This window comes from Eretmochelys imbricata, chromosome 8, assembly GCF_965152235.1.
Source record: "Eretmochelys imbricata isolate rEreImb1 chromosome 8, rEreImb1.hap1, whole genome shotgun sequence".
Lineage (NCBI taxonomy): Eukaryota > Metazoa > Chordata > Testudines > Cheloniidae > Eretmochelys > Eretmochelys imbricata.
This window is the reverse complement of record NC_135579.1, coordinates 5,050,190-5,112,744: the sequence shown is the minus strand read 5'-3', so window position 1 is coordinate 5,112,744 and position 62,555 is coordinate 5,050,190. Positions and strand designations below refer to the sequence as shown.

Sequence of the window (62,555 nt, the reverse complement as noted above, 5' to 3'; positions counted from 1 at the left end):
CATGACATTTTTTCATATACATTCATGCGTCTTTGTGTGGGGCATGAAGGCGATATGGTATTCTGGCTAGCCCGGAGAACTATTAATCTAGTCTTCTGTCATTCCGCAGTACAATGACGTGGCAAAGGCCGTTTTATATAATGCATTCCTGGGGAAATGAGGGCACCCTATTAACTTTATTGTACTCTCTGCGGCTCGGCAAGTCGTACATTATATAAAGTATGTTTGCATATCCAACCTGCTTGGAGGAGGAGGTTTGTCTGTTCCTTGCGGGCTCCCTGAGTTAAAAAAAAAAAAAGACTAAGCAAATGAATAGAAAGCATGAGTAAAGGTGCGGAAGCCTCCACCTGTTCCCAAGGCAGAAAAAGGGGGGCTCTAGGCATTGGCTGAATTAGATGCAGCCATTGCGGACCAGACCAGAGCGGCTGGGTAATGGGTTGCAAGGGCATGGAACTTGCTCACCAGATCTCCTGTCTGGATGTGTGCGATGCACGTGTTTTATACCTGGGTGGACTGTGCCCTTCGGCATTTCAAGTTACACTTCGCGTGGAGCACAAAGGGGCGAGGAGACGTTGTTATAATTTCAACCCGAAGAGTGGGGACAGTATTCAGTCCCCCTGGCAACAGACAGCCGCACACGGGTCCTTTACGCTGGTCGGGGGCTAGAACAGCAAACAGCGCTAGAAAAGCAAAGCCTTTCGGTAAAGGTCAGATATTCGGTATCGGCGACCCATGCTGCTCCATCTATCGGCTAGTCCTAAGAGCAGGGGTAACTACTGAGAATATAAGAACCTTAAGCTCAAGGTATTTTTTCAACTGCATTTGTTCCCCCCACTAGGCATGTTTGGGGACCGCATGTGGGGTGGGAAATTCATGCAGAGCAAAGGAACTGTCTTCCCTAATATTGACCTGCCCCGGTCAATAGTCCCCACCTTTGAATGCATCAGGAAATATTTCCCTGATCACCAAGAATGGCAGGTCCTGCTCTCTGGATCCAGGGCTACTTAGCCCCATCTCTCATGACACTGCTGTTGCTGGCGATGTCAGCGGTAGTCCCACACCTAAGGCTGTGCCCAGGGTTTGAATGGAAGATCTGTTACTAAAGAACCTCCCCTTCTGCTCACTCCTTCATTTAGCAAGAGGGACCTTATTTCAGGAGTTGTCAGCACATGCTCGGAGTGGGGGTTGAATTGAGAGTGATCTATGGGGTATGGGAATACTGTGCCCATTGCTGAAATAACTAGTGATGGACTGGAGAAAGAGGGAAGGGGAGTTCCTTTGGTTAACTGTTTGTCATTCAACCCTGAGCGAAGCCGCAGGTGTGGGGCTAGTCATGGCTTTGAAGCAGGCCTGCGGGATGATTTGGGCTCATTTTTGCTGTTGATTACAACCTAATAAATAGGGTCATATGCATAAAAACCACCAAAACCATAGTTTAGCTGGACCCATCATGTTTGGCTTGTACCCTGTGCAGTCAGTAATACATCCTCTCTCAGGGAGATCTTCTCCATGTGGAAAGGGTCCCTTTAAAAATTTCTGCATCTGGCCCAGTTTCCTTCACAGCTGATTTCTTCCTGCTGGTCGAGGATTGGACAGCAGGCCAATTACCCAGAACTCACACCATTCATTGCTGCTGAGAAGTTTTGTTTCCATTTCCCCTAACCCCACACTGGATGGTTTTTTCTTCATACCATAGAAAGCCAAATGCAGCCACTTTCCTGACATCAAATTCCTGTTCCTTTCATTGACTTTTTTGGCCTGAAAGTTTAAAAGCCACCTTAAATACCCAGCAGTGATCATGTTGTCATTAACCAACTGAGTGAGAACTTCCTGTTTTGCACAGTGGGTTACACAATACAAATTACATTGATTTACTAGGTGATACTTGCAAAGCACGGTAGGAATTTTAATATGGTGCACAGCCCAGAGCCAGTTTAGGGTAGAGAACTCTGCGTGATCATTACCAACCATCTTAACTGACTCCTTTCCCCCCAGATGTTGTCCACCCAATCAGTATGTGCACAGGCTATTATCCTGGATAACATGCTCCACATTTTTCAGAGTAGCAGCCATGTTAGTCTGTATTCACAAAAAGAAAAGGAGGACATGTGGCCCCTTAGAGACTAACCAATTTATTTGAGCATAAGCTTTCATGTGCATCCGATGAAGTGAGCTGTAGCTCAGGAAAGCTTATGCTCAAAGAAATTGGTTAGTCTCTAAGGTGCCACAAGTCCTCATGTTCCACATTGTTCACTGGTGCGGCATTGGAGTCAACGGAGTGACACCAGGGAGGAATTTGGCCCCTATGTGTGTACGTGAAATCTGATATCACAACTGGCTGTAGATATTTAACAAGCTCATGATTAAGAGGAATGAGGGCAGAGGTGAATTTAGCAGCACAAAGCTAAAGGCACTGCCTGTGAAGGTAGATGTCATAGGACGTCTGCAGTGAGCACCTTGGACTGCTAAATAGGTGTATACTAAACTGGAATACGTAATATAGAAATAAATTTTCAGTCACTTTTTAGGAAAGCAGATCCCTATTTCTGTATCTCTATTCAGCAAATAAACTATAGGATCGATCTATCTATCCACACACCCACCCCTACCTATCTCGCTAAATATCTAGCTATCCCCCCACACCACCCCTATCTATTTACCTGTCATCTTGTGTGATCCTCATCACCATCATATCTGAGTACCTCATGGCATCTATTTTGTCTATTACATTTCCTTGGAGTAAGCTGGATTGAAGATATGGTGCAGCTATGGAAAGAACTGTCTTCCCCATATTGAAGGCAGTGGAAATCAGAAAACTGCAGTTTCTGTAGCCATTGTTTTTTAAGGGTTAATGTAACAGGTGGTGAAACCAATTATTTTAATCCCCATACATCCAAATAATTGGCAGTAAATAATTGGCATGATTCATTTAGCCCTTTCCTCCACTGCCAGGGTGCCTGCCAGGGGATCGTATGTCCATGGAATGTATCTGTTCTTTGTGTAACGATACATTTACTTGCAGTAGATAATTCAACCACTAGATTTCTCTGATTGCCATGCAGAGAGCTAGACAAGCCCTGGTAAACAAAGACCAGCTGGGTGGAAGCCTGTTTGCTTGTGTCTACAGCTGCAGCAGTTTTCTTTAATAAATGCCTCCTCTTTGCGACAGGCTGGCATTCTATGTGTCATGACCATTTGAAAGCACTTGAATTTTGACGGGACAGTTATTCTCTCTTGGGCTGATCGTCGACAGTTTGCTGCAAGGGGCTGGTATTTGATATTCCAAATTTGAGCTGTTGCTTAGTTATGAATAGTCACGTATGTTCAGTGGCATTGTTTCAAGTCCATGAATGTCTTATCATCTGGAGAAGAACTCAAAGAAGCCACCGCAGCGCTGATCTCCTCAGTAAGAGGGATCGGATAAACAGGATTAGGGAATTAAAGAAAATGTTAATCTTTTTCCTTGCTAAATCAAACCGACTTTGCCTGAAGTGACATCATTCCTAGAAAAACCATCAGATTTATTGGTTGCCGACCCAAGCTCAAATTTAATTTCTTCTCCTCCCAGCCACACAGAGGAACTATGCGTTCATCTAAGGTCCTGGCTATGAGGGACATGGCTCAGATGCCTCTGTGCCAGGGATCTGGTGAAGGGCTTGAAGGAATTCCGTCCCCCTGCTCTTTGAAGCAGCTTCCCATCTATTATTAAACATACCTCTCTGGGTGTGAATACTCCAGCTTGCAAGCTTAGCGCACGCTCTCCGCAGGCATTCATGTGAATAAAAATGTGACCTCTTGAGAGTTCCTGGAAAGTGAACACAGCCAGGCTACAGGCATGGCCAGAGCTGACTCATTAGTCAGTTCAGGAAGATTGTTATGAAATGTATTTGCAGTATTTGCCCTGCTCTGACACATACAGACACTTCAAATGCTTCTCGTGGTTCTTTATTCTTTGTAATTGGATACAGTGATTAGAGCAGTGTTTCTCAGATGCGGCCACCGTGGCCGTATGCAGCCACCAGGAGCTTTTCTGGCCGCCACAGCTTCCTGGGCAGTGATGGGGGCAGGGGTGGAAAAACAGCAGCCCCCTCCCCAGGAGCCACCAGCAGTGGTTGGGCCCCACCCTCCTCTGGAGAGACTCCACCTGCAGGAGCAGGCAGCCAGTGAGTTCCCCACCTTCCTGGGGGTGGTGGGATTGCATTTCAGCCCTGGGGTGGCAGATGGCAGGCTCCAGCCATGGGGCTTCAGACTCTGTCCCCGGGGTGTGGGACTTTAGGCTCCATTCCCTGGCTGCTCGGTGGCCGGCTCTGGCCCAAGCCCACCCCCACCATCCCCTCTGGTCCCCACTGTCTCCCCCAGTGCCCCATCGCCCATGCCCCCACTGGCTCCATACCTACCTCCCCATCCAGGGCTTAATTTGTCCCCGAGCTTGCCAGGTCTGCTGTAGGTCTGCTGTGAAAAGTGATATTAACAGACATACAAATATCACTTTTCGCAGCAGACTTACTTCTAGCTGCAGTCATGGGATCTGTGTAAGAACCCAGAGAGATTATGGAGCATCCCAGGGGAGGCCCTGGGGATGAGGACGAGGTAAATCTGGTTGAACGTATATGCCCCCAGGGCAAACAAAGGCAACGACACCCCCTACCTGCACAGATTGCCCTAGCAGCACTAATCTGCATGGGAAGTCCAGGGAAGGGTGTGTGCTGAACACTGATGCCCAGCAATGCCTCTTGAGTAGCACTCGTATGCTAGATGTGGGTTTGGCTGGATGACAATCTTACCACAGCTGACTGAATAAACAGAGGGCTGCCTTAGGCATCAAATCCAGTGATCCTTAATGTCTTTGGTCCGTGACTCAGCAAATGGTCAACAAACTCATCCCTCACCCTGTTAGAGAGCTTATTCCTTCACTCTCCCACTTCCCTGGTCCTTCTCGCATGAACAGAGAGCAACAGTACCCGAAGTCCAAAGGTTTCAGAGTAGCAGCTGTGTTAGTCTGTATTCGCAAAAAGAAAAGGAGTACTTGTGGCACCTTAGAGACTAACAAAATTATTTGAGCATAAGCTTTCATGAGGTACAGCTCACTTCATCGGATGCATTCTTGCAAACAATTCAATGCTTATTGGGGTGAACTTCCAGCAAGCTTAAATCCAAGTTCCTTTTTCCTTATTTTCGAATCCCAATTTACTTCCTGTTTGCCCCTAATTTATATAGTAATATTCTTAGCTATACCTTAACCAATCATTCTACTGAAATTTACCTAACCAATCCCAACATATTTTAACATAATTAGCTAACCAATTATATCCCACCACCTTAATTAGTTTACACCCAGCAAAATTAATTATACAGCAGACAGAAACAATCACAGAACCAGACAGAGACCATGCCAATAAACAATAGCAAAGTGGGAACTATAATGACAAAACAATACAGAAGTGAGGATTTCACAACTACATCTATAAAGACATGAGGGTTTCCCAGCTGTGTCTATTGATAAATGAGTTCTTACCAGACAGAAAACTATCAACCTAAATTTCCTTTTACATCTTCTAAGCTCTTCCCTTTCTCTGGAGGTGATAGATCGGATCCCCTTCCTAACAGCCCCAGATTGACTAGTTTGGAATGTGAGGAGGTGACCGGTCGCTTCCCAGCTTATGGCTGCCTCTGCTGCTTAGCCAAAGGCCTTGGCCTAAGAACAGGGCCTCAGACTGTCACAGTGAGAAAAGGCCCTTACACAGATTCTTTCTTGTATACCTCTACTACTAGCTAAATGATAAACATATACCTACATTCTTAAAATTTAGGCCTTTACAGGCAGGCCTGAATATCTATATCCTAACACACCCTACAGAACCCGCACCCCGCTAGCTGTTTCTGCTGGGCTCCCACTCAGCCATCAAAGGCCTCATGATTCCCAGCAGGGTACACGTCGGCAGCTAGCACATGGGCTCCCTCCCCACACGCCTTTGGCTTTGTGTAGTGAAATTGTGAACAGTGGGCGGGTGGAGCGTGTAGCTGGGAGACTGAACAGATGGCCAAGTCTTTGTCTGGAGTGATGTCTCCATTAAAACAACCTGCTTCGATTGCCAAGGAACAGCTCATTTACCAGGTGAGCCGTTAAATACAAAGGGCCAGTGACTTTTCTCCTGCTGAGCTATGCACAGGGCAGGATGGATGAGCCAGGAGCTGACAAGAGCAGCCTGGTCCCCAGCATAAGGTGGAGCATCCCATTCATCTCCATCACATGCCAAATGTATGTGTGTGGTCAGAGGTATGTATACATAATGGACCAAACGTGGCTCTTAGTTCACTCAGGTGTAAATTTGCAGTAGCCTATTGAAGTCAACGGCGTCACTGTGGCGAATTTGGCCCAGGAAGAGCTAGATTGCCCAAGCCTTACTCCCGTTGGTGGTCCCTTACTCACCCCAGAGGCCTCACTGACTTCATCCAAGCCCGCTGGGTGAGGAAATGCTCTCCAGTGTGAGTGTCGCACAGTCCTGCCCTGCAGTTTTGCTCACGCTGTCCCGCAGCCTCCCATCTCTGTGCAAAGGAAATATTCCAGTGATAGCTGCGGCCCCACTATTGCATCTGTGCAGAATTCCACGCGCAGGTGGCTTCTTGTGCTTTTGCACGATTCAGTGGGGATTGGGAGGCGAAGAACATATTAGTTGGACTGAAATTTCATGGAAAAGCAACATTTCCAGGTGGAGACTGGAGACATGATTTGCTTGAGATGGCATGAAAAAAAAACCCCAAGCCCTTGACTTTCTCCCAGCTCTAGTATTAACATACACACCAGAGTGATAGTGAACTACATCAGACCTCACTTGAGGCCCAAAATGTGGACAAGCCAGGCTGCCTCTTTGTCCCTGCTCAAAACATAAATACTCACTTGCAGAGTCTGTGGTTAGGAATGTTGGAGGTGGCCAGTGCAGAGTCCTCAGACTTCTGAAGCCTGGATGTACATTAGCAGCACACTGCAGCTTCTGCAGCCCTGGGTTCTGGTCCTTTTCCCTTTGTGGTTTTCCTTTTTTGTCTATTTTATTTGCATGTTCCTCTTCCTGTACTTTAGACTTCAGGTGAATCATGCTTGTATAAGTGACTCATGGCTCTCTTCCATCAGATTGCTAACCAGCGTGCCGCTTTCATAACACACCAAAGAGTCACCTTTTAAAGGGGACCTGGTTGTTTTTTTTCCACTGAGGTGACTCCATCAGGATCTTGTTGTAGTGAAACTTGTCCCAGCAAATCCCCTGGAACAAAACACGAATCTTCTTGGATGTTTCAGCAAAGGGGATAAACCTGCCGCCATTCCTTTGTGGATTTTAAAACTGTGGTATTCAGCTTTAGAAATCATGAGATGTCTCCATTCTTCCGAAAAGCCAAATTCAGGAAGCTAATAAAGAACTGTAGGGAAAAGACAATTTGTTCAACAGTATATCAGATTCTCCTAGAAAAGTTGACAAAAATGAGCACAGTTAAGTGGAGAAAAACTAGGGAGCATCTTATTGTTGGTATTTAACAAAAAAAAAAGAGTGTAAGTTAGGGATTCTTGTTATAACCATATGCAAAAACCTTAGAAAGATATATTATGGGCGGGACAGGAGAGCACCACAAGGTATGATTGGCATTCAGGGAGCTAAAAAGGCCTAGAAATTTCAGGGTCTTCAGCTACAAGAAATGAGTTCTGTTTTCTCTTATTGTTTAGCTCAGACAATGAAAAAGACGTTGGGTGTTTCATAGCAAGAGGGAACAAATGACCTATCTAATTAAACAGAGTTTATAATGGGTAATAACACAGAGGTTGGGACTCTCAGAGCAAAGAATTCTGATGATAACATGGATCATTTGCTGCTTCTGCTAAGAGTTACTTTAGAACAGTGATTTCTCAATCTGTGGTCCGCAGCCCCCTGGGGGTCCGCAGACTACGTCTAAGATTTCCAAAGGGGTCCGCACCTGCACTCAAATTCTTTACGGGTCTGCAAATGAAAAAAGGTTGAAAACCCCTGCTTTAGGGAGTGCAGAAAAAAATTGACATTTCTTTTTGCCAAACTGCAATGTACCTTTTCGTTGGCAGACCTCACTCATGGGCTGATCTTTGTCAAGGTGACTGTAACAGTTCTGATGGAACTGGAAGTATTTAGCCACATGGGGGCTTGCTTTGAGGCTTAGTAATACGCTTGCAGTAGAGGAGGATCAGCTGCCATCAGTGAAGCAAGAAAGGATGAACCGTGAGCTGGGAGACCCTCAATAGTACCAAATCTTCAAATACCCCACATTTGAATACCATGAGGCAGACCCTCCCTTGCACCCCACACAGCCATTCACCGGGGGGCCTAGTCCTGGGTTCTATCAAGCAGAGAGGGACGCCAGAAAAGGTGCTGGAAGGTTCACGCTCCTGTGATGTAGGGGCAGACTTAGGCCGACCTCAGTTCTCGATGTTTCCAGCGTATGGCCAAAGCATCCCTGAATGGAACCTTGCGCTGGCTGGTCACTGCAAGCGGAGAACAGCCAGCATGCTGGCGGTGAGTGAATGAGAGTTGAATCCGGCAGATGAGCAGCAGGTTTCAGTGGTGCCGTTGAGGTGTGTGAGTAATGGGAACACTAAAGCAAAATGACCTCGCTCTCTCCCAGCCAAGCAAAGACAGTCTGTGTACAGAAAGAGGGAGCCAAACTCAGCAGTTTTTCAGCTGCATAAAATCTGGAGCAGGGAGCCAGGCCAGGTGCTTTTGCTGTTGAGTTAATTTGACGTATTTCACACCTTCAAAGATCGGGACTCCCAGGCTGACCTCTCCTTTCCCCCTTGAAATAACCCTGCCCCTGCTTCTAGAATCACAAGGGCTGTAAAATGTATCCAATCCCCCGCGCTGGTATTGCAAGGCTATGGAGAGGAGGACACATCAAACAAGCGTCCTCTCCTTCTAAACACCAAGCAGTCAAATGACACAGCAAATTCTCCTGGAGCACTCTGCGCACTAGGAAGATGGTACCATGGGACACCCTTGCAGAGTTGAAATGTGGCTCAGATAAACATTCCAAAATTTAGGTTTCAGAGTAGCAGCCATGTTAGTCTCTAATTTAGATGCTCATCCTAAATTATCCATGTCCCGGGAGATCCCCCCACCTATAAACTCTGTTTAATTAGATAGGTCATTTGTTCCACCATCCACAGGTCCTGCTCCTTGATCCACCATCCACAGGTCCTGCAGCAGTCAGTCCTCTCCAACTTGGTTTTGTTCTGTAGTTGGGGAAGACTCCATCATCTACATCCTATCCAGAGATCCACAGCTGTCTTTTCTCACTGAGCTGGCAGATTCGGTGGCATCTCTCTCTGCTCCCTTGTAAAACTCAGAGCTTTTTATTACAGGGGAGAGGAAATAACGGACTGTGTGTATGGTGGCTGAGGTGAACTAACCATGTGCTTTATGTTCACGGATGCAAATACCTGCAGTGGCTGAGATTTTACTGTGTTTAGCAAAAAAAACAGAGGCTTCCCTCCCTGTAATGGGTTAGTCCACATAGAAAAGAACTCTTAGAATCGGCTGCCAGAGAAGGTAGAGGGGACACAGCCTCTCTCCCACTCCACTGCGGGGAGCTAGCTTCTGTGGTGAGTCCCTGGAGCTGGGGCTCCGGAAAGCTGCCAGGAGCTGGCGTGCCAGAGACCCTAGGGACTGGGAAGGGTGGCTGTGAAGCCTGGGGCCGAGGACAGAGTTCAGACTGTTTTCTATTTGTGTGAGAAACTTGGTTAAAGAGATAAACCTCCTTGGCTGAGCCTGGGTGCGACAGCACATGCATTGAGGCCTAGCCCGGTGAAAGGACCATATCCCACGTATCACTCCTCAAGAGCACCTAATGCGATAACACTAGTGTTATATAAATATGAGTAAACATATGTAAACAAGATGGGACTTAAGAAACTATGACTCTGCCGGTTTCTCTTGTTGTTCTCCTTCCTACACCCCACCCAGGAGCCTTTCATAATGTGGCATTTCGGTTGCTAGAGTCATTCTTTTTCGCAACATTCCTTCTCTATAAGGTCCGGATTCAGCAGAGCACTTTGAGGCATCCCAGGGGGACCACTTAGGCACTTCAACACCTGATTAAGTGCATTGATGAATGAGGCAGTATGGCCGAGCGGATGGAGCCCAGGACTGGGACTCAGGAGTCATGGGTTCAATTCCTTGGTCTGCTGTGGGAGCCACTTCCCTCTCTCTGCCTCAGTTTCCCCATCTGTAAAAAGGGAATAATGATACTGACCTTCTTTGCAAAGCACTATATAAGAGCTGGGTGTTAAATGAGGGTTTCAATAGGACTAACCTTTCTTGATCAGAGATCTACAGGGCATGAGCTGAGCTATCCACGCACTGCAGTCTGATAGTACAAAACTGCATGCACGACTTGGTACCATTCATAAAATCATTGAGGCAAGTGAGGTTTTGCAAGAGCAAAACGTTTTGCCTGGTTTTTGCATATTCAGGCCCCAGTTCAGTTAAGTCTCTTTATCCAGCAAAACTCTGATGTGCATTGTTAACTTAAGCAAGTGTTTAAATTCCATTGGCTTCAGCCAGAATCCAGCACGGGTTTATTCGCCTGGGTGAACTGGGACGTCAATTAATTTTAAATATTATCCCTCTTGTTTGCAAATCACTGAAGGAATCATTCTGATTTGAACCAATTGCATGAGTCATGCCCCAATAATCCAGGGCCATGGAAATAATGGCACTGGCTCCTTCCACAATAATCCTTGGACTATGTGGGGAGAGGGAATCTGTCATTACCCGTAGAGACTTTTTCTGAATGAGAGCAAAGCTAGTGAATGATTTTGCGCCTTCCTTGTGCAATGATAATCTGGGCTGCACATGCCGTGTCTGTACAGCACCCACCACAATGGGGGCCTGGTCTGTAACAGAGGGTCGGAGGTGCAAATAATGAATGGTAATACAATGTGGACGGTATTCTGTACGTGCCATGATCTACCCAAGGCCATCGGGATGCTGGGGATTTGGGACAGGTTCAGCTCCTGAGGAAGACCAACATGTACAGAAATGGTGCCTGGAGAAAGTCATCACTCACACGACAGTGCCTCGCGCCAGGAAACCTTACACTGCTTGCCACAGCAAAAGCCTTTAGTCATAGAAATTATACAGCGTGCCGAGCATGAGAGGCCTTTGAAATGTGCTGGGTTTGTCAGAGCAAAACAAATTAAGCGCCCGGTCCTGCTTTCCCCACAACAGTGATGTTCGTACACATGTAACCATGGATTTTGGCAGAATTTAGGCACAGCTGGAATAAAGGGGAGGGGAGGGCGGAGAAGCTGCACAGCCCCGTGGGGAAGGGGGACTCTGCCTCCTAAATCCTTACCCATGTTGCACAGTGTGGCAGGGGAGAATAATTTGCAGCTAGACCCGCTGCTGGCTGGGAGATGGGGGTGCAAAGCTGTGCTGCAACCTGCTGCCCACTCCCCACCCAGTTGGCCCCAGAGGGACTTATCAGAGGAACAGCCCCTGCACTCTCTGGAACAAAGGGTCTGTAATTCTGGAGAATCCATCACCAGCTACTCAGTGGTGAAGGGGAATCCTCGTGGTTGCGTGAAGCAAAGGCACACGGAAGCCCTTAATTTTGTAGGCTGCACAGAAAGTATTCCCGCAGAAGCCCATTGACCTTGAGTAAGGCCTCAGCTGAGCGTAAAATGCTCTGAGGTATCAAATATTTGGCTTTAGGCCAAATCTCTGCCACGTGTCCTGCACGTTAGGAAGTGAAAGCTGAAGTGGAAGCAGAGAATGCTGAGTAACGGTCTTTTCTATTAAGGGCTCCATGTTAATCAAACTGGGCTTGGGAGAAGGCGGTCGTTTTCGTAATAATATTGACAACTAACATCAGTTTATTTTTCAGCGTTTGTTTTTATTTGTAGTGATCTACATGTTCACAGTTGTGCAGAATTAGGGAAGGATCAGACAGTGGGGGTGGGGGCATACAATAATCATTCACTGACAGTAGCTGCTGCAGGTCAGAACGTTAAAAGCTTTTATAACCAGTAAACCACAAATTGTCAGCATCACACGTCAAAACTATACACAGTACGTATCTTTAAATCAAACACTACATTCTCAAGCAGCATTTCATTTACTTTGCCTCTCCGTATCTTTTGATTATCATCAGTGGAAATATTTTTCCATCCCTTTGTGTGTGTATGGTGAAATTGACATTTACCAATTAGAAATCGAATCCATCCAAGCCTAAATATAACTAAAGCACAAAGTTTCGATTTGGTGTTTGCTTAGTAAACCACAACTGCTTGCAGTGCATTGAGAAAGCAATTCAGCTCCTCCCCCTTTTCTTCCCCCTGCCCCCGTTCTATAATTTTTTTCACCAAAGTCTATAATTAGTGCAGTATTTCATAACTTATTTTCTGCTGTTTGTTGTGACTGTTTCAGAGCCTGCTGTATATGTTACGTGGAAACAATATTTGCAGTTGTGTTCTTTGGTTTAAATAAAACCTCAGTGATCCTGGCTTTTAAACACTTGTTTGTCTGAAATCCATTTTAGCAACAAATTCTTTTTTCCCCTTTTGCTGAGCAAAGTCAATGTAAAATATACTTTTCATTGTAAAACAAGCAAACCGATCGTCCAAATTTGGAGAGCACTCGCTTTATTTTGTACAAATGGTATTTCTTCAGTTCATGATTATTAGTACTATTTATTTGTATTGCAGTCGTGCCGATGGACACCGATAATGAATCAGCCCCCCCCCCCCATTGTGCTAGCAGCTATACAAATACATGACAAAAATATGATCTCTTCCCTTAAGACTTTACAGTCTAAAAACTGCAATCGGGATTAAAACCTAGGGCCCAGTTCTCTTACTCGAAGGCCTCTTTACAACACCAGAAAGGCTCTTCGTGGAAAATATCCCTGCCTGGCATGGCGATGGCCCAATGATGCTACACTGAAACCCCTCAGTATAGGCTGTACTGGGAATGGAGGTGGGGGAAGGAGGGGATCTGGAGCATTTGACACCCCAGCTGCTCCTGGATGCCGATCACCTATAAAGGGCTGTGGCCAGCCCTAAAGTAGGGGCTTATCGACACAAGGAAGTAAGGTAGGTTGTGAAGTTAAAGTGCAGTGGCTATTCGGGGTTAGCTTTCCGGTCAGTTTCCCCAGGTAGACAAGCCTGTAGTCAGTGCAGTGTCAGCTAAGCAGGTGCATAAGACTTTGTAGCATCGGGGCCTTAATATAGAGGGGTTGCCTGGGTGGGCAAGGAGCCTAGCTCAGGCTGCTTCTGCTGCTGGTGGTGTTTAAACATGCCAGCTGCCAAATTACAAAGCCAGGAGAGATCTGTGGCAGCGTTCCCCATTTGAAATGGTCTGTGGTGTGTTAGGTAAGATCTTTGCAGTGTTTCATACCACATATTAATTATACAGTATTTATGTAATGTACTAACGACTGTACATACATATATAATTTACGAACTGCGTGAAGATACACTCTCAAAATGTAAACAATTAGAGCACAGAAAAAACAAGTGCCAGCAGCCTGCTTGGAATCTTTAATGGTTTTTTATGGTCTCTCAGAGAGGGTGCGCCCACGTGGTTTGCCAGGGAAGCCTTATAAAACAGATGTGGGGTAATGGTTATGGAACATTTAGATTAGCTGCAAGAAACCCATTTCACCAGTAGATGGAGGTGATGCCTCATTGTTAAGGGCAGCTCCCTCACCTTGGATGGTGGTTATAAGAATATGGCTCGATTGCCATAAATAAATCAGGTTTCAGAGTAACAGCCGTGTTAGTCTGTATTTGCAAAAAGAAAAGGAGGACTTGTGGCACCTTAGAGACTAACCAATTTATTTGAGCATGAGCTTTCGTGAGCTACAGCTCACTTCATCGGATGCAATATAGTGTAGCTCACGAAAGCTTATGCTCAAATAAATTGGTTAATAAATAAATCAGTCACTGTCAGATGCAGGGCGGTGTAAGTCAGCTGTGTGTGTCACCGTGGGCTGAAGAGTGCCCTAGAACCCGGTTAATCACCTCAGTGCTGAGGCCATGTTTAAGTTTTCAAAGAGCAAAACATTCAAAACTTACCCGTTTTTCACTTTAACATAAAAGAGCGAATTTCAAAGCAGATTTGGTTTTAACAGCCTGGTAGCCCTGAATGTTCTGAGCCCTTTTGAAATATCTGGCTTGTGTTTGGGCATCTCTGACTGACAGATCCATCACAGACCAGGAGGTCTGGATTTCCAAAGGAGCTGCCCATGCTGATTGTTTCCTTAGGAGCTGTGTGAGTGCCAGAAGGGGGAGGAACCAGTAACTGAACAGAGGGAAAGGGAACACATGCAAAGCCAAAGGCTGCCTAATCCAGTGGACTAAGCACAGGACTGGGCAGCAGGATCGCTTGGGTGAATCCCTGGATCCATCCTTGGTCTCAGGAGAGCATCCAGCTATAAATTGGGGATAACAATATTCACCCATCCCATAACCTTTCAGGGACAGTGCACAGTCACGCCATCTGCATAGGAACCCAGGGAAAGTCTGCGCTGCAGAAGTCCATAGGCTAAATTCAGTTGTGGTGTAATTGGTGATACCTCCGCTTAGCTCTGATGGAGCTTACACCATTATTATTTGTATTATGGTAGAGGTCCTGGCTGAAATCAGGGCCCCATTGTGCAAGGTGCTATACATGCACATAGCAATAGCCAATCCCAGCCCTGAAGAGCTATCAAGCAGACAAAGAGTGGGAGGGGAACCAGAGGCTCAGGAAGGTGAGGTGACATGACCAAGGAGACACAGTAGGTAAGAGCCAGGGACAGAACACAGATCACCTGGCTCCCAGTCCAGTGCCCATTCCAATGGCCCGCATTAAATTTGCTCCAATATTGGTACATAGCTTTGAAAATGTTACCAGGTAATTATTAGTAAAAGGAGGGAAGTGACAGCTCAGTACTGATGGGGGGAAAGGGGGGAGTTTGACTGGTCAATAAACAGAGTCTGTCTTTTTAGTACTCAGACAACTTTATTTGGATGAAAAAACCTCAGCACCAGGTACATCTTTTCACGATTGATCCCCTTCTCCTTCACTCTACCCAGCACCTGGGCGAAGGCAGGAAATACAAATGTGGCCTCCATTGGTGCCTCAGAAGTCATTCGTTATCCTTCTCCTTTTCCTTCTTGTCACCATGGTGACCCTAGGGGATCAGTCAAAGAGAAACAAGAGGGTGTGTCAGAGCCTGGGCAGCTGATGTGTGTTTCCTCGTCCCTCTCTCTTGCTCACTCTCATGGCATCTGGATGGATAAACACGGAACTACAGTGATCCTCAGCTAGAACCAATGGGCTTGCATCACCCACTAGCCAAATTTTACCCTGATACAGACACACGGCTCCCATGGACACAGAACTTCGATGGGAGTAGCATGGATGAATCCAATGGCAGAACTGAGCCCACTGCAGTTATGACGGGAAGAGTGATTGTGGCACATCATCTTTTGATGGCTGTGTTACCCAGACCACAAGGTTTCCTGTGAGGTTGGATGGGCCTCTGAGACCAGTGGATAGCTGTTTACATGACATGGCTAGCTGTCATTCAGGCATCCTTTATAACCGGAGGCTTTGGGGGATGACATTCGCCAGGACTTCTAAGAGCAAAAACATTACACAATTCAGGAGACTGTCTGGTGCATTGTGGGGGAAGTGGATCTGGCAGCCAGTCAGAAAACCTCAGGGGTGGAGCCTCTTTTCCAGCGGCTCACAAGATTCCGAGATTGCGGATGTGTTGTGAGCATTCACACTGGGTACCAGAGGCAGAATGGGGCTTGCAAGCTCTAGGCTTATGCTCTGAGCTGATTCTCAGCAGCTCCCATAGCAGATCTGACTTACCCATGGGGGTATTTTCAAAGTCGCCCCACTCTGAACTCTTCTCATGCTCTTTGGTGGCCACCCCATGCACACCGCACCTCCAGGAAACGGAAGAAGAAGAGTCCCCAGAACCACCTGCAAACTCCAGCTGTAGCACTAACATGGTAGCCGCAGGGCTTCCTTACGGTGCACCCATGTGATTTCGTCCCTTCTTCCCTAGACTGGCAGGGGCCAGCAGATGCTTGTCTCTCAGAAGGAGCGAGGAGGAAAGGAAGGAATTTACACTGCCACAGCAGTGACCAGACCCAGGCCGGACAAGGACATTCTAATCTAAAGCAAGGGGAAAACCCGCCCAGTAGATCTGCCAGGCACTGATCAGTTCCTAGTTACCTTGTCAGAATCACTGTCGGAGCTGCTGCTGCTGCCGCTATCATCTTCATCTCCCTCTCCCTAAGGGGCACAGAAGAAAGGGTTCATGACTACCCTGCTGATAGCACCACTGCACAGGGAACAGAGCTTCCCAGCCGGGGTCCGTGTCTATCCAGAGGCATCCTGGCTCATCTCCTGCTTGCAGGTTGGGCGGAGGAAGAGTGATCACTTGCATTTTGTTTTGTTGCTTTTACAACAAAGGCCAATGTTAACTCTCACTTCCTCTGTTCCCGGTGAGCGCCTCGGCAGGGAGGAGATGGGGCAACGATCAGACAGCCTGTCTGACTCTCCCCTCCCTGCCCTGAGAAATGGTTTTCATGCTCATTACTAGCTGTAACACACACAGTGCCACCATCCTAGGAGGTGGGAAATCAAACATGCACAGAGATTCAGAGCATATAAGGCCCAAAGGGACTCTTAGGACCACGCAGTCTGCTCACAGAATTGCACCCGGGACTATCACAGCATCCAATTGCCCAAAGAGCACCAGGGATGTGCAACCCGCCTGAGCGCTGAGCTGCCGGAACCTCTGTCATGCACGAATCCAACACACAATGGCACTCGGCTGTGTTTGGAGGCGATGCTGGGGGAGGAAAACTTTCTGAAATTGAGTCAAAAAGAGGTTGGAATTTGTTATTCCTTAAGGTTTCTGAGGTACTGAAATGGCAGCTTTAGTCACGCTGCTCCAATGGGGAATCCAAAATGCCCAGACAACACACGGAATGTGGGAATTCTCCACCAGTTCCTCACCTTTTTATCCTTCTTCTTCTTTTTCTTGTCTTTCTTGTCTCCCTCTTTCTTGTCTTTCTCCTTCTCTTCCTTCTTGTCTTTCTCCTTCTCTTTTCCCTGATCCTTCTGGTCTTCTCTTCCGAACACTGAGGAGGAGAATGAGTGGACAGGTCAGTTGGCACTCCCCACCAGCTCCAGAGGGAGCTCATCCCACGCAGCCTGTGTGCCGAGTGTTACATATCAAAGCACAAGGCAGAAAGGAGTGAAAGGACAAGGAGCGCAAGGGACCCCCAATCCTGCACCACTGACAACACGGTGCATGGCCTCCAGGTGATTCCAGCTCAGCAAAGGTCAAGAGGGGACATGGGCCTCATTTCCATGAGGGAGGGACTGTGTTTAAGAATGCATCGAGTTGATCAGTATAGCACAGGCCACCAACATGACCCACCACCCTCACACTAAACCCAACAACCAGAATGAGGCCATAGTATTACAGCTAGCAGGAGACGAGGCTATGGCATGCTGCAGTCAGAGAACAGGAGGGACCGAGGTGCACCAGTGTTCAAGGCCTCTGCAATGGCAGGGAAATGATTAAGTGAGATAAACGCAGATAATCCTGGCAAGTGACCCACATCTACACGCTGCAGAGCAAGGTGAAAATCCTCCAAAGTTACTGACAATCTGACCTGGGGGAAAATTCCTTCCCGATCCCACACGTGGGGCGATCAGTTAGAACCCTGGGCATGTGAGCAAGAACCAGCCAGCCAAGCTCCTGAGAGACAGAATGCCTGGTACCATCTTAGAGCCTTGGTCCACCTTACCAATGTCCCATCTCCATCTTCCTGCTGCTTCAGAGGAAAAAGATTTAAAAAACCCAAAAGCAACCCTTCCAGAATACGCTAAGAGGTTTAAAAAAATCCCTTCCTGACCCCTGAGGTGGCTGTCTGAAACCCGGAAGCATGAGCTTTGAGGACCATAAGACATAAACTGGAAGTGAGCCCTGCACCCCACCATCCCAACAACCTCACACACGCCCGTTGTCTGTGCACACCCTCCCCTTTTCCACCTAGTGTATTCACAAAGGAGGGAGAGGACAAGCAGAGACCTGAGTCTTGTAGCCATTTACCACAGAGGTCAATGCCTAGCACTTGAGCTCCTTCTGCAACACCTCCATTTGCACCAGAACATGATCCCCTCTGCAGTGCATGAACTCTCAGAGGAGCAAGATGTTCCTCTCGCCGTCCCCACATAATTCTACGGTAAGAGGGTTGGGAAGAGCATAGGGAGTGGGAGGCCAACATGAGAGTAGAGATGTAGGTGAAATGTTCCAAGCTTGGGCAACAGGGAGCAGAGTGGAATATTTCCAGGAGCAGGACAAGGGGAGAGCTTGTGGGGGTGGAAAGAGGAACTGGCAGTGGGTCTTCCCAAATGAGATTTCAGATAGACGCCTAGCTGCTCCCTTTAGTGACTACCGCATAGGGTTACGTGCAGTTAGCAATGTGACAAGTGACTTGCGACGTGTGATTGTGAGGATTGATGGCCCTGTGGGCCTGAAGCAGGTAGGATGGAGGGAGAGTTCGCTTCCACAACACCCCTTTATCCCACATCATGCTCACGACTCAATTCTGCTGTGGTTTCCCTGCCCGGATGCAAAGCCACTCACTCTTTAAGATTGAAGACATTCTGCAGCAGCTACCTGGCTCTCGCACGTTGATTCAGAACACCTAGAAAAGAGACATCCCCAGACAAGGATAGGGATAGAGAGAGAAGTTACAATACTATGTGATTTTCAGGATTGATCTGAGCTTTGCAGCATTAAAACGACTGTTTCTGGGTCCCCAACACTCACCTTTCTGCTTTCCTTTAACCTGCAGGTTAAGGATGAGCGCTGAATGTTTTAACACCTTCCAGAATGGTTAGTTTCCTGGGTTAATGGAAACCCTCTTAATGAGACCATTCCTGTTTCAAAAATGAGCGTAAATTAACTAGTGGAACAACTCACCTAGGGCTGTGGCAGATTCTCCATCACTGACAGTCTTTAAATCACGTCTGGATGGCCTTTTAAAAGATCTACTCCAGCCCAGCCAGCAGTCATGGCCTTAACGCAGGAATTAGCACTCGGGGGAGGTTCTCTGGCCCGTGTTATGCAGGATGTCAGACTAGGTGATCACAACAGTCCCTTCTGGCCTTAAAATCAACGAGTCTCTGAGTGTTAAGGTGAGACTAGTTGTTTGGAGCTCCCCAAGGGCTACGGCATTACAGTGTCACTCGGAGTGAGTTACGGTCATATCCGTTGCCTGGGAAGTGGGTGCAGCGAGCAGACTGAGCCAGTCACAGAGTCCTCCCTTTCTCAAACCTCCCATACAGCTGCATATCTGTATCAGCAGAGAATGGAAACCGCTATTGGTGAGCAAATAGGAAAGGCCAAAAGCTGCCGTGCTGAGCATGTACAACTGGGAGTCACCCATATCGCATCTCATAAGTCTCCACTCGCTTGGGAAAAGTCAGTCCTGCTAGATCTCCGGGAGCAGGGCAGAACCCCCCTCGCCCTGGCGAACATGATCCAATCTCAGTGTCACGCATTTAGCCAGGCTTGTTTGCTTTAATGCTCGATTACAATGCATTTGACTGTGTGGGTGGAGGCTGAGATGAAAGCAATAGATATTCTAATTCATTTCCAAAGCCAGATCTGGTTTGGCCAGTTCTAGCCTGCGCTCATTCTCATGCTCACCCCACTTTCTGCAAAATAATTTTTAAAAAGGCTGCAGTCACATTGCCAGACTATTGGATTATACAGTGGGTGAGCTGACAGCGACAATAAACATGTAATTGGCAAATTGCAGTTTTGCCTTGAGGCTGAATGAACCAAAGTAAAAGGTCAAACCAGAATGCCCTATAGACCAAATAAAACAAAGCTGCATATTCATAAAGCCTATGCAAATATGTTAATTTGTATTTACTTATTTCCTGTGGGCACAAAGAATTTACAAATGATAACAGCCACCCCTGCTATAGCCTTGTCCAGGTGGACTGCTTTCTGAACAGCAATTTCCCCACTCCAGAAGTACTGCAGAACAGGATTCAAAGCAAAAATGTGTGTGTCTCAGTGCCTGAAATCAAACAAAATCACACCCCGCATTTCCCCACTGCTCAGAGTTCCCACGTAACAAAGCCAGGCTGTAAATCCCCAGAAAGACACCAAGGAGGAGAAGAAAGTGGCCTTACCTGGCGGGGGAAAAGGCAAGTGGCCTCCCAAGTTTTCAGTTGGTAGCCGTAGCTCTGCAGTTCCTGTCTTGTCATTTTGCACTGTCTCCTCCCCAGTTCCACTGCCAGAGCAGAAAAACTGGTTCCACCATCCTCCTCTGGCATCACAGTATCCCAGGAAACACAGGTGACCCAGCCCAGGTGCACAGTAACCTGTCTGCCTGCCTTACACTGACTCATTCAAGAACTTCTGACCCACACTAGGCAGGTCACGGCTGCTATGTTGGTTGGTTGGAAAACACCCACCACCTGGACATTGAGTGTTTGATCCTGCCATGCTGAGCACAATGGGAGCTGAGCCATTGACTTCAGAGGAAGCAGGAACAGGCTTCCAAGACTCAATCCAAACCCCCTGGCTTGGAATGCTATGGCAGCAGCTGGTCAACCAGGATGTCTGAAGAGCCATTAAGACACATCTCACAAGTAATCTCTCTCTCCTACTTATGTCATATTCGCTCTCACATATGCAATCAGGCTGACAGCTACTCCAGGAAGGCTGTGTACTTGACACGTGAAACACTATGACAGACAGATGAATATCTTAGAGTGGACAGTTCCCTTTCATGTACGGCACCCTCTAATGTCTGCCCCTGCAGCAATCTTTCATTCCACGTTCTAACTAGCTAAATACCTAACGACAGTAGTTAGCCAATAATCTTAAAGTATTAGTTCTAAACATTGCCTGGATATGCTCCTCCCTGCTCTTCCTCTTCCAAGCAACGTCCTCATTTCCAACAATATTGATACAATGGAAGAACGGTGACAATACTTTAAGGGCTGTGGAACTGCAAAGCCCTTTACAAGAATTAATGAATTCTGCCTTGCAGCACCCCCGGAAGTGGGAATTACCTTTGCCACTTTGAATGAGTAAAATTGGTTGGGGAAAATTCATAGACTCATAGACTTTAAGGCCAGAAGGGACAATCATAATCATCTAGTCTGGCCTCCCGCACATCGCAGGCCACAGAACCTCGCCCACCCACTCCTGTCATAGGCCTATAACCTCTGGCTTGATTTAAAGACTTCAAGTTACAGAAAATCCACCATTTAATCTAGTTCAAACAAGCAAATGACCCATGCCCCACACTGCAGAGGAAGGCAAAAAACACCAGAGACTCTGCCAATCTGACCTAGGAGAAAATTCCTTCCTGACTCCAGATATGGTGATCAGTTGGACCCTGAGTATGTAGGCAAGACCCGCCAGACAGACACATGGGAAAGAATTCTCTGTAGTGACTCAGAGCCCTCCCGTCGAGGGTCAGAACTCCAGCTATTGGAGATATTTGCTAATAGCAGTCGCGGATGGGCCATAAGCCATTGTAGTCAATCTCATCATACCATCCCCTCTATAAATTTATCAAGCTCAGTCTTAAAACATTAGGTTTCTTTGCCCCCACTGCTGCCCTAGAATTCACACACACAGGATTCAGTTCACAAAGTAAATAATTCATTGCAAGTTGTGGCCCCAGTTCTGAGTTGAGTACAGGCAGCAAGGGCATGTCCTTGTGCCTCCTGGATTCTGCAGGCAGCAGGACACCCTATAGCCAGATCACATTGCACGCTAGCCCAATCCATCTCCAGCATGTCCCTACATGGGGTGGTCAGAGTGGAACCATTCAGCTGGCCTTTAACTTCATGGGCATTGCCTTTCTGCTGAGGAGATTCCCCGAGCTGGCTAGCTGGGCTGCCCCTGCAGAGCTCAGCTCTAATTTGCAAAGTTTATTCTCCTAATAATCAAGCCCAGCTACACCAGATATGCCTCCGGAATTGAACTGTTCTCCCTTCAGGCAAACGCCTTCAAACACTTTCCGCTCAGCAGGAATCACTCTAGAAGGCATCATAAAGAACGCATTGCTATAATGTAATTAACTCTGCTTTGCATGTTGTTATTCCTGGCCATTGACCCGGAGCATCTCTTATAACTACCAGTACAGTTTAAAGATGAAATATAAAAAAGCCCATCCTGCTATGGCACAAGACCAGGCTTGAATCCAAGACCTAGGCCCAGGGAGCTTGAAGTGTTGTAAGCACAACAAACTTGAATCTCTAGAAGAGGACAAAGAAGGCTACAGGGAAATTATGTGATCTGCTGTGAGCATTTATGGCATGGAGTTGGTGGGTTTGAGGTGCACCTAAAATTTCTCAGCTGAAAGAAGAGAGCCTGGGGACTCAGTCTGCAATCTCAGCATCCAACGGGATCCAACCCCATTTGTTGCAATTCTCAGGTGACAGCAGTGGCTTAACATGCCTTCTGACGTAGAGATCGCAGCTTTTCCTTTCTGCTGGTGACCTCATCATGGTGATCCATACCTTTGCCGGCTCCAGGCTGGACTCTAGAATCATAGAATATCAGGGTTGGAAGGGACCTCAGGAGGTCATCTAGTCCAACCCCCTGCTCAAAAGCAGGACCCATACCCAATTAAATCTAAAACTGTTCAACTTGGGGTTACGCTTGATGTCCACTCAGAAGCTTCAGCTAGCGCAGAATATCAGTCGCCGCTGTTTAAACCGCGTGGGTCAATGTGAGCCCATCACATTTCTCACATCATCTGGATATAATTTAATGTGACAGTGATTGCCCAGGAAGCTGTAAAAGGCCCACGAGCCGACTATGTCAGAGGCCGCCTCTCTATCTAGGCCAGACTGTAGCAGTACAGTTGGCTGAAACACTCTTGTTGGTTTGCTCCCGGGGTTGAACTATGCGTGACTCTGCTCAGCATGATACTCATCACTTTCATGTGTGCTGAACTTAACAGAGCATTGAAGACCAAGCAAAGCAGGAGGGGAAGGTAGCCACGCAGCCAAAGTACTTATCCCTAGCAGGAGTGAAATATCGCCTATAAAGTTAGTTTTGAGACATTTCAGCCAGGTGGAATGTCTAGTTTGGCTATTAGCATGCATGCAACTACCCACCTTTCCTGCTGGGAGACTGAGATTGTTGACTTGGAGCAGTGCCATGGGAGATGTGTACAAACAGCTGGCCAGCTCCCAAATGACAGGTGCACCTTGTTACAGTCTGTTGCATTGAGCCTCTGCCAGGATAAGTTGGAGCATGGATGTGTTGATTAAAGCAGTCTGTTAACATTTCCAAAGGAGCTTAATTAACGCAGAGTAAGATGCCAGATAGTTCAAAAAAGGAACTTTCAGTGTGTGGATTCAAGGTAGTTTTCCCACACACCCCTCCCCCCAAAAACCTAAATTTATTCCAAACAAAAACTTTTCCCATCTAGATCTGAGAGACTCTTTTCAGTCATGTCCATAAACAGGGTACAGTTGTTCACTCTTGAGCCCATCCTTCCATGGACAAAGCTACTGCCAAAACCAAGACATTGCCATGTTGTGTAGACAAGCTGATTTATTTAGCACTCGGGCACCTTCGAGAAAGATTTCAGCGTCACTATCCCCCACATCTTCTCTCTTTAGTTCTGAGTCATGTCATTTAAGTGTTTATCTGAGCCACTCAGGACAGCCCAGCTCCTTACTCACTCGAGGTTTTGGTCGCCTGGCTGGCAATCCTTCTGCCACCACGTGCTGATAGCAGACCTTTGTTTCTTCCTTTGCAAGCCAGCTGGAAATTGACTGCGCTCCCCAGGCGCATAAAACATTTTTCTGATTATCCACATTTATATCTTAATAATAAAAAAAATTAACAAGCAGGGATATAGCCAGGCAAGCCCTGGGAGGAAATATCCATAATTCCATCCAGTACCGAATAAAGATTTGTTTTTTTGTTTTTTTTTTACATTAGCACAGCAGCTGGTGGAAGGCTGTTTTCTAAGTCCACGTGTAACAGAATCTCATTGAATGAAAGAAAATAATTACATTTTTCCCACTGCCCACTACATTGCCTCCATCTTATCTGACCCTTATCCAGTCTAGAAAGCCTCTCACCTCCTCAAAGAACCAGCACCAGGAGCTCTCACATTACTTCCAGCTCTCATCAAGTTCAGGCACCAGCCAAGGCTGAGTAACAGGATCTCTATTCATTTGAAAACAGTGCAGCCAGACAAAGCCTTTGAGTAAACACTTGCATTGACTCTATAGCTGTTTTCTTTGGTAAACCTGATTGACTATTTGGATGAGCAAGAATGAGGCTATTCTAGCGTTGGCTATTTGTTACTGTAGTGCATCCCTGTTGAATATCTAGCCCGACAGTCCTGCCATCTTACGCCTTAAAGAAATGTAGCTGTTTGGAGTGTTTCTGATTAGACCCCTATGGATTTGAAAAGCAGCTGCTGCTGCCCCATCCAAACCCATTCTCCTTCATGCGCTCTGCTCGTCTATCATTTTCTGCATTTCTCAACCTGTCGGCTTGATCAGTGAGGTTGGCATTTTGCAAAGACTCAAGGGTGGTTTCTAAATACCTCGTTTGCCATCATTGCTTATTTCCCACTTGACATCCTGGATTTAGACGAGCACACCCAATTACGCTGGTACTAGCAGCCCGAGTTCAGCTAATCCTGCTTCTCTACAGAGATTGATTCTGCCACCCGTTTGCTTTCAATGGGCTTGCCTGTGTAGAATGGCATTAAACATGCAGACTACTTGCTAAAATGCCATACCCTGTGAACAGGGGTAGCTGAACCTGACCAGCGGCAGCAGTCGAAGAGGGAAGTGAAGACGGACGCATCTAATTCTGACTGTCTTCTTGCATTTCTCTTATTGCTGTAGGAACTACTCAGTCAGCTTCATGGTACTAATCCAGATTCTGGCTCAGTGTTTGGTTTTGGAACAGTGACATCAGAACAAAAATAGCGTTCAGTCAGTTAGTGCAGAAACTTCCTTTTAATCATGAGCTTATAAAGTCTACATCATTGAAACAGTAGCACATCTCAGAGAATTTACATCCACCAAGGAGCCTGTCTCTCTCTCGCTAACTGTGGGGGATAAAACACCCCAGTACCAGTATAAGACCTGGTAAATATGGGGCTCAAAACCACAGCCAGAGGCTGGGACAGGGAGCTCAAGAGAAAACAATGCATACTTTAAGCATCAATGCACTTTCCTTGATAGCATCTGTGGCAACTGTCGCTCCAGGTTGAGAATGGAGCTCTGGCCTCCCTCCTATATACATATATAAAAACACTGCTCAGCCATAGGGCAGGGGAGAAGGAAGGTAAGAGTGGGGCCACAACTGCATTAGCACCCCAGAGCAATTCTGCCAGATTAGTTATTGCCAGTTCATGATACATGAAACAGCACTGGCATTTAACTCAGCTTCTGGCCACAGAAAAAATGACTCACAGGTATTCAGACATTATGGTGATGAGCACAGTATAAGAACCGATACAGAATAGAACAGCTCTGTGAAAGAAAAGAGCATAGAGTATGTGTGTTGGGGTGGGGTGGGGGGGGTTGTTCTTTCCTCCCCATCCCTTTGATCCTCCCCCACACCTCTCCCCACATATGATGTACAATTCTCAGAGCAATGCCTGAACACTTATTCCATGTATGGTTTTATTAATAGAAAAGTCAATCCATCCACAGATTTGATCATTCAACCAAAACTGAAGCAAGGATTTTTCCAGCTATACAAAATAGGAGAAGCTATTAGCCAAAAGGTGTTTCTATAGTAAAAACCAACTCTCTCTGCTTGGCAACAAGCTGTATCAATGGAGCAGAGCACAGGGAAGCATGGAACCCAAGAGTAGAGATTTGCAAGACCTGCTAAAACCTGGAGACGGCTAAGGCTGGGACTAGAGATTCATCATTACTGATGAGCCAGTACTGAGGAACGCAGGTATGACAGTCTACTCTCATTAGCTGCCGGGACTCCCTTTTTATTCCATTTTAAGCCACCTCTTTCTTTCCCTGTCGGTGCAGCAGAGGCTGTTCCCTTCCAGTGAAGAAGCTCAAAAGGTACAGAGTGCAAAAAGTAACAAAATAAGGAAGTTTTAAAGCACAAAGGAAAAGATGCCCTGTGTGGAACAGCAGCTTGTGGAGCAGATGAGGCGTCCCAGTGCCATTGTCAAGCTGTTTCCTCTCGGACGTATTCTAATCGCCTCCTACTGGGACAGGAAGTAGTACACTGCATCATTTTTATACAGTAGCCTAAGAAACTCCTTCAGTGGTACGTGACAAACGTCTGTACACACAGACCGCGACTGATGGGTCACGTTGTACTGAAAGGTAATGAGAAATTCTCTGCTCTGTTACTTGAACATCCCTTCTGGTTGCTTTTCATTTATTGTTACAGGGCCATGCACCCTGTTGTTCTGAACAAATCAGCCTGTTACAGCTTTCTTCTCACTAATGGGGCCACCTGTAACCCTGTGTGCAACCCTTGTCTTCTTGAAGCAAACATCTTGCAGGAAAGAGAAACACAGTCTTCGTCAAAATCCCCAAGCCCCATCCAAGAACTCAGTATGTACGTAAGAGACCAGCACCCTTCAGCAAGCTGCCGCTTTCGTATATACAGAGCATCAGGGACCTTAGATTCTGTTCTTTCAAAGCTGAAGTCATTCCTGAGACCCTGAACCTTGCCGTATCTTGTACCCAGCACACACTTAGCAGGAACAGAAGTATGTGCCTCGGAATTCAAACTCAGCTGGAGAGTTTGGTTAAATTCTCATTAACCAGTTACCCTAGTCTTTCCTCTAGAGTGATTTAGCTTCAGTCTTCCTCAAAATAGTCGTTCCTGAAAGAGCTTGTTAACAAACTCAGCTATGGGAGCGCAGAGAGAAGAGTAATAAACAGTCAGCCAAAACTAAGGACTGGTCTACACTGGGAATTTACATCGGCACAGCTACGTCTCTCAGGGGTGTGAAAAATCCACACCCCTGAGAGATACAGCTATGTCGACAGAAGAATTCTTCATCAACCTGGCTACTGCGTCTTGGGGAGGTGGATTACCTACACTGATGGGAGAACTCCTTCAGTCAGCATAGGTAGTGTCTACACTCAAGTACTACAGAGGCACAGCTGCGCTGCTGTAGTGGTTTAAGTGTAGACTTACCCAAAGAAACAACCTGCACTTGCCAGATTGCCCAGATGCCTCTTGACAAATTGTACAGCTAAGACCTGGCCAGTCAGCATTTTGTCATCACCACTCTGGTACCAGTGATTAAAGTTTCGTTTATTTTCTGTCCCTACCCCATTCCCAGGCAAGGGAATGATCAAGTGGGCAGATGTGGTTTCTGCTTGACTAGCAGGATTCATTCATTGCTGGGATAATTCAGTTTGAGTCTGGATAAGAGAGATCTGTAGCACAGGCAGGAGTAGCTGGAAGGCATCTTGGATATACGAAGCACTGTTTGAAGCCTACAAAACAAAACAAATTACATTAGAGACATTCATGCTACCAGTCTTCATTACTGCTTGATGTGTGTGTACTATACGGTCACTGATTATTAATATACCTAAGCAATATCAGGCTACTACTTTCAGATGCAGCAATTTCTTTTCAGTTAAGTCTACTTTTTAAACGCCAGTTTATCCCATTGGGCAAAAGGTGGCCAACTGACTCTCAAGAATTGCCATACCATTTCAGAGCTGATACACCTAGCTCAGTATGCTGCCCCTAGAATACTCAGTACCAGCTGCTCCAGAGGAAGGCATAAGAAACTCTGCTGTAGAAAGGAAGCACACACCAACAGGGAACATTTCTTCCTAACCCCCTCAGTTAGAAGTTACCCACTTTGGGAATCCCTTTAGTTGGGAAGCATATGGATTGTCACACACTGAATGATGTGACTTGTCCAAGGTCTGAACACAGCCGTTTCTAGCCCGTTGCTGTAATTGCTGGAGCTGCGGTAAAGTCTAGCATTTTGAGCCACAGGGGTTCACAAAACATTTCAGGTTGGAAGCTCACACGCAAAGCTATCTATCATCAACTGAAACAAAGTTTCATGCCAAATTACACAAGTCATCCATGGTCCAGTTGGAAGCTTTACAGGCGTTCAACAGACTTGGGCTGAGTTTCTAACAGAAAACAGGATGACTTTTCTATTGGCAGGCCTGCACAGCTCTAGCAATTCCTAGAGCCCCACAGCCTCCTGGACTGTGAATATCAGCTGTGCACTCAGGCGATACCCCTGAACGCGTGAACAGCTTCAGATCCTGAGGGAAAAGCGAGCTGCAAAAACAGAAACCAGCAATTTCTGCTAATAATAAATCCTTTGCTTTCAAGCAACAGAATCCCTACTCAGGTACTCCAGGCAAATGGGGATAGCTATTCAGAACTAAACTTTCAGTGGGGAAGATTGAAATTTCTAATGCAACATTTCACACCACATGTGACTATCTGAAAGCTGTAACTCTTCCCCATCCACACAAATGGACATGGATTTTTCATCACATCAATTTAGAACAAGTTCTCTCTAGAAAAATTAAAATAGTATGAGCCCTCTGAAAAGTTTGAGCTCAGTCTCATTAATAGGCCAGGATTAAACATGTAAGGACTGTCTCTAATATTTTAGCACGTTTGTTTGTTTGTTAGTAGCTTGCAAATATTCCAATTCTATCTTGCTTCTATTTGAGAAATGGTTACTGCTTATTTAACTGCAAGAAAGATGCATGTTGAAAAAAATCCACAAGAATCCAGTTTTCTTGGCAAGAGTACTACTGAAAATCTTATTAAATTACTATGTTTAGAAAGACAAGCTAATTTGTTTTGTCTAAATCTGTAGAATCTCTTATGTTTACCGGCTGAAATTTGGGAGTTGTTTGAAGGAGAATTGCCAATTAGCTGACAGGAAAGGCAGACATTTTACAAAATGACATTCCCTTCTGCTGCATCTTCTCTACACTGTTCTGAAGGGATCATGTTTATACTTTACCAAATACATTGCACATCTGGCACAGATTATAGTAGCAATGCTCCCTCGGATATCTATTAAGACTTGTAAATTACCAGTTGGGGAAGCAGTCTTAAGCCATAGTTTAGAAAACTGGACATGAATAGGGATAATGAAGTGGGGATTGACTAGTCTGTCCACATTCCCACATTAGTAGCTGTAAGTGTATCATAACTGACCTCCAAAAACACTCCAGTGATTAATGGGTTAAGCACATCTGCCTTCTCTTTGACCTGGAAAGATTAGAGACAGATCATAGTACTTGACAATCTGATTGCATTTCCTTTCAGCAAAACACAGGGCCAGATCCTCACCTACTTTAGAAATCGGCATAGCCCTTTCACCGTCAGTGAAGCTGCACTGATTTACACCAGCTGAGGATGTGGACATAATATGAAAATCTAGACTTGTACAAGTCCCAGCATATACCGAAAGCATTCTATATACAATGATGTGCACTGAACTTCCAGATGAACTGGGGAGAATTAAAGCAAGCTAATGTGACATATTTCTAACAAAAGCAACTGTAGGCTGGTATGAACTAGGCTTAGAACAATGGAAAGCTCTTGTGTATGAGTTGAGCACTGTGCATATATGCAAATAGTGGGTTCCTTTCAGAGACAGCTCTCTGTCTCTGCAGAGGAGAAGATCATGGAGGTATCCCTGAGAGGTGGGCCACAAACCATAGACGCATACAACAGAATTTCCCCACCATTTTGGCTACCAATGTGTGAGAGGGGTACATAATACCCTACAACAATTACACCTTCATCATCACAGCCATTAGCTACTTAGTCTCCTCAAAGCATGGAAAGAGTTGTCTGAGCTGGATGACTTTATTTCAGTAAAGTTCACTTTGAACTCCAATCCAGGCTGAAAAGCCACTAGCTTTACAGGCTGATAATGTGAAAAATCTGAAGGTCGTAATGAATTAGGATGCAGCAAAGCTCACCGATAACACACCTGTGTATTTTAAAAGTACAGAAGATGAGACAGCATGAGAAGCTGTGCAGTGGAACAAAAGGGCATGAGGGCATTTCAGGGACACTACAGTCTGTTTTGAATGCAGCAAGAGGTTGAGCGGGACCAACCAATCTCATTCCTGTTAAACAAGAAGTAGGTCTTACCCCTGCAGTTGTTAAGCACGTCGTAAACTCTTTAGATAGAGAACACAATTCTTTGCATAGCACAATAGTCATTCTGGAAAAGCAAAAAGGAAAATTATGTAGTAAAGGCACTTTAAAAAAAAATCCCCTTTACTTCGCCATTGTCATCTGTAAAACAAAATCACCCACTTCCAAATGTACATTTTTCTTTAAAAACAAAAAGATAGATATAAATGTTTAAGGGTCCAACAACAAAGCGTCTAAAGAATGAGAAGTTCTAAATAATATCTGACAAGAGAACAAAGCTGAAACTTGGAAGCAGATTTTGGAGAACAGGAATGCCTGGTCTGAAGGGAACATTACTTTAGATAGAGAACACAATTCTTTGCATAGCACAATAGTCATTCTGGAAAAGCAAAAAGGAAAATTATGTAGTAAAGGCACTTTAAAAAAAAATCCCCTTTACTTCGCCATTTGTCATCTGTAAAACAAAATCACCCACTTCCAAATGTACATTTTTCTTTAAAAACTATTGCTATTTTAGTTACAAGCAGGAAGTGTCGTCTTGTTCGTAAAAGAGAAATAGTTCTTTTACATGCTCACCCATTGCCTCTTAATAAAACAAGTCCCTGCTTGTCATAATCAGTATCAGGGAGATAAGTCTGCTCAGGATGATTTTAATATTAGGCATCTAATGTGCTAGCAACAGGCTAGCAAAACGATACTGAATAATCATTTTATATAAAGAGAATAGCTCTCTTTACACTATTTTAAACAGAGTATTTTGTGGGCTCCAGTTTTTTTCTTTTTAAATGCCTGTCTACTAAACTAGCACATGTTTAGGGCAGAATTCACTTCTCAGAGCAGCATGAAAGCAGTCACATAATATTTTCCTTTCTCCATGTGTTCCTGTCAAGAAATTTCTGTATATACAAAAGACAGTCAAGTTCTGTTTAGTGAAGACAATACTGCCCTTAGCAATTTCTAACATAAACGCAACCAGGCGTAAACTGCTGGCTGAGAACTGTGGAGAGAACCCACACAGCAATGCCTACACCAACAGCAGGATGCAAACCTAACCAGGTACTATAGCATAATTCAAAGGACTTACTGTGAAAGGGCTTTGGCTCGGCCTGTGGCTGACACCTCTTGCTTCTGACCATGTAGGACTAATGCTGCAGTTTTGTGGAACATTTCAATGGAGTAGGCTGTCAGTTGAGCCAGACTTCTAATGGCAAATGCATGTATATCCTGCAGGAGTTACAAAGAGCTCATTCTAATAGGTTTGCTATTATTTTAAAATAAGACTTCTCTCCACTCTGCCCCCTCCCCCACTCCCATCTCTAGGAGTTAATGTAAAGATTCTAACTGTGAGTTGAAAGCCATAAGCAACCAGTTGGCACATTATCCTAGATTGACATCCCCTCCACAGTTAGATTTCATTTTCTCTCTCTCCTTTGTCCACTTACCTCTACGGATGTTTTAACATCTCGGTCAGCATCCCCTGAATCCAGCTGTTGGTTTTCTTTGCTCGTTTTCCTCTCTTTTGGAGTTTCCATGTTGAGTCTTTCAATCCATTCATGAGCAGATTTCCTTGCCTGTGTAATAAGAGGCACAGACACATCAGCATGGCACTTAATGACTGGGATGAGATCCTCCCACACTCTGTAGAAGGTGGAAGAGAGGATCTCTTTGTAAGAAACGGTTACTACCCCTACACTGGTGGAAAGAAATGGGACAAGCAAGTCAGTTACCTGCTGAACTTTGCAGTGGGTCGAGTGAAATACAAGGGAACTGGCTACTGTGCACACGTACTTTTGGTACCTGTTTTTCTTTCTCACAAGACGTACCACGACATGTGCTGTTTTAACAGCATGACTGTGATCAAGAGGTTTTTTTTTAGGGTTTCCAACAGATGTTAGTGCCACTCAGTGGACCACAATGGTATTGTAAGAGGGTAAGAAAAGGAGACATTCCTCTAAATGTATTAACTGGTCTGATGGAGAGGAAGTTGCCTTAAGAGAATTTCAGATACTGGGTTATGGGTTCATGAAACTGATCAGCAATAACCCAGTGCATGAACTGTAAATAAGATACTTGATAATTCCAGTACTGAGAACCCTGGAGACATTTATGAACTATTCAACAACATATAAGGAACATTTGTAATTTTTTTATATATATATATTTTCTATATAGAGAGAGACAGCCCTTGCTCCTTTTCCGTAGCTTCAACGGAACGGGCCATTGTTACAGATATAATCTTCTGAAGAAGGCACACTTTTAAAGCTAGGAGATGATTTTAAAGCCAGATGTTGCGAATGGGCAACAGGGGTTGGATCACTCGATCATTACAAGTTCTGTTCGCTGGCCACTGTCAGAAGACAGGACACTAGATGGACCATTGGCCTGACCCAGTATGGCCGTTCTTATGAGACCTGGGCTCATCTTATCAAGGGTTCCAACATTTAAATGCTCCTTACCATTTTGTAATCCACAGGGGGAAGAACAGTGCTTCATACTTTTAACACCTCCACCAGGAGTTCAAGACCTGGTGTCCTGAGTTTTACCCACCAGCCATCAGAGGACACAAAGCTAACTCACTGTGGCTAATTTGTCCGGCTTGGCTGAGACGTGCAGTTCGAAGAAAAGCGCAGTTATTTCCTTTGTGAAATCTTCATCTCCTGAAGGAAACAAAGCAGGTTGGCAAGACTCGGAAGAGTAAGACAGTCTGTACTGCACAAATAAGTGATAATCAGGAAATATACAGTGTATAGCCATGCAGCTTGTTTCTGTCCACATGCCTCAAGGGTTCAGCAACTGCTGACAACCAATGGCTGCATTTAATTCATCTTTAAATCACATTCAACAAAGGATTCAAACTCCTCAAACTTGTTTTTTCTTAATGCAATTTATTGGGCATTATTTGGTTTTGAGGGCCTATAGATATGTCACTAAGACTAACAAGCCTTCGGCCAAGGTAATTCTATTTTTACAGCTAGCATCCAACCACAAACAACATAAATTCTGCATTTCAGAAGACATCTGCTTGCACAGCACCTTAGAGAATTTTTAAGGCCATTTAAAGCCAATGGTTTTCCTATTATATATGCGGGGCCAGATGTTGACAAAAACAGGAAAAAACCTGTTGGATCCATCATGTACAAAGATAAAAATTATAAATAAGGCTCTAGAGTACCTAACACTGAATGCGCCAGCCCTCTTTGCTTGGCCACTTGGGTAAAATCGAAACAAGAAAGTCGTTTATGTTCAAATTAGTGAAAGCTTCAACAACTGGATGCTCCCTGCTGTGCAGGTTGTTTCAGAGCTTTACGATGTCCCTCCAAACTATGTGGCCAACACTAGCAGAAACTTTTACCTTTCAAAAAAAGTGCCTTTTCTGAAGTCAGATAATGCTACTAATAGGTTTCCCTTAGCGCCAGGAAACGAGGCGGTTGGGAAGAAGTAAATCTCTTGGGATTTCCTACATAGCTCTCCCTTCACTCCCCCACCACAAGCCCACCCCTCATTTTCTTCTCTCTCATAAGACCCTGCATCAGAGGGACCTCCTTTCTTTTGCCCAAGGTGCACTGGATGAGCCTATCAGTTCCACTCCTGCACTGTCAATGGGTCCCTGCAGAGGAGGAGTTCTCCCTATCCTCACAAAGATTAAGGGCACTGCCTTTCAACAGTGCTCCCAACTGCTGATAGGTTGAGGATCAAGGGACCAGCTGAATAATAACCAACCCTGGGCCTTTCACACATTGCTGTGGAAGGCTAGTTGGTTTTAAATTGGAGTTTAAAAACCAGCCTCCCCGCCTGTAAACGCGAATCCCCTTACTTACCCTTCTTCTCTTCCTCTTCATCATCATAAAACTCAGCTAATGAAAATGCTTCTTTGAGCTGCTCCAACTCCATTTTTAACATGTCTAACTCTTCTCCAGAGAGGGCATTTATAACTGACTTCACCTAGTTAAGAGCAAGACAGCCATAAAAAGAGCCATAAATGCAACAGGAAAGAGAAACAAGATGGAAATGATACAGTGCAGCAGTATTAATGACATGCTGATACCAAATGCAGCTGTCCCTTTAGGACAGAGTTCTCTGCCAGGCCCCATTAAAGAGTAATTGATTCTTTACCGGGCTTCCCGATGTTTCATGTTTCAGTTGATATTTGCCAAAAATTGAATAGCTGGGATACAATTTGTGTTAACCTAGTAGGATCACCAAGATTGAAAAATATCACACTGCCCACACGTCAGGAAAGCTAGGAAGAATAGAATTGTGTGTCCAAGGAAGGGATCGTGTGACCCAGTAGCCAATCAAGCGTCAGGTTTATGGAATCAGGGGTTGAGGTGACACTAGAGAGCTGTACCTGCCGCTAACTACTTGAGCACAGGCGTTTGCTGCGAATGAAGAAGCATCAGCTTGTTGGCCGGAGGACAAATGACAGCCGGGGAAAATTCATATTTAAAGAAAACAAAAACCAGAGAGTGGCTCCTTTGTTACAGGCTAAACTACAACATACTGTACTTGGCTTGGTGCTTACCATTTTCCATTTCCTGTCCATGCATTCTGCTCAGCCTGAAGGTACAAGTCATCAGACTTATTTTTTATGTATATAATGTAGATGAGGCTCGTGGCACTATTATTAAGATTGCCTAACACTTCCCATAAGAAGACCCTGTTTTCAGTTGCTTAGCCACTTGGGCTGAAGTTTTTCACGCCAAGTTGTCTGCCTCAAGATGCATTTTTCTGGGAAGATTTCAGCTAGAATGGTTCAGCCATTCCAGGGGAAAATACATTCTGCTCATCTTCACTAACTTCTGGTAATTTTTTTTTCTAAATGCTCTCGCACCCCAATTCTTTGGAGCGGAGACTTGAAATTTGGCAGAGGGGAGGGGTATCCCTTGTATCTGGAGTGTGCCTCCTGCCACCCCTGTGAAAATCCACCCCAATTTGGACAATTATAAGTCTTTATTTTCGTATTGCACTTTGCTAATGCTCACTGGAGACTTCTTAGATATTAGCAGCTCAATTCTAGCTGAAGATTACGTCTACAAATGCATGCTCTAGCCCCAAGGCTGAGCAGGACTTTCCCTGCAATTGCAGCTCTGGGCTGTGCTGGATCTGGGCATGTGTACTGAGAGGAGGAAGACTGTCTCTCCTGTGCTCTCAGAGCAACTGGGGAGACAGAATAATTTGGGACAAGGAGTCTGAAGGGTGCAAAAACTGGTACTGGCTGGGCAAGCACATCGAGTCTGTGAGCCGGGGAGGAGTGAAAGGAGGTGAGGAGATGGAGTTAATTACGTGTGATCATACAATCAGACAATATCATAATGCATACGCACAAGGGGGCCAAATTAGGTTGCACCGGCAACCTTAATTCTGGCATTTCCCAAATTTTGAGTGCTTGACATTGCAACCATAATAATGTTTTTTAAACAGGTTTTTGTGCATAAATATAACCTTTTCCCTCCTCAGCTGCACATAGGAACTAAAAAGTAAACTGCTCAAAGCCATTACCTTTGAATCACTCTCTCTGGAAAGCATCTCCAAGGCTTCCAGATGTGAAAGACCCTGAAACTCATCAAAGAGTAACCCATAATGGGCTTGCTTCTCGGTAGCCATGGTAACCTCAGTAGCTGTCCGCTGCTCTTCTTTCTCCTTTGCCTCTCGCAAGACCTGAAAAGGAAAAGCGGAGATGTCAAATCAGCGTGTAGAGAAATTGGCTAAGGGAGGCGAAGGCCCCAGTGAACAATTTTCGGAAGCGTTCACTTGATGCTAATACTGAAGGTTCCTTAAAAGGAAAACACAGGGAAGAAAAAAAAAAATGAGAGAGAAACTGCTGAGAGTCTCACTGTCAGGGTTGGAGAGAAACTAATACCTGTGATAGTGTGGAATTCCTGTTCATTAAGCCCTTTGTTTTCTTGAATCCAGGGTCTCCTTCAGCTATCACGTCCATTGTCTTCTTCCCAATGAATTCCAAGGCATCCAAACCGCCACTAATAACACTCTTCCCCTAGAAAGCAGATTTGCAAATTGACAGAATGCATGTAAACAATACTTCTGTTTGTCTAGCTACAGTTAGTTTAAATGTATTATTAAAATATGATTTAAACCAGAAGTGATGTGGGCCAAATGCTCGTGTTTCAAGCCCAAGCTAGACACCCTGATCCCCATACAGTAAAGAGCATGAGAAACAAGGAAGAGACACTAATAGCCAATGTTTTAATGGGAGTGCTCAGCTGGAGAATACGGCCCACCATCACAGTTGCAACAGCCACCCTGAATTTATAAAATGCACACATTAAAAAAATCCTTCTCTCTCTTCCCTTCAGTCAGAAGAAGCTCAACTATGTTCATTTATCCGTTTTTAAAGTGTGTTATTAGACGGTTGCTGAAAACCAAAAAGAAGAAGTGGGCTTTGCATTTTGCTCTGCTGGTAGTGAGGCTTCTCTTCTAGAGTCATGGGCCAGTCACTAGGAAAGCTCTGCCTCCTGCACGCCAGAGTTTTACGCTTGAGGGTAAAGAGTCCCACTGGAAGTAGCTATGGTCAGTAGGACGAGTCGCCCCCCACCCCAAGTAATTTGGGTCAATCCCACGAGTACTATGAAGAGGAGGACTGGAGTCATTCCTAGAAACGTCACTGAAGTTAGTGGAGTTACTCCAGGAATGAATCTGCCCTTGAATTTAGCCCGTTATTCTACAGCGAACCAGAAAAGACAGCAGAGCATTGGGGTGACACTCTATGCTACAGATCTGAAGGCCATAAAGAAAGGCCGGATAAATTAAAGAGTAGAATCAAGGTTTGTTGGTATGAGGCTTCAGTGTCAAGGAAAAATAAGTGATGTTAGCCTATTTCCCAGGCTCCCCACCCGCCCACTCACTGTGCTTTGAACAGCTGTAGAAAGAGTGGATAAAACTCCGAAAGCTCCACTGATGGGCGAGGAACTGCTGTCACCAACTCCGCCTGTAATGCTTGCTTCAGCTCTCTGTCTTCCTGCATCGGAGAGGGGGGGAAAGGTGTTTTATTTTTCAAAACTTGCAAACAACAAAAAAGTTAAGATTGTAAATAGATATCGTCTGTTTCAGGTGGGCAAATGCACAAATCTCAGACAGAAGAGAGGGCCACAGCACGTGAGACAGAAAGAGTTAAGATCACTCTGCTATAACTCAGACTCTGCAGAGCTAACAGAAATAAGCACTGAAACATTATTGTAGTAAACAGATGTCAATCTCAGTACACACTGAGCAGACCTGTTGAGTGTAAGATGGTGCTATTTTTAGACCACACTTGGAGAAATTCAAAAATTACATTTTTTATTTTTAATAATAAAAACTGACCTCCTGTAACAACTTTGGCCTCTGACGAGATTTCACTAGGGCTGGGGATCCCAAAGGACGTCTCTGCTTTTTCGATGACATTCGAAATACCTTGTCCTAGAGAAGGCAATGCTGTTACTTCAACTCTAAAACAGAACTGCATTCACTTTAGCCACTAAGAAAGCAGTGATTGAATCAGAAATAAGATTAACCACCAGGGACTGCCCACTGGAGATACAGATATAGATATATAAGCACTAACCACACAGTCAATACTAAAAGCAGTTGCAGTCTGGCTTGCTTACTGACCAGCATAAAGAATTCATCTGACATTGCAGCTTTATGCTGTATCCCACTGATGGGAAAGTCTCAGAAATTTGTCACGTCTTTTAATACCTCAGCTGGCCATTGTTTGTGCCAGCTCCTTAAAAGCCTGAAAGATATTCTGCTGTCCATTTCTCCCTACCTCTTGTTTTGATTTTTGATTTTTTCCCCTGTATTTTGAACAGAGTGCTTGATTTTTGCCAACTCTTGCTTCTGAATTTGAAGCAAGCAAGACAGCATAAGCTGGAGACATTCGTGAAAACTGAAGCCTGATTTTAGACTGCAAAAAAAAGTTAATATAAGAACGGCCATATTGGGTCAGACCAAAGGTCCATCTAGCCCAGTATCCTGTCTTCCGACAGTGGCCAATGCCAGGTGCCCCAGAGGGAATGAGCAGAACAGGTAATCATCAACTGATCCAATTATATCGAATTAGCAAAATGCCAGCAGCTCTTACCTACTGTAGCTACTGTGGCAGAGGCAGTGGAGAGAAGTGACTTTCCCCAGCTCCCCCAGTATCCCCATCCTGTCTGAGATGCATCAGTGGAATCAGAGACCTTTATTTAGAGAAATAGAGATGAAAGACAGCAAAGTGACTCACTGATCTCTGAACTGTATCTTTGAGAACCTCTTTTTTAACAGTAGTAACAACACTGAACTTCAGCCAACATGAACACATATTACATATCAATCTGTGACCTCCTTGATCTTCAATAAGTATCATACAATTACTCAGTTAGGGTTAAGTTCACCCTCCTGCAACAAGGCCAGAATAAGTGAACAGGGCAATTGCTACACTGTATCAGACTCGTGGTCCATCTTCTCCAGCATCCTGTCTCAGACAGTGGCCAGCACCAGATGCTTCGGAGGAACGTGCAAATGTGGGGTACTCTTTCCCCTTTCCAATGAAGATCTCTTCCTAAACCCTAAATGGAGTTTAGGTGGGGCATTATTTCGGAGTTGGGAGGGAAGGAATTTGGACACTACTGTACTAGCGATAAAAACGGAGGAAGAAAAAGGGAGAGCAGAAATTAATAGCAGAAGCATTAATGTTGGTACCCTGTAACCTTCCTCTTCTGCATGCAACCCTCTCTCAGGAACGATGTGCAATATCAAAGTTTAATGGTGAGCTATCCGATCTGTATTTGACCATGAAATAACTTCTTTCTACTTTAAGAAAAAAGAAATGGGGTTGCAAAATGTGAGAAGGTTGGGGTATGGAAGCAGGAAGGAAGGTAGGAAAGAGGAAGATCTGTTTGTTTTTTTTGTTTAAAGGTTCACAGTTCATTCCCCCCCATCCTGTCCCTTTCTAGTACAGTCAGTGTTCTAATGTCATTTGTTCCACCCTTATCTAACCCCCCATGAGAAGAAGCCAGTTCCTAGCTATCCTATCTGTGCAGTTCTAATATAAAGCCATGACTTTCTGCCACTCATGGGGAGAAGTCAGAGACCCAATTGCCAGGTTTGATGCAAAACCCATTCAAACTAATGACATTTAAAATAATTCATTTTCAGGATTTCTCAGTGCAAAACTCTATTTTGCCACAACTCTACATGAAAGGGCTTCATCATTGTTTCCAACACAACCAGAATTCTGCTGTGTTCAAAGTTTGTGCAATTTACCAATCTGCATGTTCAAAGAGTCAGCACAGAAACATACTTTCAGGGCTTGATCCACTGGCTCTTCTGCAGCAATAGGCTTGCTGGAGGGTTTGGCTTCGGGTCTTTTCCGAGTCAGAGCCACAGGTTCAGGTTCATCCTGTTCCCTACCACTGCTCTTAACGGACCCAGCTTCCTCCACTGTCTGTCCATTCTCATCCTTCTGGGAGGCACCTACTTTCAGGCTTTCACTGCCATCTTTTTCAGACATTACTAGAACATCTCCTAGAAAATAAAGTGATTCCAAGAATAACACCAACCCACTAGGATATTTTTGACATTCCTTTAAAATACTACACTGCTCTCTTGAATAGCTAAGTGAGAAGACACTGTTATTCTCTTCCTCTCCCCATATATAGGCTCCCACTCGCCTTCTATATGTCAATTAATTTTTTGAGAAACAAGGTGGGTGAGGTAATATCTTTTATTGGACTAGCTTCTGTTGGTGAAAGGGACAAGCTTTCAAGCTCTTCCTCAGGTCTGGGGAAGGAAGCAGAATGCTCTCTCAGTCAGTTTGAGTTACGCATGATTGACAGGAAACAGTGTGACAGGACTTTAAACTTCCAAATACGAGAGATCACGCTATCTAAGAGCCATACCCTCCCAGCAGGAAAGGAACTGAGCAATATCTGTAAGTGCTGCACTACAAGTCCAAAGGGTGTGCAGATAATTTAATCTATGGCTTGTCTCACTAACCCAGACGGCTTTGGTGGACTGTTTTTGAAAAGCGTTTGCCAAATATGAAAGAATAGCACTATTAGAATTTGGGCAGTTGAGTAAGTTGCAGCACGTTTATTTGAGCGTTGTGCATTTATAGCAGAGCTTTTTTAAAGCGTACAAACAATTTGGAAATTCATCGTCACTGGCAACTTGCATCTGAAGTCGCAAGCTGCCATACAAATCCAATTGCTGGATAAGGACCTATAAACCACCACTTGTAAACGAGATTTTTCCCCATCATTGATGGGCCAAACAGTCATAACTTCATTAACTCCAAGTCAGTTAATAATTAAAAGTTAGATGTTAATGCAACACCAGACATTGTAATGAAGCTCGTTATATGTGCAAAAAGATGCCAGCTTATGGCTGCTATGGGAATCAGACTTTAAACAGCCCGACTTTGGTGTACTAAAATATCTCTGGTAAATCAAAACAGTACCATTCCACTTTACATTTATTTATAAGTCCCAGAAAGTCCGCTGGTGACGCAATCAGATCAGCTTGTTACATTGTAATGCACTGGTCACCTTTCTCTTAGTAAAAAAGAAGAGACAAATCACTATTCTGTCAATTTAAGATGACATTTCCAAAATCCTAGGTGCATGACCCCATTTCCCCCTTTGTCTCGTCATTCCCCACCTACATATCCCAGAGACATTTCTACGCTCCTGGTATTTTACAAACACACATGCAGCCTCAAGCCCTTGCCCATGGGATTTAGACACACGTTCTCCATCACACACGGGATGTAAAAAGCTTGACAAGTGCAATACCGTTCCAGCTCCCTCCCAAGGTTCAACATTCATGCTCCCAGTTACTCACCCACCCAGATGAAAGCGCACGACCCCAAATTGACTAGAACACAGACTAGTTTGAGAGATCATGTTCACTGTTAGATATCTTCTCAAACATGGCCTCCTGCCCGCGGCCCTCCCTAACACACCCCACCCTGGCCCCCTAAACCTCCTCCGCCAGATCCCCCCTAGCATCTCTACCCTGACCCCCTCTTCCAGGGTCTCTCCCAGCACTCCTCACCCCTACCCCCCAGGATCCCCCCTAGCACCCCTCTCCCTCTGGTCTCCCCTCCAAGATCTCCCCTAGCACTCCCCACCCCTGCCCCCCAGGATCCCCCCCTAGCACCCCGCTCCCCCAGGGTCTCCCCCAGCACCCCCCACCCCTACCCCCCAGGATCCCCCCCAGCACTCCCCACCCCTGCCCCCCAGGATCCCCCCCAGCAGCCCTCTCCCTCTGTCCCCCCTCCAGGGTCTCCTCTAGAACTCCCCACCCCTGCCCCCTGGTACCCCCCACCCCTGTCCCCCAGTACCCTCTAGCACTCCTCTCCCTCAGTCCCCCCCAGGATCCCACCCAGCACTCCCCACCCCTGCCCCCCAGGATCCCCCCACCCCCAGGGCCTCCCCTCGCTCCCCCGGCCCTCACCTGCAGGGCAGGCCCCGGCCCGGCCGCCTCCGCCTCTGCCGGTGACAGTTGCCGCCACGTCTCAGCCGTGCCCCCTCACGCCCTCCGCGGACACGCACCGCTGGAGGACCAGCGCCATAGAGACTGCGGGACAAACAGGAGCGCCCCCGCGCTGACCCCGGAAGGGCACGTTGACCCGGAAGCCGCATCTCCCTGCCGCAGAGGCACTTCCGGGTTGGCAGTGGGGCGGAAAAGTCCGTTGGCTTCTCTGCACCGTCGGGGCGTGAGCGCTCCCGGGGCTCCGGCCAAACCCGCCTCCCACCAGCGTCAACCTATCAGTAAGTTGCCGTGCCGTGACGACGCAGCGTGTCACCGCGGTGACGTCACAGTGACGTCAGGGGGGCCCTCGGCGAAGCCTTGTTAAGTCCTAGGGGGAAGCTACGGTGCCCCGGCCTGACGTCATGCCCGCATGGCGTCACTGCCCTGACGTGTGCTCTGCAGTGAGGCTGCCGTAGAGGGGGAGCGCATCGTGTTCCCCTCGAGATCTGCTGGGGGCAGGCGGGGGTTAATTCAGGGAAGCCCCATGGCGGGTGTCCCGCAGGGGGTCGGCCTAGATGATCCCAACCCGTCCCCTCTCCCCAGGGCTCTGCCGTGACATCACGGCGCGTCAGCCTGGCGAGGCCTCGTGGCGTCACAGCGAGCCATCGCTCCCCCGGCCGCCGCGCCCTGTGCCGGCACGGCTCTCTTGGCACTTCGGGGGGCCCTGGCCGTGACCTTTTGGTTTCAGGATTTGTCTGGATTTTGCTTTCTTTTTTATTGTGTTCTAAAATGTCACTTGAGCCAGTGAAGCGCTTTTAAAACGTAGGCAGAGAAAGGTGCAGCTGCTGTCAGATTTGTTTTAAATTGCAATGTTTTAAAAAAAATACATGGAATGTATCTTTATTTCGCACTCAGCCGCTATGGTTGTTATCAGTGACATGGGCACCAGGACAGCATACGGTCTCTAGAGCCGTCTGCCCCTCTTTTAAAATGTGAAAGGGGAGAAAGAGAGTGGTTAAATCTTACGCCTCAATCCTGTCAACTGATCTGTGCAAACAGGCCCCAGTCATCCTGCAGAGCCCCATTGCCATCCGTACAGCTCCACCGTGGATGGAGGGGTCTGCCTGCACGAATCAGAACGCTCAATTGAAGCCTTAATCTTTGATTCGGGAAAGCAACCAAACACATGCTTAAAATTAAGCACGGATTTATGTGCTTCCCTGAATTGAGATGAATTTAAGAATGTATTGAAGGGCTTTTTCTGAATCAGGGCTTTAGGTGCTGAAGGTCTAATTCAAAGCACATTGAAATCAGTGGGCCTACTGATCAGTATTTTATGCTTGAAAATATGCATATTGATGTGAGAAGTCACACTGATTTCACTAGGACTACTCACATGAGTAGAATTAAGCAAATGCATAAATACATGCAGTGTGGGGCCTTCAAGAGACTCAATTTTCAGTTTACGTAAAGTCGATTTTGAAATCCCCTATAGATTCTAATGTATTATATCACATTTATCATGTGGAAAAAATGTCTATTGTCATATACTAATTTCAACTTTATTTTTTTGAAAGGTGTATTATAACAAACTACTTGACAGGCTACACAAAGACGATATATACAGTAAGAGAATATTTTCTAGTAATGAAAAAGTAAGTTTGTGGTTTAAGTGAAAACTAAATATTTGTTGTTGTAGATAGGAAAATTCAGAATTCAAGGCTACCGTCACTTGATGATGACCTGTTCTGTTCATTCCCTCTGGGGCACCTGGCATTGGCCACTGTTGGAAGACAGGATACTGGGCTAGATGGATCTTTGGTCTGACCCAGTATGACCATTCTTATGGCTCAGTAAAGGTTAAATATGTTGATCTTAAGTTCAGGTTCAGACATAAACCATTCCAATTACTACTGTGGATGCTTTCTCTTGCCTTGGTTTTAATACTTTCTTGAAGATTTTGTGATGTTTGCACTTTTCATGTTTTATCCTCTTTTTAACTCCATTATCAGCTTCAGAAGCTGTTTTGCATAAATGTGATGGTTGAGTAATATGGATTTAGCAAAACATTCTCTTCCAGCAGTTGACAATGAAAGATCTTCGTCTGCTTAATAATAATGGGTTTGCAAAAAGGAAAATGTGACAAACAATTTATAATAAATCAGACCTTCAAGAATTTAATGGTAAAATTCAATGACCCGTCACTCCTGATGTTTTATACATTATGCAGATTCATTGCACGTATAGGCATTAGCATATGCAATTACTGAAGATAATTAGCTCACTCTTCTGAGGGAAAATGTTGCTAGATATTTCCGGTGTTGAAATAATTGACTTAGGTTTCTAATGTCAGGTTAGAAATAGAGTTAAAAAAACTTGAACATCTAATAATTTAAATTTAATAATTCAAAATGAAGAAATTATCACAAGAAACCCATTGGAGATATTAGAATTATCTCCACTGATTCTCTAAAACATCATTAGACAGGAGATTACAGTGATTTGATATAATAAGATACTCTTTGTGTCTGATTCAATAAGGAAAATAAGGACTTGTTTTCACTGCAGAGTTAACCTGCGTGTTGCCCTTAACTCAAATCCCAACCACATAAAATCGTTAATCCAAGTATGCTGGTGCTTTCATCTTGAGTGGGTTTAGACTATAGCTCAAGTTAGCACAACTCATCAGCTGCTGACACAACCCCTCTGTGAAGCTCCAGTGTTATTTCGCAGTGTGACTGCTCTCACTCTAGCTTGGCTAATTTAAGAGGAGTTAACTCAGTCACTCAAGTTAACTCTGGAGTGAAGATATACCCTAAATCTGCTATCTGAATATATTGTACAGACTGCAGAAATGTATGTTAATGTTGCATTAAGATTAGCATTTTAGACTTTGATCCTTCAGGCACAGGGATGTCCACCTGCACATGCAGTTGTGGGATTGGGACCTGAAACACTCCGAACTGAGGAAATGTAGAACTTGATTGTCATGTAGTAACTGCAACATGCTCCATTTGCATCTATCAGAACCAAAATTGCCCTCAGATACACCTTCTGTAACTCTCATTGAAGTCAAGTGGAGCTATGTGTATATATCTGGTGGCAGGTTTGAGCCCATTGTGTATAAAAGTTACATTTAACAGCATAACTAACAATCACTGAACAGGTTTCAAAGTGGTAGCCGTGTTAGTCTGTGTCAGCAAAAACAACCAGGAGTCCTTGTGGCACCTTAGAGACTAACAAATTTATTTGGGCATAAGCTTTCGTGGGCTAGAACCCACTTCATCGGTGCAGTAAAACGTTATTCACTCGACAGCTTGTGCTGCGTATTTCCATTTTCATAGCCAAGCACTTAGTCAGTTTTGTAACTACACATAGAAATATCAGCTGAAAAACCACACATAGGGAGTTCAAATTGATATTTGTATTTATTATGTGATTCCATAGTCACATAAATAATATCCACTAAAAACTTAATGGGAATATTTTATACTATTCATGTTCCAATGCACACACTCTTTTGCTTGCTTGTTTTCTTTTTTCATTTCTTATCCTTTATTTTTCTTTCTGGGCTTCAGTCATACAAAAGTTTATGCAGCACGTGTTTAACTTCATGTACTGTGAGTAATTTTGTTAAAGTCAGTGGGATTGCTCACAGGGTCCCATCCTGCCCCTATTGAAGTCAATGTCAAAACTCTCACTGATATTAGTGATACAGAATCTGGCCTACAGTGTGTAAAGATAAACACAGGTAAGTCTGTGCAGGAGCAGGGCCCTAGTTACTATTTTTCAGGAAGGAGGATACACCACTTGTACTGTTCAGATATTTTTGAATGATACTTGCATAGAAAACAAATCTTAAAACCTTTTAAAATAGAAATGTTTTGTTCCTAACTGAAAAATGTGTCCGGATTTTCCTCATACTTTCCAAAAACATTCACCCCTGGAGCATTTTTATCTGAAACTGCTCTAGCTATAATTTTTATAAGCCACTCCTAAGATTACTGTAACTGAAAGAGAGGAAAGAAAAAATTAATTTCCTTTTTTTCAATGTGTTTACTTTGAGCATTTGACAGCACTTTGCTTATAGTCAATTTCACTGTTTCCCCTGTATTGTCAGTTTTTTTACCCTGTCAGAATGGTCTTTCACACAACAGTAAGAAAAAGAGGGAAATCTTTTTTTAAAAAATAGAAAAAATAAGATAGTAAGGCCACAAAGATTGGCAGTGGAAACGTGTAGTATCTGAAACTATGTTTAACACCTTTTTTTAAATGAACTAGGTTTCCACAACTTTTATTGAATCAGATCTCATATGACAAAACTAGGACTGATGCTGTAAAACCTTAATCGCATGAGTAATGCTTATTCGTGAGAGCATCCTACTCATCTGAGTAAGGGTCTGTAAGCTGCAACCCCTAAGTTGAAATAACATTTAAGTTATGACATGAAAGACAAAGGGTAGGTTAACACTTTGGCCTTCATTCATACTATTGTTCCGTCTTCACCCCACCAAAAAAAAAAAGAGTGAAAGATTGTGTGTCAATATAAACTTTGAATCTTCTTGCTCTTGTTGTTTCTTTTACATAGAACTGTTTATTTCACTTTATTTCCTGTGGGTTAGGGGGAAGTTTAAAGAAAAAGCAGAACCTCTGTGTTATAAAATAGTGTCTCTCATATTTATACAAGATATGAGAACAGACGTCATGTCACTTGATTAAGTCTGTGTGGAAAATATCCTTCTGAAACTTTGCATTTGTCTTGTACGTATTCAACTTTTTAATTTTTTTTAAATTGTACCAGTAGGGGTTAGTTCATATTTTGGAATAGTTACTTGCCAAAATATTTTTTTAAATCAAAGTAGTTTTGCAATTATATAAGCACAAAACAAATCTTAAACGCATCAACTTCTAACGTTTTTGATTTATATATTTTTAGTTATGTATCCTCAGACATTTAAAAGCATTAATTTACTACTAAACTAAGATGTTTACATGCCAAGTTCAGCCTGAATGTGTTTTCTCAGCTGACATATGGACCCGAGAGAAACAAGATTTTTAACTGTAGTGCTGACAATACTATTTATTTATTTCATTATAAAAGTGAGAGGGTAGTAAAGTTACTTGGTGCTTCAGAGACATAAATAAAAAGGACATGTGCCTTATCCCACACAGCTTACCAGCAAAATAACACCAGATAAACTCAGGACCATGGTAAGGGAAATGCCGTTTGTGGAGTTATTGATTAGAAGTAAAGAGGAAAAAGAATAGCTGAACAAGGAGGATTCGAAGGAACAGAGAGGGCGCCTGGCAGATGGGGGCAGATAGATGTGCCATGGGTAAGGTGGTTAGAGAAAGCACAAAGGTGAGAGGAGAAAAAGGAGAGCAAGGCAAGATGGTTGGGGAAAGCATCAGGAGCAAGAAAGAGAGTAGGGGGAAATGAAAAGGGAGATGAAATAGGGATCCAAGGTATTAAATAGCTTCATAGATCCAGTATGTGCAACAGTGTGCCTTTGGGGCTGAGTAAAGTCCCCGGAATATCCCCCTGGACAGCCTGCTCTAGCTCCAGCAGAACTGGATCAGCACCAGTTTCTTTGCATAAGTGCTTTCCCAGAGATGCCACTGGTGGAATGCAGCTAACTAGGAAGCTCTATTCCTTGTCAGCTTGCCTGTGGGAAATGGGTTCTGCTCAGTAGCGTGGCACTAATCGAGTTCCTTCCACAGCTGCCGGCCTCATCCTAAAGGAAGAAATAAGAAATGAGACATGCAGAAAAAAGAATGGGGAGGAGAGAGAGGCTCGGTGCCATTCAGTGGATTTACACAGAAACAACAGTTGGGGCCTACTCTAATTCCACCTCAGGTTTAGACATGCCAGTCAGCTGAACCTTGAAGGAGAGTCAAACAACAATACTGTTTTTTCTAATTAGCTGATTTTTGACTACAGCAACCAATAATGGGACAAAGTTATCTTGTCAAATTAGAAATCTGGATTGTCCTTGGGCAAATAACCTTTAATAAAAAATTCTTAACTGGCATAGTATGTGGTAAATGAATTTCCTAATTCCTGGATGTGATTAATTAATCTATAAAGGAGTTAAAGAGCAAAAAATAGGTGCATTCATTTGTAGAGTAATCCTTTGTGCCATGATCCTATTCCTCTGTGGTATGTTAAAGTACTATAAGCAGTGTCAACTAGTAATGTCAAAATGATGAAAAAAACGTATCAAGTGCCTGCTGCCTTATTTATAAAAAGCATATAGATGAATTACTTAATCCTTTGTACTGTCCTAGTTATGAAATAGAACCCTGCTGGTATGTGTTATTGGTAGAAGAACAACAGACTATAAAGATTGAAGTCAGATATTCAACAGGGTGAAGTAAGATATTCATTAAGATACCAAGGTATTTTAGTTTGGGTTTTTCCCATCATAAATTGGTTTTCATTGCCATGGGACAGTCTAGAAGGAATGATGAGTCTAAAGAACATTTACTAGATCAGAAATATTCTCTGGTCAGGTTTCATGAAAATTATATACAAATGTAAACCTTTCTCATGCCAACTCATTCTTGGAGTTCAGTGTATTTACTGAAATGTTTTGTTTCTTGGTTGTCGGTGGAAAAAACTGATATATACCAGAAGCATTGATAGTGGTCTTTTATTCTAATGCCATCCATTATCTTGTGCACACCTTCATTTTAAAAATTGTGGGTCCTGTCCTTAGTCAAAATACCCCCTGACAGCACTAGGAGATGCAGAGCAGAATTTGGCACTTGTAGCTTTTAGAGCACTTTGAAGATGAAAAACATACTGTAAGTGCTAAATAATAGTAGCCATTAGTGCAATATTTTCAGCATCAAATTATGGTAAAAATGTGGAGTCTGATAATGTGGCAGCAAGAAAAGTTGTCATGAAGAAGAACAGTTCGATGTTAAGGGCCAGATTTCAGAAGTGACTTTCCATTTTATACCCACAAATCATTGCAGATACAGTTTTCCAGGAACAAAAAATTTTGGGTGCATTTATAGCACTTAGGCATCTAACTACTGATTGTACCTGCAAATCAGGTAATTATTTGTCTCAGGGCTATAAAATGCACCCACAGTTATCTGTAGGTACAGAACAAGAGGCTGAGTAGATACCCTTTGGAAAATCAGGACTTGAAATCACTTTTTTTTAAAAATTACATTTTCATCCTTCATTTTCCCCGTGTTGTGAAAACTGTTTTTCTTTGCCATACACACAGTCCACATTTTGATCCCAATGGGAGCTACGCATTTCCAATCTGTTAATCACTTTGGCCCTTTTGTTACATTCTTTTTGCCCCTAATGCCTAGCCTCCCTGAGATGTCTTATTTTGGAGGGGAGGACAAGTGTACATCTGAAGTGACTGGAGGACTGATCATGCTAATATCTTCTTACCCTCATCCCTTTGGCATGCTCTGAGCTCATCTCTGATGCCAAACCCCTCAGCTGACAGTTTAAATTATTTTAGTCTGAAATCTGTTTACTGGAAATGAGATTTGAAAACCACGTAAGCTTGGTATTATTAACAAACCTAATTCTCTTTTTTTTTTTTTTTTTTTTCACAGTTGGATTTCCCGTTTTCACTACTAATATCGGTGGTCTTGAAAGTGCACTAGGATTCAGATATTTCCAAGAAACTCTCTGTCAATGAACAACTCAAGACCCTCCTCACTGATCTCAGTTTAATGCAGACAGCTTGATATTACGCATCCTGCTCCTTACTCCAAGTTAAATGAAAAAAACAATTTTCTCTAATCTTCCATGAATCTCAGTTGTTGCCTATTAGTTTTGATTGTTAGTGCGGGTCTGCCTGCTGCTTTTGCCCTGGAAAATGTAGCTTCTAACAGGACAATTACACCTGGGTCAAGATCCATTTCTCTGACTGCTTCACTTCATCCAGTCTTCCGAGTCGTGGCAAATTCTCCAGCACATCATGATATCATAGCAAAGGAGGGGACCAGTGCTTTAATTGAATGTAAACTGAACATCAGCCAGTATGAATTTATCCTTTGGTACAATTCAAAAGGACAGCTGCTCAATGAAAGAGATGAAGGTAAGTTCTGCTACTATCTTAGATGGTATCTGAACACTTCACCATCTTTAACATATTTATCTTCACAACCCTCATGAGAGGTTTATCCTCCTTTTACACATGGGGAACTGAGGCACAGAGAGACTAAGTGTTTTGCCCAAGGTCACGTAGGAAACCTGTGGTGGAGCAGGGAACTGAACCCAAGTCCCAGGCTAGTGCCCTATCCACTGGCCCACCCTTTTTGCTCTGATGCTTAATCTTGTAGAGCTGAACTGTTTTGCTTCAAAGGTACATAATTAAAGATCCAGAGAATCAGCTTCATAACTGATTTTTTATTTTGTCCTGCTCTTTACATCTTAGGAGCATACATTAAAAAATAATTTTCCTCAAATTGTGACCTTTTCTAGCTGGCAAACTATTCTCATGCTTTCTCGGCCTTTTTAAAGGCGAGAGATTATTTGATTAAATTTACTTCCTGGTTTATGCGCCAGCAACTCTATGGAAATCAACAGGATGTTTAACTGCTCAGGGAATGGTTTTGCTAGTTAACCATTACTACAGAGGGAGATGCACTCTCTTAGCCCATTAAGTGCTTAATTTTAAAAAAGAAAAAAGTAATACTGTTTATAGAATCTGGGGAACAGTCTTCATTAGATAACAAGTTTTAAGTTAGGTCAAATTGTGAACCTGAGCTACCTGACAGTATCCTCTAAATGCTATGCATATTAATTTGGGGTATTATCCAGCTTATGTGCAGCTAAAATAATCTTTAGATGCCATCTGGAAATTTAATTGAAAGCAGCGTAAATGAAGAGAATGAGTTATGAAAACAATGTGTCCTCCCCAATTTAGTAAATATGTAGGAAATTGCCTGTGAAGCCAGCATTATTATTATTAATTTATTTTTTACCAAGAGTTTTGTCAGTCAGTAGCAGAAGCACAGTTGTGTAGTGGTTAAAGCAAAAGACTGGGTCTCCAGGGATGGGTTTTAACACCAGCTGAGCTACTTAGGGTATGTCTACACTGCACACTAAACACAGGCTCTGACTCGGATTTGAGCCCAAGCCCCTCTCCTGTCCACACTCAGTTCACTCTGACTCTGGTCAGCAGCACTCAGGGTCCAGGTGCTAGGACCTTGTTGGGTGTGGGGGGAGTCAGAATCAAAGTACAAGCCCCACTGGGACTTGTATCCAAGGCCTATCATTTTGCAGTGTGTATGCAGGTCAAGTCACAGACCCAAGTCAGAAGGTCTGCGCAGTGCAATATGGAGGTGTTGGTACGGCTGTGAGAGACAGGCCAGCAATTGTTAACCCAGGTGTTCAATGCAGTGTGGATGCTCAAGCATGGGCTTGGAAACACCGAGTCCACAAGCCCAGGTCCCACAGACCTGGGCTTAGTGTGCAGTGTATAAATGTACCCTTACTGACTATGTGACGTTTTCCATGGCTCACTTAACTTTTGCCTCAGTCAACCCACATGGAAAACTGGACGTTATAATTATATAGAGCAGTAAATAAACACAGCACCGTACAGTGGGCAAAATGTGCTAAACAAATACTGGAATCCGTGCCCCAAAGAGCTGTCGGTCTAAAGGCACAGCCGCTCTGTACGGAACAATACAAAATGGAACAAAGAGTGGGATGCGAGCAAAATCTTACGGTAGAAAAGTACACCAGAGCCTCGCTAGAACGCGCGTCTATATAGTGCAAATTCGCATATAATACAATCGCGGCCATGGATCCCAAACTTAATTACTTTAATTGCAATTCATTTTAACACGGTCCGCACTATAACGCAGTCCCGCGCATGGATCCCAAATCCCGCATTCTATCAAGGGTCCGGTGTACTTATAGCACCTGAGTTGTAAATTCAGGCTAAACAAGCTACAGAACAAAATCTCCACCACATCAGGTATGATCATTGAGGAATCTTTGTATTATGTTACAGATGCAGTACTTTGTGCCAAGGCTTGTATCTCAATAAAGGAGTAAGCACAATTTGTTACGTTTTCTTAATTCTCTTTGTCTCATTACTACACTTGTTTCTTTTGGATCGTTAGGTGGAGGATGGTTGATCACTGACCGAATCCTTAACATTACCAGTGTAACTTTTGGTGACCGCGGGCGGTACACCTGTGCAGCCACTAATCGTAATGGCACCTCCTACTACACAGTCACCCTGAGGGTTATCTTCACATCCGGGGACATGAGCATCTACTACATGATTGTGTGTCTGGTTGCCTTCACAATCATCCTCATTTTAAACATCACCCGTCTGTGTATGATGAGCAGCCACCTCCGCAAGACAGAGAAGGCCATCAATGAATTCTTCAGGACAGAAGGGGCTGAGAAGCTTCAGAAAGCCTTTGAGATCGCCAAGCGCATTCCTATCATCACATCTGCCAAAACGTTAGAGCTGGCCAAAGTCACCCAGTTTAAGACCATGGAATTTGCTCGATACATTGAAGAGCTTGCTAGAAGCATCCCCCTCCCACCTTTGATCCTGAACTGTAGGGCATTCATGGAGGAGATCTTCGAAGCAGTGCGAGTTGATGATCCTGATGAAGTTGGTGAGGACACCAAACAGACCCAAGCCCTTGCTACCCAAGATACGATCTACCCCATCAACCCAGAGCTCAAGCGCAGTAATTCACCAGCAGGGGACTCGGATGATGGCTCCATGAATGAGCAGGGTCAAGAAATAGCAGTTCAGGTATCGGTCCACCTTCAGTCAGAAATACAAAGCATTGACACTGTTTCCCATGACAGCTGCCATACTGTACCTTCCGAAGAAGAGGTCTGCTGAATCCAGCGAGGTGGGATTATTAAAGCTGCATCTGATTTCTGTAGGGTGTCGAGAAAAAAGGAACTCTAGTCAAATGTGCACAAGAAATAATGAATCTTTTTCCAGAATATGAGGTGCCAAAACTTTACCTAAATCTGTGCGTTTCCTCATCTATGTTTCTCAGTGCCGATCTATAGATTTAAGCCTGCTTAGATGAGGCCATTTGGAATACTCCTTCGCAACAATTTTGTAAAGCAAACTTACTCCACTGGAAGCATTTCACAAACGGGATAATTCACACTCAGTTTCTTGGTCACCTCAGTTACTGTATCAGAGGTGGCTAAATTGAGCTAAACACGTGCCATAGGATCCTTTCCTTTGTGAACTGTTTCTTCATATACACAAAGAAATCTGAATTCTTTCAGATTCAAGTCTGCCTGCATTATTGTCCTGACGATTTGAGAGGTGTGCTCTTTTTGAGTTGCCTCTTGATGTGTGCAGCCCATCAAAACTATGGGCTTCGGCAAATCTGCTTTGTGTATTTTGCTTTTGTGTTGCCATCAAAACATACTGTACTTAGAATAAGGAATAGTGCCAGACTGTGCATCTGGATTAAATTAATTGTCATAGTTTCAAAGCAATTTATGGAATAACCAGGGCTCTAAGGTTTTAATGATTCTGCAGAAACTTACCAAAACGCCATTGTAGCGTATGGAAAATTAAATCTTGATTTTGACATAATCAGCACCATGGTTAAATGACCAGTATTGGTAGATGCCGTACCCTGTTTCTGTTTTACATGGCAGGACAGGAAGGCAGCTCTGCTGGTATTATCTGTCCATGAACCTTACTGACTTTACTCACTGCAGAAAATCCAAAGGATTGTGGTGTATTTGACATTGCCGTGGGCAAGGGATGACGAGTTGGTTGTCCTAAAAAAAAAAAAAAAAAAATCTAGAGATCAAATGTCTCAGGCAGTTGTTCCTAAACAACATTAACAAGAAAAGTGGGGGGAACTTAGGGCCAGATTCTTAGCTGTGGATAGTTATGGCTAGTTATGGCTCCCTGGTTCTGCTATCTGCCAGTCGCAAGTCACTGGAGTGCAGTACCCGTCTGGCCATGCCCTCTTCCATTTCTAGCAAGCCCCATGGTAAGAGCTGCAAGGAGATGTAGCACAGGAGCTGACCACACATTGCCCTGTGCTAGTCAGGGACTCTCCTGTGCCAGGAGATTCCTCAGAGGAGGAGATCCAATCCTAGGGACTGGAATGTAGAAGAGACTCTGACCCCTAGTTTCGCTTTTTGGTGCTGATCTTTTCCTTTTTTTTTATTTTGTATTTCTTATTTTTTATGTAACATTTACAAGTGTATCACTTTAATCACACTTTATTTCCAGTTGCGATTTAAATGTATGTAAGGCTTGTAAGCACTCCACAAATTATTTTCTTACAACTGCTGGGAGCATATTGCCATATAATTTTAACAACTTAGCAACAGGAGCACCGTTTAGCTTCCCACATCTCTTTCTTTGCTTCCTATTTTTGAAAGGTGACTTGAACTAGTGGTTTCCGGAGGGAACATTCAAGATTTTTCAGAGGTTTTCAGGTTACGTTTACAGGGGTGGCGGTGGATGACAAACAGATATAGGAGTGCCATTCTACAAAGCAGAGGAATCTGCAGTAATACAGCCTTGTAATAAATGGCATGAGTAAATCATATTTACATGTCAGTATTAGAGACCGAGAGGGTGAAGCATTTTTAAGTTCTTTCCCGAGACGCTTCTGAAGTCAAACACAAGCAACGCAGGTCTAGCAGAGCTTGTCTTCACTGAGAGGCCTGTGTTTATCAGGAACATAGGAATTGCTGACTGGATCAGCCCAGTGATCCATCTATTCCAGTCTCCTGTTTCTGACAGGTGGCTGTGCTTCAGAGGAATAGATCTGGAATAACCTGTCCTTCGTGATAGATTCTTCTTCACGCTCATATAGCTAGAGGTTGTGTATGCTCCTCTTCATCTTAAGGGTTTATATTCCTCTCTTGGCTCTTTGTTTATTCTTAAATAGTCATGGTTATAACTCTGGATATTTTTGTTAGTCAGATAAATGGCCAGTCCTTTTTTGCATCCTGCTAAACCGCTGGCCTCAGTGATTCCTGGCGGCAGTGATTCTGCAGGCTAACGGTGCATTCTGGTGAAAAGAATTTCCTTTGGTCGAGTTTGAATGTCATAGCTCAAATATGTTACGGCCAGAAGGGGTAATCGTGTAGTCTGACCTTGTACGTCCCCCAGGCCATAGGATTTCCACTTTGCCATGCCTGTCTTTCAGAGAAGCTGGCCATGCCCCTCTGTCAAACTGTCACACTACATATGGTGGCGGCATCCTTGATGGTTTTGTCCCCATGTTATAAATGCAATTTGGAGATGGAACCGTAAAATCAAGGCTTCTTTTAAATACTTCCAAACCAGAAGACACGCAATAATGATTGACAGATGTCTCATCAAAAATGGCAGCTTGCATGCAACAAAATGACGCTGGAGCTATGTGCGATCAGTGTAAGAGAACAGCTCCCGATTTAACTGAATCTGTTCTGTAATTTGTATAGTTTAGGTAGATAACACTGCGTTCTTAATAAACCAGGTCTGTATTTGCCTATCTAGCTGTTTCATCTGGTGTCTGAGTAGCAGAGAGAAAGGACTTGTTCCATTAGGCCAGAAAATACAGAAATGATGTGCTGGATAGTTTGTTTATTTTTAAATTCCAAAATCAAGTGGTGAGTTTGCCATAGTAATAAGTCATTTCATTTCTGGGAGAGAGGCTGTTTTGTAGGATTTTCAGTACATAAGTAGTATTTATGAAGTGTAGGGCCCAATCTTGTTTCCACTGAACTTCATCAGAGCAGGGTTGGAACCTTAATATGACATCAACGAGTGTATTGAACAGATTCCTATGACACTGGGAACCAGGATGATGTAGAACCCGTAATTTCCAAATAATGAACCCTAACATAGTGGTTTCCAAACAGGTTGACCTATTGCTCCCATGTTAGTGATATCTGTTACTGCTTGAATTTTTTGATACATCTAACTAAAATTTATTTTGGAAAGATTACTCAAACATCGTCGGGGGGGGGGGTGTTAAACTCCTTGTAAAAAAATGCATGTTTTTTCTTGGCTTCAGTTAATGTCTCTGACAATCACAAGGCTGTTTTATCTTCTCTTCTGAACCTCAATTTGTTTTTTGTACTGTAAACTCTACTCGTTAGCCAAGATTGTATTTACAAGTAACTTTGTCTTGGTTATTTGTATTCTGTAGAGTGTAATGTGACTGTGTTATATAACAACATTATGAGTCATACTTTCATAAAATTAATTGGTAGATTGTCAGAATAAATTTAGCAAAAAAACCTGTGAGTTTTATCATCTCTTTAAATTCTCTTGCATCAGAAAGGGGGAAAGAGGGGCTCTCCATAAAGAGTTAATAAACAGCTGTCTTTAGCTAATGCCAGCAAAGCTGTTAGGCAAACTGGTAAAGGTTGCCTGTGTATCTGATTATCTGCAAGACAATTTGTGCCATAACATCTTTGATTTGTCATTTTATAATGTCCTAGAGTCCCCATGGCCATCTGTAACGATTCTTACCAGCTGCGTCAACAGATGGCTGTAGAACAGCAGCCCTGACATGATTTCAACAGGGTCTTTGGTTTCTTTATTGCTTCTTATCGCAAGCTAAAACAGCTGTTACCAATTGCAGTCCTTGCCTCCTCAAACCTATATGTGCTGACCCACACCTGTAGAGACAATTGTTCTGTTCTCCTGTATTTATTCTAATCTGTTTAGATTTTGGGAGGCTTTTTCCTATGGTTTGACACAGCTTCCCTTCCACAGAAGGAGACACGTAACTAATACCAGACAAGTCTATAGCTGGACTAATTAAAACTTCAAGGGACAGATTCTGCCTTGCCATGCCAGCGAGCAGTGGGGGTGCATAAAAAGTCTTCCCCTCACTTGCTCAGCTCACATAGGGCCTGGCAGACTCCCAGTTCCTGCATTGAGAGAAGCGCAGGGGCTGCTTCCTCCTTACATTTCTTGAGACGGAGAGGAAGCAGGACTATGACTCCGCCCTCCCTATTTGCGGGCCAGCGTGCAGGGTGGGAAGTTATCTGCATCCATAAAGCGGTGTAGCAGTGTGCACACAGTTTTTGCATGCCCTGAAGTTTCAGGTGCTCCCTGCGGGGTAGTGTAGCGTGAACTGTACAAACCAGCACTGAGTAGAAATGCAGTCAGATCTATCATCGACGTTTTAAATGCAAACTGTAGAGCAAATCACACTCTCGTGGACACCGGGGCAACCTTATTAAAGTCAGTGGAGTTGCACAAGTGTAAATGAGAGAAGAATTTGACCATCTGTTTTGATCACAATGTTCTAAAAGTTAGGTTCCAATTGTCAATTTCTGCATGTGTAGAACAGGGGAATTCAATCCAAAGCCTTCTCCACCTGCAATGTGGATTTTACTGTGTGGATCTGGCAGCTGAAGGAGTAACAAATCCACACTAATCAGGGCTGGGGTCAGTGTTCAGTCAGTAACTGACTTCTAGCCCTGTATTTGGGGCTACACTTAAATGTATGTTGCTGGTTCAAGACACATTGTACTAGCAGTCAAACACAAAAGATTTTGTTTTTTTAATCTGGGTCTATGCAGAGATCCTAAGTGGGGCTAACATATTCATGCTTTTGTATCTATTTGAAACAAATTCCTGTTTTTGCTGGATGAACAAGGTAACAATAGGGAATTGAAAACAAAAGATCGTTCCATGGTGGAGTATCCCAAAGTTTTCTTTTTTAAATAGTTATGCATCACACAAAGTCACCTATCGCTTGAACTAGATCTTCAGCAGAGTTCCAGCTGAAAGTAGGGACTAACAAGTCCATTTACTTCAATTAAGCTGTGACAGTTGACACCAGCTGCGAATCTGCCCTCGATTTTCTGCTGTTACATGGCATCTCACTCCCACACATCACAACAGGAACAATGTCTTTGTTTGTGCTCAAAAACAGTATAACTCACCATTTGGTTTATGCCAGATATATGCAATATAAAAAAAAAAATAAAAACCTCTCCTATTTCTAAGAGATGCCTGTGCTTTGCTGATTCTGGTCTGACAATGATCATCATAATACTGAGCAATGATGCAACCCTTTCCCTTTTCAAAACCCTGTGCAAACAACTAATTAGCCTAATGCAAAGGCGTAGGATTATGCTTATCTCAAGATACTAACATTTATTTTATTTATTTTCTGGAACTAAAAAATCTGCAGTGTCTCAAATTCAAACCATATACCTGAGTGCTCATGCTTGCATTGGGACACTTACTTCAGCAGATAACAGATGTAGATTATACATCTGTGCATCTATCTGCCCAGAGGTTCTAGACAGGATTTTCACGTATGTCATCTGCTGTCAGGAGCTGAAAGATGGATGGCTTTAGAACAGAAATAGCCAGCGGGGGAACTCTCCTTTTTCTGCTATGCCTGATCCTCCTCTGGTGTAAGCTCAGTTTTGGACTTTACACCGGTGAGCAAACTCAAAATAGGCCTCCTGCTACTCTGTCAATGGAGTAAGGCAGCTGAAAGTGACTGCCTGTATCTGCCACTGGCTGCTATGTCCAAGCACAAAATTGGAGCAACTGTGATCATCAGAGGTGCAGCTAGCTCATTGCAGGCCCGAAGCAGGAATATTTTCTCCCCACACCACACACACAACACAAACTAGTAATAGGGGGCCCCCTTGAGCTGCTTGGGCCCTAAGCAATTGCTTAGTCTGCTTATGCCTAGCACCGGCTCTGGTGATCACACTGGTAAATTGGGTGACTGACTGCACAAGCCAATGGCCATATTTGGCCACTTGTGTATATACTTATCTGATCGCAGACATTCGGTATGCAAACTAAGCATGCATTTGTCCACCTAACTTGTTTGAAACTCAGCCTCTTTTTGTTGAGAATCTACCGTGTCCCTCAGCTACCTAGCCTAGCTTAACAGGGAAATCGACTCAGTGAAAACATCTTCCAGGGAACCTATTTAAGCCCATTGGTACTTATTGATAATGTCTAATGCTTCATGGGGACGCCTGCGGTCATTTAATGGTGCTTAGGTCTCTCTCATCCTGCTTCTGTGCGTTTGCGCCTCTGACCTTTCGGCCCCACCCCCCCACACACGTGGTACGCTGGGCAAGTGTTATGAATTGCTTCATAGCTGCTTGTTCGGAGATGTTCTCTCCTTCCCCAGCATCTTCTCTCCAGCTGAGCTGCCACCAGCGCTAGGTAGGCAGCAGGTTCAGTCCGTCCCCATCCCTCTGCGGATAACGTCTCTTCCGGCTCCAGTAACAACGGGTTCTGCAGCTCCTCGGGCCGCAGCATTCCTCCTGCAAAGTTGTCTTCTCTGTCTGAAATTCCTCTCAGTGGGGTGAAGGACATCCACTGGGGTGTCCAGTGAAGAGAGTTCTGCTGCGTTCTCTTGGACCGTTCAATATTTCACCCCATATTTGCCATCAGTGGTGCCCACGGCTGCACAAATTATCTGCATTTGAAAGAGTTTTGGTTCATCAGCACCTTTGTGGCACCATCTAAAATTTCCTATTTTCATTTTTTGACAACTTAACTCTCAAGGGTAATAAATGGGGGGGGGGACTGCCAAGAAGAGATGGAAATATTTCCTTTAGCCATCTTAGATCGGAGCTGGGTTTCTTATGGGAACTGTGCACGCATCACCTCCCCTGTACTGATAGTTGGTTTTGACAGCCAATCTTTCACAGCATGGAGCCAGTGCAGTTCCCTTCCTAGATTTGAATTGCTTTATTATTTGATGACCTTTCAGACATGCTGCAAAAGCCATTTATTTAACCGGGGCTTAGGAGAAGGTGGAAGTCTGGCCCTGCAGGTTAAAGGAGCCGTTTTGCTTGGCTAGCTGAGTTAATTCATTATCTGCGCATGATTCTCTTTTGCTGCTGGACAGTGGCTCTTTGATCATAAACCTAATTAATGGTCAGATCCCTTCAAGCTTTTTTTTAGGGGTGGGATTTTGTTATTCAAAGCTAAAGAAATAGCATCAGTGGGCTACTGGTTGTAATAAAGGTTTTGGCCGTGGACAAAGAGACAGGGTTGGGTTGAAGTGACCTTGCATCACCAAGAAAACAAGGCTGAGGGCAGACACAGCAGGTTGGCCGGGCTGTGTGCACCTCACAGGTGGGGAGCAGACAGCACGAGAAAGGATGTCGAAAGAGAGAAGGAGAGAGAGAGACCCAGGAGTCATGATGAAGCAATGGGCTGGAGAGGAGCTGGAGTACATTGTTTGGAAGTTCTTTGGGGCAGGGATTATCTTCTTTGTTCTGTGTTTGTACAGCGCCTAGCACAGTGGGGGAAATAATCACTGAATTATGGATCATAAGCACAGAGCTGCCATAAACCATCTCATGATCCTATACCACAGTGTCACAGAAATGTAGGGCTTGAGAGGTTAGCAAGTCCATTCCCTGCACTGGGCCAGGACCACATACACTGTTCTTAAAAGCTTCCAGTATGCCCCCCATTACCACGTTGTCTGAGCAGCTCACACCCTTAACCATGGATAGGCAGGGCAGGGCAGTGCTGGTATCCCCACTGAACAGATGGGGACTAAGGCACAAGTGGTACGCTACATTTCCGCAGACTGGAAAGACAGACACGTGCTATCTGGGCCCGAGCTAGGGTGCTAAAAGTAGCCGAGTGGCTGCAGCGGCTCAGGCTAGCCACCCGAGTACGTACCCGGTGTGTCGGGCAGGTTTGTTCTCAGGCAGGTAGCCCAAGCTGCCACCCAGGCTGTTGCAGGCACGCTGCTTTTTTCAGTGCGTGCGCGAGGTGAGCTAGCATGTGTCTGTCTATCCGTGCGGGGAAGCACCCGACCAGCTGCAGAGGAGATGTTCCCAGAAGGCCCAGATCCTCAGAGGTCTTTCGGTGCCTAACTCCCATGCTCCTGCTCATCAATTATTTGTCCTTCGTTTAAAAGAAAGACCAGCGTGACCCCTTGACTCAGAAACATTCTCCTTGCATTGCCTTTGCCCTTCAGAAAAGGAAGGAAGCCAGCTGGGCCTATCCACCAGCTGTCCAGCATTTGTAGCCTGTAATTAGTCCCTCTAAACGCGTGTCTAACTCAGTTAAGAATAGATTTGCAGTGGCTTTCACAGTCTGCTCTATCCAGTCAATCACACCGGGTGACGCTCACCTTGCCGTGGAGAGTATCAGCCCAGCTGTTTGCACCAGAGGCAAGGAGCACCGCAGGCAAAGCTGCCTGCAGGCTGTGTCCAACAAGAAGAGCAACTCTGATCTGCCTCCAGCAGCTGAGCGCCCAGAGGCACGAACTCCGTAGCTCGGGGACCCAGTGAACCGGATCCCACACTGATAGAGTTCGGACAAGCAGCACCCGCCATTCCAGCTCTGAAGTGGGCAGCCAACCCCGTGGCCTGCCCTCGAGCTCTGAGATGAATTGTACAGGCTTCCGCTCAGTGCTCTGACGGCTCTGCTTTTGGGATGAGGGACAGGGTTAGATTTTGCACCCCCTTCGCCCCATTAAGAAATCTCCCCTTAAACCCCCCAGTGCCAGCTACAGTCCCTCCCCTTTGGTTAATTGGCTTGTTTTTTAATCTCCATTCATATTTTGCAGTCTCTGCATGACTAAAAAAGTGACATGCCTCAGTGGGATACAGCACAGGGCTTGCCGTGCTGGCTCCGCCTTGCCCAGAATCCTGTCTCCTGCAACAGCCAAAAGCTGATGCTCTAGAGGAAGGCAGGCAAATAAAACCAGTCAATAGGATGCACCCAGCTAGTTATACAACCCTGTGCATCAGATGCCAGGGGCACGGATTGCCTCCTTTGTTCTTTCTCTATACAGCACCTAGCACAATGAGGCCCTGCTTCTTGGTTGGGGGGCTTAGGTGCTGCTGTGACAGAGAGAATAAATATTAATAACATACAGCACAAGGCAAAGAGGAATCCCTGCCTGACTCCTGCAGGCTCTTCATCTATATTAAACCATGACAGCTTGATTACCCTTATCACTGTGTTAAAGTGTAGAGATGCAAATGTCATTAGTGGGCATAAAAAGATCAATTCCTTTTGAGAAAAAAGGCCCCCGCAATCTGGCTGTAATCGCAAATGGCAGGTAAGCTATAAATCGAGTTCTTTCACTGCCTTTTCATTTCATTGTGTGCTTGTACTCGGAGACGCGGTAAATGTTTCCGCTCTGCTTCAATCAAATCTCATTTCCAAGCTGGATCGTCATGGGTGTCTTGTCATAGACGTCCACGTCTTTTGCCCTTTTCTGAAACTTTTCAATCTGTGCTATGCCTCTTTAAAAGTGAAAAGAAAAGGAGTACTTGTGGCACCTTAGAGACTAACCAGTTTATTTGAGCATGAGCTTTCGTGAGCTACAGCTCACTTCATCAGATACATACCGTGGAAACTGCAGCAGACTTTATATATACACAGAGAATAAAAAGTGAGACGACCTAGGCCCTATCCTTCAGACAGGTGTGGATCTGCTTCACTTCAAGCACCTAATTAGTCCCATTGCAGCCAATGGATCTACTCACTAGCTTAAAGTTAAGCACATGCATAGCTGTTTGCAGCAACAGGGCCCCAAATTGTGCCCTGTACCCAAGAGGAGGGAATACAATGCCATCACATTTTCAGTGATGCTTGGGTCCTAACTGCATGCAGTTTCCTATGCTGCATCAGAGATTATTTTGTGCTCCAGATCAGAGGTGGACAATTGCTTTCCCTGCTTTCAGAGTGCCCTTGAGAAACTCTGGTCCAGAGGATCATTACAGTAGTGTCTTTACTCTCGTACACTGATATAAAGTGGACAGGCAGCTGCCTGTTTCTAGTCTAATCATACCAGGCTGCTAATCACATGCAGCATGTTGCGACTAACAGTGAGCCCAAGCCACAGGTTAAACGCTGAAACCTGGTTCCAAACGTCAGAGATTCAGAGGTGTTTGGAGTTCGGGTTTTAGCCAGTCTTAC

The 62,555-nt window shown here is 44.6% G+C and overlaps 2 protein-coding genes and 1 long non-coding RNA gene across 8 annotated transcripts; 1 reads left to right on the top strand and 2 right to left on the bottom strand.

Moving 5' to 3' along the window:
* Positions 1–15,033: 15,033 nt before the first annotated feature.
* LOC144268864 (uncharacterized) lies at positions 15,034–20,968 on the bottom strand. 2 transcript variants are annotated; one of them, XR_013346861.1, is made up of 5 exons: positions 18,865–20,968; positions 18,679–18,739; positions 17,037–17,161; positions 16,248–16,307; positions 15,034–15,637 (listed from the first exon to the last, which is right to left on the bottom strand). It is a non-coding gene; the product is annotated as an uncharacterized LOC144268864 (long non-coding RNA). The 2 variants fall into 2 exon arrangements; XR_013346862.1 differs by having other exon boundaries at positions 15,034–15,189; positions 18,679–20,968.
* A 4,076-nt stretch (positions 20,969–25,044) lies between these two features.
* FAM114A2 (family with sequence similarity 114 member A2) lies at positions 25,045–41,800 on the bottom strand. Of its 3 annotated transcripts, none has more exons than XM_077825170.1 (14): positions 41,647–41,800; positions 39,491–39,714; positions 38,288–38,387; positions 37,528–37,623; positions 37,071–37,183; positions 36,068–36,202; positions 35,707–35,865; positions 34,026–34,149; positions 32,785–32,864; positions 31,650–31,778; positions 31,292–31,431; positions 30,202–30,274; positions 29,254–29,307; positions 25,045–27,539 (listed from the first exon to the last, which is right to left on the bottom strand). In XM_077825170.1, the coding sequence occupies exons 2-14, from the start codon at positions 39,698–39,700 to the stop codon at positions 27,438–27,440; spliced, it is 1,515 nt and encodes a 504-aa protein (XP_077681296.1). In that variant the 5' UTR covers positions 39,701–39,714; positions 41,647–41,800; the 3' UTR covers positions 25,045–27,437. The 3 variants fall into 3 exon arrangements, with proteins under 3 accessions (XP_077681296.1, XP_077681297.1, XP_077681298.1); XM_077825171.1 differs by lacking the exon at positions 41,647–41,800 and adding an exon at positions 40,649–40,667; XM_077825172.1 differs by lacking the exons at positions 25,045–27,539; positions 29,254–29,307; positions 30,202–30,274 and adding an exon at positions 30,403–30,586.
* A 64-nt stretch (positions 41,801–41,864) lies between these two features.
* Positions 41,865–55,903, top strand: MFAP3 (microfibril associated protein 3). Of its 3 annotated transcripts, none has more exons than XM_077825174.1 (4): positions 41,865–41,963; positions 43,242–43,290; positions 49,252–49,739; positions 51,778–55,903. In XM_077825174.1, the coding sequence occupies exons 3-4, from the start codon at positions 49,448–49,450 to the stop codon at positions 52,521–52,523; spliced, it is 1,038 nt and encodes a 345-aa protein (XP_077681300.1). In that variant the 5' UTR covers positions 41,865–41,963; positions 43,242–43,290; positions 49,252–49,447; the 3' UTR covers positions 52,524–55,903. The 3 variants fall into 3 exon arrangements, with proteins under 3 accessions (XP_077681300.1, XP_077681299.1, XP_077681301.1); XM_077825173.1 differs by having other exon boundaries at positions 43,242–43,319; XM_077825175.1 differs by lacking the exon at positions 43,242–43,290.
* Positions 55,904–62,555: the final 6,652 nt, after the last annotated feature.

Excerpts from the sequence above, each read along its gene's own strand:
- FAM114A2 (XM_077825170.1), bottom strand. The coding sequence starts at position 39,700 with ATGTCTGAAAAAGATGGCAGTGAAAGCCTGAAAGTAGGTGCCTCCCAG. Across the intron at positions 37,184-37,527 it reads GGCCAAAGTTGTTACAGGAG|GAAGACAGAGAGCTGAAGCA; the intron begins GTCAGTTTTTAT and ends TCTCCGATGCAG. Across the intron at positions 32,865-34,025 it reads TGAAGAGGAAGAGAAGAAGG|GAGATGAAGATTTCACAAAG; the intron begins GTAAGTAAGGGG and ends TGTTTCCTTCAG.
- MFAP3 (XM_077825175.1), top strand. The coding sequence starts at position 49,448 with ATGAATCTCAGTTGTTGCCTATTAGTTTTGATTGTTAGTGCGGGTCTG. Across the intron at positions 49,740-51,777 it reads GCTCAATGAAAGAGATGAAG|GTGGAGGATGGTTGATCACT; the intron begins GTAAGTTCTGCT and ends TTGGATCGTTAG.